This window comes from Amphibalanus amphitrite, unplaced genomic scaffold (genome assembly GCF_019059575.1).
Source record: "Amphibalanus amphitrite isolate SeventyFive unplaced genomic scaffold, NRLGWU_Aamphi_draft 000125F_arrow, whole genome shotgun sequence".
NCBI lineage: Eukaryota > Metazoa > Arthropoda > Thecostraca > Balanomorpha > Balanidae > Amphibalanus > Amphibalanus amphitrite.
In genome coordinates, this window is record NW_024881620.1 from 805,355 (window position 1) to 876,343 (window position 70,989).

At 48.6% G+C, this 70,989-nt stretch overlaps 4 protein-coding genes across 4 annotated transcripts; all 4 read right to left on the bottom strand.

The window, feature by feature from the left end:
• Nucleotides 1–856: 856 nt before the first annotated feature.
• Nucleotides 857–9,910, bottom strand: LOC122381711 (transmembrane protein FAM155A-like). Its single transcript, XM_043366200.1, has 4 exons — nt 9,339–9,910; nt 1,949–2,135; nt 1,428–1,549; nt 857–898 (listed from the first exon to the last, which is right to left on the bottom strand). Exons 1-4 carry the CDS (start codon nt 9,789–9,791, stop codon nt 857–859), a joined length of 804 nt encoding a protein of 267 aa, XP_043222135.1. The 5' UTR covers nt 9,792–9,910.
• Nucleotides 9,911–16,334: 6,424 nt separating this feature from the next.
• LOC122381689 (neurogenic locus notch homolog protein 3-like) lies at nt 16,335–26,178 on the bottom strand. The gene is made up of 12 exons (XM_043366169.1): nt 26,143–26,178; nt 25,903–26,017; nt 24,693–24,752; nt 23,820–23,897; nt 23,224–23,310; nt 21,948–22,043; nt 19,808–19,906; nt 18,320–18,406; nt 17,894–17,980; nt 17,462–17,542; nt 17,031–17,192; nt 16,335–16,700 (listed from the first exon to the last, which is right to left on the bottom strand). Exons 2-12 carry the CDS (start codon nt 26,009–26,011, stop codon nt 16,612–16,614), a joined length of 1,035 nt encoding a protein of 344 aa, XP_043222104.1. The 5' UTR covers nt 26,012–26,017; nt 26,143–26,178; the 3' UTR covers nt 16,335–16,611.
• A 12,315-nt stretch (nt 26,179–38,493) lies between these two features.
• LOC122381712 lies at nt 38,494–41,012 on the bottom strand. Its single transcript, XM_043366201.1, has 4 exons — nt 40,174–41,012; nt 39,873–40,051; nt 38,830–39,446; nt 38,494–38,505 (listed from the first exon to the last, which is right to left on the bottom strand). The coding sequence occupies exons 1-4, from the start codon at nt 41,010–41,012 to the stop codon at nt 38,494–38,496; spliced, it is 1,647 nt and encodes a 548-aa protein (XP_043222136.1).
• A 19,237-nt stretch (nt 41,013–60,249) lies between these two features.
• On the bottom strand, nt 60,250–61,008 carry LOC122381714. The gene has a single exon (XM_043366202.1). It carries the CDS (start codon nt 61,006–61,008, stop codon nt 60,250–60,252), a length of 759 nt encoding a protein of 252 aa, XP_043222137.1.
• Between the last annotated feature and the right edge of the window lie 9,981 nt (nt 61,009–70,989).

Below are 70,989 nucleotides of genomic sequence, written 5' to 3' on the forward strand. Positions count from 1 at the left end.
GTGGGAAAAAGCAAAACCCAGACGGAAGAGTGGGCTCGGTGGTTGTCCTGACTTGACGTCGTTTCCCTCCCCACAGTCACTCGTCACTCCACTTGCACTGATCGGTGGTGTCGCAAGGGGTACCTATCACATTATTCAACTTGACGGCGCCCCTCCCTCTCTGCAGCTGGCGATCCCGAGTCCCGATGACCCGACCCAGGTCACCGACGTCTGCTCCTACCGCTACATGTTGACGTCACGGCCAGCCCATACAGCAATCCTGAATCCACTCGCCGACCCGGGCTGGAGCGGCGTGGTAGGCTGTGCCGCATAACATCTCAGTCGAGCGGCACAGTCTACCAATACCAGGCGGCTGCTGCCTGGCGCTGGGCCATACGCTCTGGTTTTACGTACCGGTAAAAAAAGGTTCCGGTAATTCATTTTGTACCCAACTTTACCCACCCTTGCGAAAAGATTCAAGGCAATAATAAAGCCGATGTCACCTTTACTAAAAAGAGCAATGATAAACATCTTAGAGCATTTAACATCATAGTAAGTATTAGTCACCATAGTAAGTGCCTTTACCTTCACTTGAGCTTCTTCATAACCTCATCACTCCTTCATAGCAGACTTCTGAATTCATGTGTAATTCTATGTCATTCCGGCAACGCTCTACTAATTGGCGAGACAGTAAACATCCCTGACTTGAAGCCTCTATTTGGCATCACTTTGATACATGTCATGATTGAAACTTGGTCAACTGTCCTCGCTCTCGTACAGAGCGTCTAAACACACCACCATAACAGCGTGATAACGGGCGAGCTGGCGCGGGCCGGGTGCTCGCTGGCGGCTGGCCCGTGTAACAAAGGATCGGTGGTCACCGGCGCTGGCTCAGCGGTCTCTCCGACAGAAAGAGAAGCTGCGAGGAGCGTGGGAGAGCGGGAGAGAGGGCGCCGGAGTGGGAGAGGGGAGCGCGAGGCCCATCGATCTGGCGTCGGCGTCGACCGATCGTTACCCGGCCCCTGGCAGTGGGCACGCAGCGAGCGCCGGGAGACGGTCCGACCGGCCGGACCCGTGCGCCGCGCGCCGTACAAAACCGCCGGCCCGCCCACCGCCGGCGCGCACACCCACACACACACACACACACACACGCACAAATGGACAGCTCTCTGCGAAACACGCACGACACTCGTTCACTCACATCTCAGGCCACTAGGAGGCATACGCTAACCGTCACTACTGCGCGCACTTTTCGTTCGAGCTCGGCGGCGGCGGCGCGCGCTCCACCTCACAGCCAGCCACAGGGCCGCCCCCGCCCCCGCTGCCGCCGCCGCCGCCGCCGCCGTGATGCCGGGGGCGGCCGTCGGCCGGCCGGTCGCGGAGGTCAGCGCGCGGCGCCGGCGGCGCTGTATTGTCCAGGGGGCGGCGGCGCGGCGTCCCGCCGGCACCGGACACGAGCCGTGCCGGTCACACTCCGTGCCGCGGACGCAGCCCGGATGGAAGCAGCAGTCGTCGTCACCGTACTGCGGCGCGCCCGTGACGAAAGGTACCACCTCGGGTATGTCCTTATCTGCGAACACACATAAAACTGAATGAATGAGTGCTTCAGTTGGAATGCTACGTGCGCTCTGAATGTTTGATTAGCAGCTAGTTGTCTAAGACCTACTGAGTTGTTAATGCTGACCTTTTCGTTAAATTGATATAATTGCGATAGGGGTGATTTTTTAAACTATTTGATGGCTAGTGGTTGGCTTACGACATCCCGCGCTACATAATCAATATGATTTCATCTTACAACACACTTCATATTTGGACCGGCCTTATGAGGATAAGATCCAAACATAGACACAAAAGCTAATAAGCTGCCCTTTCAAAGGCACGTTGCATCATTAGAAAATAACTTATCCTGAATATATACGTTATTCAGCGAATTCAGCTGTGGTGAGGCCGTGGCTGGCTGAGCGGTTACCTCCGCAGTAGAAGGTAGGCTCTCCGGCGTACTGGTGACTGCTCTCGGCCCTCTCGGCCGGTAGCAGGTACGGACAGGTCTGCTGCACGCGCTGGCAGACGGAGCGGCACGGTCGCAACCGGCCCCCGCCCGGGCTGGCGCCGTGGTAAGGCAGGTAGACGGCGCACAGCCACCGGCGGTACGCCTCCTGTGCGGGAAATGGACGGTCAGAACAGACCACAGCTTGGTACTGAACACACCGACACTACACATAGTCCACACAGTCAGAGGCGGCACGCCTCCTGTCGAGGAGATCGTCGTCTGTCCTGCTGTCTATCTCCCGTCCAGGAGATAGACGGTCAGAACAGCCCACAGTTACTGAACACAATTGCACTACACAAGTACACATACTACATACATAGTTCACAGCCACCGGCGGTACGCCTTCCGTACGGGACAGAGACGGTCAGAACTCTGAACTCAGATCACGCCGATACCAGTTCTATACACTAGCAAATGTACAGGTCTCGCGAGATTAAGCGGTAGGTTTTGCACTGTTACATTTCTGGTTATATCTCAGAAACTAATCGATCTACGATGAAGCCATTTTACACGATCATGGCCGGCTTGTTACCCAACAAGTCGATCGCATCTTCAACACTTAAAAGCTTAAGACGACGAAGATATAGCATGAAGTACACTAAATTTTCTAGGTGCAAAACCTACCGTTAAAACCCGCGAGACCTGTACATAGCTACACAACGGCGGCGATATACGCCTCGGCTGTATGTACGCTAGCAATAGACGGTCAACAGATTACAGGCAAACTTCGAACAAACATGTAAGAATCACAATATATTTTCAAAATCACGAAATATCTACCTATATGTATGCAATGGACATGGGTTGCAGCTGATGACCAAGAACCACTTGAAAGGCTTTGTAATGACATTAAAAGGCCACTGGCACTTTTCCGACAATAACTTGCTGTACCTACACATGAAAGAGAAATAAATATTAATTTTAAATAATGACTTCGTCAATCAATGGGCCATCCCGTCGGTGATTCTGAGAACTAAATAAATGAATAAAAGCATTTGAAATACGCTCAGGTCGCTCAACAATACGACTTTTTCATATGCAGCATGACCTTTTCGGGTCAGATCATGACCTTGATCCGGATCTGAGGTCAAATCATAGTTCAGTTGGTGGGTCTCGACGAGAGAAACATGACGGAGGTAAAAATTACCTACACATTGATTAAGCCCTAAGCTATTGCGGGATATTGTATCAGGAAAATCTATTTTGACGGTTTTCGCCCTCTTTGGGTCTAACCGTTGACCTGAGGTCAAATATGAGGATATAAGGAAGCCGGGGGAAGCCCGGCAGGGTAAGCTCTTTTTCGTTTTCATCACATACTCGTACCTTGCGTGCTGCATAAAATGTTGTTATCCTCTTAGCTAGATAAGTTAATTGGCCGTGTTTTCCCAAAAAATCGGATTTGTGGAACGAACATAAAGTTGCGTAATCCGAGTTTTATAAAAGCATTGATTTTTTTGATGAAACCTTTATGTGCCTTCCAAATCTTGACGGAAAGTAAAATCCCCCAAGGCAGTTTTTCTGCTCTGCACTAAACATTTTTAACCTTCGCCCCAGTGGAGGCGGGGCATATGTTACCACCCTGTCGCGTTTTTTGCTTGTGAATAAGAAAGCGCCGCGCCGCTTGGCGTAGCTTGCTGTACATCAATTTTTGACAAGGTGTGAAATTTTTGACCCCAGGTCATGTCAGGTCAGGTCACTTGGTCAAGTTAACTGACCAAGCCTAAAAAAGTTTGTCCACCCTGCAGTGTTTGTCAGAGAGGTTTTAACCCGCGCCCGGCTGGGGGTCCTGGATTTCCACGCCCTGCTGGGGGGGGGGGGTGTTTGAACACCCCCCTTCTAACTCGGCTCCTGGGCCACGTAGCGATACGTGGAAGACGGCGTTCGAAAGAGTGTCAAAAATAATGACGAATCACTTCGGTCAATTTTTTGGTCAGGTCAAAGGTCAGGTCACCAGAGGTCATTGAAGGCAAAATTTCGCCGATTTCCAGGACGAATGTCGACTATTTCCAAGAAGCCAACGCATAACTCGGGAACCAATAGAGCTACAGCGCTGCGGAAAAGCGCATTCGATAGCCCTATTAACGTCCTTTCTGAGTAAACTTCTCAGATTTGACCTAACGTCAACGGTTTTGCCTGCAGGGGGCAAAAACTGCAAAAATAGCCGATTTTTTCGGAAACAGTTTTTCTGCAATAACTTTTGACCCAAGCCTTGTACGATCTTACTTTTACCGGCATCGTGTTCCTCTTGTCAAGACGCATCGAATGAACTATAACCTGGTCTTGGAAGGTCAACTTGAAAATTTGACCTCAGGTCAAGGTCATGACCTGACAGGAAAGGGTCATGCTGCATATCAGTCGATTCGTATCGTCGAGCTGAACACATCTAAGGCGCTTTCATCGCTCTAGCATGCCTCTATCAAATGTTATTTGCGAAAAACTGTTGGATACCATTCGTGACCTAAGATGACCTCAGGGCATAAACAGGGGTCGCGGACACCATTTTCATGTTCAGTGTGTCTAAACCACTTGTAATTCAGTGTTTGGTAGTGTTTATAATGTCTTTCGTCCAAAAGAGGCGCATTTCAATTTTCTCCCATTGACTTATAATGGGGAGGTCGCAAAATTGACCTGACCTTAGGTCATCTGACCTTGAATGACCTTGGTCTGAAATTTTAATAACATGTGTAGAATTGATGTATGATAAGGTGTACGTTTTTGAGATATTTGCGAAAACCCACAAGGGGGGGTGTTCAAACACCCCCCCCCCCCCCAGCAGGACGCGGGTTAAACTTGGTGGATTGCACGATGTTATGGGCACCTTACCTACTTTGTATATCTCGGATTTTTTACGGGCGATGCTGGCGTTTTTTTTGTGGCGGCGGTGTTTGCGTTTTTTGCGGTGTTTGCGTTTTGCGGCGGACGCGCGTTTTTTGCGGCATTTTGTGCGTTTTTTTCTGCGGTTTTCGGCGGGCGGGCGATTGTTTTTTTGCGAAGTTTGCGTTGGCGTTTTAGGCGTGCGTTTTGCGTTGTTTCCGTTTGGCGGCGGGCGGGCGGTTTTTCACAATTAAAGTCCCAACCTTCGGATCCGCAGTGCTGTTCGACAAGCGCTGCCCTGGCCTATATCTCGGATTTTTTACATCCGTGACCGAAGGTCAGGCCAGTGGCGTGACCTTTCCATTATAAGTCAATGGAGAAAAATGAAAATGCCTCTAGATCCGTGTGTACGCATAGGAACAGGCCAAGTATTTCAGAATCACAATGGTTTGGACCACCCATGACGACCAAGGTGTCTTTTTGCTGATAGCCTCTAAAAAGGTCATCCGAAGTCATTTGAGACTACAAACATATTTTTGCCAATAACTCTCGATTGGAAACAGATAGAACGCTGGGGATGGCTTCATTGTGTTTGTCTTGTCGAGACGCATCGAATGATATGCAACATGACCTATTTGTGTCACCACGTGACCTTGACCTCAGGTCAAAGTTTGACCTTGACCTTTCCGGGTAAAAAAAATATATTTTCCGAAGCGACTGAAGGAGAGCACGATAGTGCCATTGCCAATTTTTCATCTTTGCTGGTTCAAAAGATATTCGTGAAAAAGTTGCATTCAAAAACAACTAAATGTTTGACCTATGGAGGATTAACCCGCGCATGACTGGGGTATTTTCCATAACGCGAGTGACTGGGGGGAGGGGGCTCTCCAGAACCCCCCTCCTATCCCCGAAACTACTGGGCAGATCGTCAAAGTTCAAACGGCGTCAGATAGCCCTGGAACAACTGGTTAACGAAACCTATTTTCATTGAACTCGAGGTCACCGATGACGTCACAGGTCAGGTCAAAGTAAAAATTATCGGCATTTTTGCTTGTTTACAATTTAGGCTCTGACCGCCGGCTGACAAGTCCGATCAGGCTCATTTTTGGCTTACGCACTCCTTGATATATGCCTTAGATACCCTGAGGATACCGAACTTTTTCTTCGAATTTTTCAGGTCAAGGCCAGGTCATCCTAGGTCACGAAAATTGTATATCATGTATCGGTCACGTGACGGATGTTTTATGGTCCATTTTGCTCGTAGATTTCGAAAACAATGTCGTCTGTGTCATTTGAGGTCAATTTAAGCTAAATTTACCGGAGGTTAGGTCACTTTCAGGTCAGAAAAGGTCAAATTTTGAAAATGAAATTTTTCAACAAAAATGTGCCTATCAGATGCAGTTTGAGCTCAGGAACACGATGGTGCTATTTATATTGCTGTATGATGTCAAAAACGTACTGAAAATGGTTTTGAAAAATATATAACTGTAAAATTTTGACAATAATGCAAATAACTTGGCTATTTTTGAAGACATTGGGCTAAAAATTGCTAGAGTAGTTTATCAGTGTGTGTTCTATCACATATATTCCGGTTTTTACGAAAAATCAAAAACTTTTTGAAAAAAAATCAAAAATATATGTTTTTTTTGTAATTGTAAATACATATTTTTCAAAATTTTCAAAATTTTGAAAATTCGAGATAGCAGTTTGATAGCTACGTGTATTGGTAGTTCACTGATGCAAAGAAACTGGTTCTACCTTTACAAATGAACTCTTGAGAGCGTTTGCTGTAGTTCAATATTTTGTATCAAAATCGGCCGATATGACGTCACTTTGACGTCACTTACAGCCAAACCATGGTAGCTAGAAAGTTAAAATTTTAACACAAGGTGTCAAATTGATGCCGCTGAAGGTACTGCAAGTTTCGTTTTGATCCGTCAAACAGTTTAGAAAATATTGCCGAAAAAGGGAGAGGGGCTCTATAGAGCTCCCCCCCCGTCATGCGCGGGTTAACCGTTGACCTGAGGTCAATTTTGATGATGACCTTATCAAAGGAAGAGTTGAAAGGCTATCGATTGCTTTTCATGCGTTTCTCTAGCTATCATAGTTTCTGAGATAACGGCATGTTTCCTGAAAAATATTATGACATTTGGCAAATTTTGACCTTTGATGACCTCTGGTGACCCCCAATATTGCTCTAAGATGAAAAATGATGAGATATTTTCAAAAGTACGCATTGAGAGCTATCGACTGCTTTTTACCGCGTCTTTCTAGCCCTCTTAGTTTTTTAGTTAGAGGTGGGTGGTAACATATGCCTCCCCCCCCCCCCCCCACTATGGCGAAGTTGGCTGAGACCGCCACTGGGGCGCGGGTTAAAGCTAGAAGCCTGATTTTTGGCATAGCTGCTCTTCTATTTTTTTTCAGCGTCCACTGAAAATTTCAAGTTTCTGTGTGTGTTTTTTTCGGAGATATGACCTTGTTCTTCAGATCATGTCATGTCTCATGACCCAAATGACGAATAAGGCCTACCCAATATCTTGCGTTGGCTATGAGTCTTTTGAGCTTTTGACACCTTGAGTTGCCAGTCTGACACCTTCGACAGTTTGACACTTGTTTTGCCAGTCTTACCCCCCCCCGCTCTCTTTCCCACCCATCGTATTAGGTACGTAAAATGTTTAGTACAGAGCAGAAACACTACCTGGGAGGGGGGTGGCAACCCCCCCCCCCCCCATGTGCGGGCGAGGGTTAAACTTTGGACTCCAAATTCTGTCATAGAACCGAAATTGCGCGATCAGAGGGTAGAGGGCAGGGTCAACGCAACAAGCTTCGCTTAGCTCTGTCCTTATGAATCCTTTCATTCAAAAGGTTTGGACTAAATGTATGAAAAAAGGTTTTATCTGATTCCTCGTTCACTGGCAACACGCTAGATTTTCCACGAAGCTCTATCTTGATCAGGGGCCAAATGACTGTGCCCCTACCCCTCCCCCCCCCCCGCCCCCACTACCACCTATATACCACCAGACGCTGAAGGCCAATACGGGAGGAATTGAATACGGAAAATTGGACATGGAATCACAAGCTTATTCAATCTGAAGTCTAACCTGAAACATTGCCGTGTGCATGGGGTTAGCAAAAGTCAATGACATACGATGGCCTTTGACTCAAATACCTACAAGCATTTCAAGTACCCACGCACGGTTTTGTGAGAGAAACGCTGCCTGGGAGGAAAGCACCTATAAATATCGGTCGGAAATTTCATTGCTTACACTTCACTGTTACCACTTAATGTGTGGAGTGAGGACGAATGTACCGATACAGCAGGGAAATATCCGCTGAAACTTGCAATATTGGTAGGTTCTAAGCACAACGGTCATCCATCTGGATGGTTCCCAATGATGTGTCAACTCTAAATGTCATCGGTGAATCCATTTTCAAAATGCAGAAGCGAGCCCTGCACGTGCGCAAAGAGTAGTACCCCCACCGACAACGACGACACATGGCAATAGTGCAATGCGTCATTGCTCACAGCCAGGTGGACAGCCGGACGCTCTGAGGTTTCCGTTAGCTTGAGCCAGGCCGGACCCGGTCTGATCGTAACACCTTTACGTGTACGCCGGGAAGTTTTTACGTCGCCTCCCGGCTCCATCTAGCTCGGCGCTAACTGGGCCACGTAGCGACATAACGTAAGCGGTTTCCCAAAGGTCGTCAAAACAGTAAAATATAAAAATATAGGTTATCTTTCAGACCATGCCAAGGGTACAATCATCCAACCAAAGTAAATTTTTCCTGATTTTGACATTCTTGGACAATTTGGCTCTGAACTAATGAAAAAGCAGCAAGGAAAAATATTTCGTATCTCTTTTTAAGTTTGTTTTTCCTTATTTTCATTCAAGGGACGTGGGATCAAGGTATGAGGGGAGGATACGTTGGACTGATTCGACCAGCGGCTGGTGCACCGCTGGGCCCGAGGCACACCGTTAGGACTGATGTGCCTCGATGGAGTCTGGCTCCTGCTCGTTTGATCCACGTTTGGCTCCTATAAACCTGTCGTGTCACCTTAGGCCCAACCATTGGACTTAAGCGTCCCAATCCTCTCTCGCCTCACTCCGCCGAGATTCACTAAGCCATGACAATTCTCCTATCCCTCTCCGATCAGTTACAGGTAGTGTTAACCACGATAAACGTTTAGAGCCTCGTGCCAAACGTCCCATTTGCAGCCGCATTTAGACTCCGGTGCTGTGAAGTTTAAGCTTCTAGCTTACGCCGTCTTGCCAGTTTCGTTACCACTTACCCTTACATTTGATCAGCACGAGAACTGCTTGCAGGCCGCAGGGGCCATTATTAAAAGTTGGATGGAAATAAGAAAGCATCGCCTCGGCCATTCATTCAACCATTCACTAGGTAACGGTAGCGTATTTATCGCAATACCTAGTTCGTACGTCTTAACTCAGAACGGATCGTTGGTTCTGCGGTCTGCAGCGTCCGCCGCACTCACCTTACACGTTGAACAGTTGTGCATCACGGAGTAACGCGCGTCACAATCGTATCGGTCCAGGATGCTCACGAAGCTCTCATACATCGCGCCCACTTCTCTATCACGCACAGCGAGGCTGGCCAGGTGGTGTTCGAGCCTGCTCTGGTCACACCGCAGCGGCGCGTCGCTGCGCAGGTCCCACGGCACCGTGAACCACAGGCTGACCTCCGGACAGTGTTTGAGCCTGTGGCGGCGCAGCAGCAGCAGCGCCGGGCAGCCGGAGCCCTGGCCGGCCCCGTCGCCGCCGGTCGGGGCCGCGCACTGGCTCCGGTTGGCGGAAAGGCACTCTTGCAGGCGATGTGCGGCGGCCGGGTGGCGGCGGCCTGTCTCGGCGGCCAGCAGCCACAGTCCGAGGAGCAGCGGGCCGAGCTGCAGCTGCGCTCCGGGCCGGTCACGGCGCCGCGCCGGCGGCATCAGCGCGCTGCAGCGGCCGCCGCCGCAGCACCATCGCACCGCGCACTCCTCTCAGCGGGGCGCCATCTTGCTCTGGCCCGCCGCCGCCGCCGCCGCCGACGGACTCGTCCCGTCGCCGCCGACGGCAGAGGGGCGGCGCGCGCGGCCACCGGTGCCGATCGACTGGGACGGCGCTCGACGCTGCCGACCGACGCCGAGATCCGACCGCTCGTTAGCCGCGATCGGCCACCTCGACAGGGGGACACGGTACGCGAACTTCCGGCCCGATGCGGCCGGCGGACGGCCGCAGCCCATTGTGGAGCGTCAATTACCTGTGGCTGCTGGGATGGCCATTGTCCCGTTTCGAACGTAAGGGAGTTCATGAGCTGAGGGCGTCGAAATCCCATCCTTGTCTTGTCGGGAACGTGTCATGTTTTAGGATTATACGAGAGGCAGTCATGGGAAGAAATATACTCTTCTTCTCAGACTCTCGGAAAAGCCAGGACTTACCTATGCGTAATGTGAAGTGTAGGTAAGTACTACTGCTGCTTATATGTATCATTTAGTGCCCTCGACTAGCTTAGGTGGCTTATAACAGTACTCAATCAAAAGCAAATCTATTGAATTCGATTCTAAATACAAAGAAGTTAATTTAAAAGACATGTTTTCATTTTGTTTTGGAAAAAAAATGTTACCTAAGTAATGTACCGTCTATTGAGAACAATGTGAATTTGGTAGGTATTTGTATTTTAAATTTGACGTATTTTATGTGGATTATTTTTTATACGAAATTGATGGCTATTGAATCGATGTAAAAAAATCAGCCCGTACTGCTGGTGAATAAGTGCTTTATGAAACGATGTTTCAGTCTGTAGTCTGCACCGCTAATCAGAGGGATCAGTCTGGACTTCTGCCTCGCTATTTCAGTCTTTGACTTTGATCAGACAGCTCAGTACAGCTATACCTCTGAGCAGACCAGCCATATCCCCAACGCTGACTAGACATCCCATGTAGGTATACCGCTGAGCAGTCAGATCTATCTCCGTCGCTGACTGCGCCGGCCCCAGCAGCGGCTCTGATCGTGTCGATGCGGCACGGCGCCGCGGCGGCCGCGGGCGGTCCGCGGCGACGGTTCGACTGCCGGCGTCACCGCGCGCACCGCTCCGTCCTCACGTCAGCCGACGAGGGCCCTCAGCCGGTCGCTCGCCGACCGTCTTTGATGCTGACTTCACAGATTTGGCTCCGGAATTGTGGTCGAGAGTCACGTCTTTAAATAAAATGTAAAATGGGAGACATGGACGCTTTGTCACGGGAGTCGCAGTTTGGATGAAGATCATTTAACCCTTTCATTTAAATATTCCGCCAAGAATACGAGTAGGTAGTTGAAATTTGTTATCCTCCTGGTAACTTTCATCGGTGTTCCGATGTCTGACGCAACTAGATATAAAAATTGCCGCCGTCCAAGTACGAGGCCAACGAAGCTCAGTTTGTTAGAGCGTTGGACTCCGCGTGGTGAGAGCACGCGTTCCCGGTTATAACAGTCCGGGTTCGAAGCGCGACGGGCCTTGCCGCCGTCCAAGTACGAGGCCGGTCCCGTAGCTCAGTTGGTTAGAGCGTTGGACTCCGCGTGGTGAGAGCACGCGTTCCCGGTTATAACAGTTCCGGGTTCGAAGCGCGACGGGCGCTCGACATTTATGGGCCTCCTGACAGGTATGGTTGCGGTTGGTGGCAGGCCGTAGCCAGGCGAAGTCAGCGAGGGGACCGGCCGTGCGCGGCTTTGTGCGCACGTTAAACTTTGGACTCTAAATTCTGCCATAGAATCGGAATTGCGCGATCGGAGGGTAGAGGGCAGGGTCATCGCAACAAGCTTCGCTTAGCGGTGGCTCTGTCCTTGTGAATCCTTCCCATCAAAAGGTTCGGACAAAATTTATAAAAAAAAGAAAAAAAAGAAATTGTTAAACAGATAATAGAAATAGGTACGTTAAAAACAACATGGGCTGAATATAAATTCGAGAAGTCAGTGCGTTATTTTGAACGCACTTCACGCCAAACTTCTTTGGCGAAAGAGGACGACATGCAGGCTGTCTTCATGGACATCGACAAAATGTAAGCAATTATTCCAGTATATGGTTTGGCAACGATGGCATGCGCCATGCACATGATCGTTCTCGGCATAAAACTGAGATGTGGACAAAATGCAAGCTTTAGTAAGACTGGTCTCATATAGATGTCGCATCGGTACGCTGTCGGTGGTAGCCAGCAAACAATGGGGGATGGGATAGGGAGGTATTCAACAGAAAGTTATGAAACAACTAAAGCCATCGGAAAACTTGGATGTGTTCAACTCAGCAATGCGAATCGAATGGCGCACGGAATCATTTCTGGCCATCTCACGACCTTGACCTTAGGAAAAAACTTAGCTGACCCGTAAGGTCGATTCAAAGCATCTCGGCGAGAAAACCACTTTGGTCGTAAAATCAATGTCGTGCAAACTTGGCAGGTATACAAAGCAATTCGCAGTTATAAGTTGTTACGCAGTAATGCCATTACTACTGTAAAACATTGTTTTGCAAAAAGGACGGTTTTAACGGCTTTTGCTCTCTGGAGGCTGAACCGCTCAAGATTACCTTATGGACCGTTGACCTTAGGTCAAGTTCGAAGACAAGAGGCGAAAAGGCTTCAAAAGAGCTGTCGAGTGCTTTTGTATGATATTCCAGTTGTCGACGTCGTGTAAAAGCCATGAGACGAATCGCCAAGGAACTTGAAAATCGGAAAAATTTGCCTTTTGATGATCTCGGGTGACGTTCTTTGAATTGATCTTAACCCGCGCACCGACGGGGGGCGGATATCCGCCCCCCTGAGGTTTTTCGTAGATAGCGGGAAAACCGCGGCGCGTAGCGCCGCGAAATTAGTACGACTATCCTCTCATCAATTTTACACATGGTGTGCAAGTTTGAACCTCCTAACTTTCAAGGTCAGGTCACCAGGTCACTTTGAATGACCCAGCCTCAAGTCACTTTTTTGCAACTTTATCACCATGTCAGAGCTACAGTAGATGCCGGAGGTCTTTGAAAGTCGCAGGATGTTATAAGATCATTGGTAGCTACAATTTGTTTATCTCGGAATTTTGATATCGATGACCTAAGGTCAGGTCAATTTCTCGACCTCCCCATTATAAGTCAAAGGGTGAAAAATCAACTCCCTGTTTTAATTACTAAAACGAGTCGGAATGGCCCCATAAACCATACATTTTTTAGAATGGAGATGCTATTGCTGAGCATATTTATTAGTATGTATATAAGAAATATTTTTAAATGTAGCCTGATGCTCATCATATATTAGTTAAGTTTTAAGCGAAATAGACAAAGAGAATAATATTTCGACCACGGGTCATCATCAGATTCGAATAGGAAAATCGAGCAGCCAGCCAAAGACAACGAACCAAGATCCAGATAGCAAAAATATGCGGTGTAACGTGCCTAATCAGAGGCCTGTTTCACTAAAAACTTGCGATTACAAGTGTTTGAACTTTACAATTCATAAGTATTTTTGCAAACTATAACCCGGTTTACATAGCATATTTGACGAGGCTCTAGCTCGTTAATTTGGCGATAATTTCGATGCAGTGGTCTTCAAATATTTAGAGGGGATCATTTTGTGAATTGTTCAGCACCATTGGCATCTTTTGCAACATCGCGGACGGAGATATAAGCTTGCAACAAACCTTATGTAAACGCGTCTTATGTAAAATCGGATTTCACTAAACTTCATCACCAGCGGCACCTCCGATAAAAAGAGTTTGCAAAAAAACTTGTAAACAGTAAAAATGTTTTTAATCAAGAACTACAACATGTTACAGATATTGCTTCTTTTTATCAAATTATGTCTAGTATTCATGTCAAAAAATGCATGAATAAATTATAAATAATGATGCTGTTTCTAAATGACCTATAAATGATACTTCACAATATTTTATTATTGAAAGAAAATAACACGCAAAACATTTGACAGCAGAAGACTGTTGAATGCAATTATGGCGCGCGAATGACAAAACATGACGATATTTATTTATTGCTCGTAGCTGGTTCGTAGGGATTGTGCTAAGTAAAAAAGAGCATAAAATGACTCACTATGATGACTCAGCATATCATATTTGTTTTAAATAATTGATTGCTTTGCATCATTGCACAAAAAGTAATAAAATTCCGAACGTAAGAGCCACTGGAATTTCGGGTTTGTAAGTTCAACGCAGTGTTTTTATATACCTTGGTTCAACGTTTTCTTTCAAGTTTTTGGTCTTCGTGAAACAGAAAGTTTGCGATTTCGATGTTTCTTACAAACTTTTTTCTTGTAAAAAAGTTGGTAAATTTTAAACTCAAAATTCATGCTCGGAGGTTTCGTGAAATCCAAATTTCAAATGTTGGTAAATATTTCTTTTAAACTCAAGTTTTTTCTTTGTAGTTACACACTTTATTTGTTAGTGAAACAGGCCTCAGATGACACCCTAAAAGGAGATACACAATATAAATAACAGCAACGGTACATATAGACATGCCAAATACGTAACTGGCTTCTGCAATGGGTAACGACGGATACAATGCATACCTAGACAAACATGTCGCGTACATAGTTACAAATCATACGATGACGAGCATGATAACGGGTAAAGTAGGCGCCACGATGACGTGTTTTTATTCAGCAGCGGTTTTCTATTTCTAATCTCAATGGATTCTGTTATTCTAAGATTTGCTTCGTCTTTACATATGTCCAGAATAGTGATTTCAAATTGCTCATTTTTGGCTTGAATTGTCGCATTCGCCGTCAACATATGATCACCAAGGTCAGTCCCACTCCTTGTTTCTAGCATCACCCAAGTGTTCCATAAATCGTGTCCTTATCATATATCATATCATATCATCATATATCATAAATCGTGTCCTTATATGATAAGGACACGAATCGTGTCCTTATCATATATCATATCATATCATCATATATCATAAATCGTGTCCTTATATGATAAGGACACGATTTATGGAACACTTGGGTGATGCTAGAAACAAAAAGGGTGGGACTGACCTTGGTGATCATATGTTGACGGCGCATGCGACAATTCAAGCCAAAAATGAGCAATTTGAAATCACTATTCTGGACATATGTAAAGACGAAGCAAATCTTAGAATAACAGAATCCATTGAGATTAGAAATAGAAAACCGCTGCTGAATAAAAACACGTCATCGTGGCGCCTACTTTACCCGTTATCATACTCGTCATCGTATGATTTGTTACTATGTACGCGACATGTTTGTCTAGGTATGCATTGTATCCGTCGTTACCCATTGCAGAAGCCAGTTACGTATTTGGCATGTCTATATGTACCGTTGCTGTTATTTATATTGTGTATCTCCTTTTAGGGTGTCATCTGATTAGGCACGTTACACCGCATATTTTTGCTATCTGGATCTTGGTTCGTTGTCTTTGGCTGGCTGCTCGATTTTCCTATTCGAATCTGATGATGACCCGTGGTCGAAATATTATTCTCTTTGTCTATTTCGCTTAAAACTTAACTAATATATGATGATCATCAGGCTACATTAAAAAATATTTCTTATATACATAACCATACATGACTTCATATACGATCAACCTTCACTACCTTGAGGTCTGTTTTGCTGTTGGGCAGCTGTAAAGTCATGTGACGTCATCAAAGGTCACCAAAGTTTTTTTTGCCAATAACTCCGTACAGGAACAAGATACAGCCGTGCGGATGGTCTCATTGTGTTCAGCTCGTCAAGGCGCATCGAATGATATACATGACTTCGAGGTCACGTGACCTGAGGTCAACCTTTGACCTTGACCTTTCGAGGTCAACATATATATCATTCGATGCGGATTGACGAGAGGATCACGACGATGCCCTTAATTTGTTCCTATCTTGACTAGTTCGAAAGTTATTCGAGAAAAACTCTCTCCATATCTAGCGCCGCCATTTTGACTTTTTTTACCCCTGTGACGTCATCTTTGAACTGACCTGAAAATGACCTTTGTAAACATTGTAGACCTTGTCCATGCGTATCCCATGCCGTTTACCGCATGTCGCTATCTTGCTTCGTTCTCGAGATCTCAGGGGGGGGGGGGGCGGTCATCCGCCCCCCCCCCCGTCGGTACGAAGTTGGCGCAGACCCCCGTCGGTGCGCGGGTTAAAGTGAATGAAATACTTTTACATTATTTTTGACGCTCTTTCTAACGCCAGTTACGTCATGTCGTTAGTGGTCCAGGGGCCTGTCAAACGCCCCTAATATGCCGCCTTTATGTGCCACGATCGAGCCACGCACAGCTCTGGTGAAGCTTACAAGTCTGCTGCGTCAAGGAAGTTATGGCTAACGCATTTCGTTTCGGATTCTGCACCCTATTCATAACCCTGGCCAGCTTATTTTCTAGTCTGCTCAGCTCATGAGCGCACTTTGCAGAGCATGTGCAAAATCATATTTTTACATTTTGATATTCCTAGATACGTTTCCCAGTCTTCCCAACAAAAGCAACCGGCAGACAAAAACGGCGTCTCTCGTTCTACAATATATTTCAACTTTTGACGATGATTCGTTGTAAAGGAAATGGTGTTTGTTGATGGGTTCACTCTCTCTCGGCCATTTCTGCGCGGTCGCAGCCGCGGTTTGAAAGTTTGGCCGGTACGTCGGTGTAGCTCTCTTTCAGTGAGACTTTGTTGCAGTTATTGATGTCGTCTGCTCTGATCCGGACGTGGTGATGTGGAGGACGCTGCGGTAGCGGTCGCCTCCCTGGGAGGTGGACGCACCGCTCGCCCGTGAACGTGATGGCAGTTTAGATCTTGACACAGTGGGCACCCTCGGGGCCAGACTCGTCACACTTGGAGCCATCCGGACAGTACTTGCCCTCACAGCTGCGGGAAGCTGTAACGAAAGGAAGGGCGATGGTCAGCCAAAGCGCAATGAGGTGTGGTGGGTTGTACGAAAACATTGAAATGGCATGATAGTGCTGTTAAGTGACGGTTTATTGGTTGCAATAGACTGAATTGTAACTAAGGAGCAGAGAGAAGACCCGAGATCTGAGGAAATAAATCCCTGGAGGAAAAAAGGAAAAACTCGATTTAACTCAGCACTGAATAGCATAGGTTTTAAGGCTTATCAGTTGACAAGTGTTATCAGACGTCCTTGCAATATCTCTCCAGCCATGTAATGTGCTATCCCTCCGTAAATACTTCGCCATCCCTCGGTACTCACGAGTTCCACGCCGGCAGAGGGCGCCACTCGGGGTGTCGATACAGCTCAGGCCACGGCGGCACTCGCGCACCTCACAGGTGTTGGGCAGGCACGTGGGCGAGCCGTTACGAATGTAACAGTTGGTACCGCGCCGGCAGAAGAAGCCCTCGCAGGAAGGCACGTCTGAGGAGCGCAGTGAATTGGTCAGCACGATATCAACATGGAATAACATTTATTATTCATCTCTTCGGTGCAATGGGATACGGATAATTTGGTCCGTAACTTTCACCTGAGGCTGAAAGGCTAAAAGATATAAAAATATCATAACGACTGAATAAACTGCATTGTTTGTTGATTCATAGCTCGGTGAAGTTTTCATGGAGATTCATGTCTAGGATCTATTATATCAGCCTCTGAACCTGTTGTCTGACTCTGACTATAGATTCACGTACCGGGCACGCAGTCGGGACCGTCGGGAAGGTCGTTGCAGATCTCTCCGGCCGAGCACTTGATGTCAGCGCACGTCTTGCGGTCTGTGGATCAAACGCGCTCCGATCAGCAACAAGGCAGACGGGTACGTTCTGACATATCAACCTGTCCCTCACATATCAGCATCACATTACATACCCCTTATGGCGCAGATGCATTGCATTGCATCATGGTGCATGATGACATACAGAACCTAAACGATGTAATGTGTAGCTTGCAAATAAAGTTGCATTTGTAACGAGCACAGTAAGCGGGGAGATGAAGATCAGACAACCCAAGGAATCCCAGAAATGATTACGACAGGATTTCAGTTTCTCTGACATTGTAAGACATATTTGGGTATGAAAGGATCCGAGGGACATCTGGAACTGCGGGTTTCGCCGTGAAACACTTACCGGGCACGCAGACGGGGCCGGTGGGTCTGTCCTCGCACTTCTCATTGGCCCTGCACGGGCGGCGCTTGTTGGCGCACGTCTCGGGAACTGCGGCGAGAGAGCAACAGTCAGCGGAAGGCGTGGAGAACAGCGTCCGGAGTAGGATCTCACAGGCCATCAGAGGCTGTCGTTCGCAGCACGGTGCGTACGATCCGACAGAACGCGGTCGGCGGCTGATGCCGGAAAGTGTGACTACATATCATGCAATGCATATCGTACAAAATCATACAGTGTTAGGGTAACAAATTTACAAATCCGAGGCCATCGCCAGTCAGCTATTTCACACGCGGTGCTGCAGTGACCGGAGTCCAGCGAGTCTGGATGCTCTGGAGCGGTGACCTCCGTCCCGACCTAGACCTTAGAGGGGGTGAGGAGGGTCCAACTTACTGCGCACGCAGGTGGGGCCCGAGCTGCGGTCCTCGCACTTGTATCCGGTACGGCACGGGGTCCTCTTGGTGGCACAGGTCTCCGGGACTGCAGAGGGGGGAGGGGCGGAGGGGCGCGACGCGTTAGAGGGGCAGGCCGCCATGCAGAGACGCCCAGCTAACCTCACTGGTCGAGCTGGTGCATGGCGTGCATGGGGTGCAGACCGACCTGGTATAGGCGGCGGTGTGCACTGTCCGCTTGTCCAGGAGCGTAGTTGGACTAGTTAGTTGTTACATGCAAATAGACGGTACGATAATTGCTTCTTCAGCAGGCAATTCTGATATATCTAAAACAAACAATAAGTCATAATGAAGCCTAAAGAAGTAAGGGTCGCTCTTCAAACTTTTTTGTACGAGTACCTATTCAGCAACGAGTTTTATTTTCCTTCTACGTGTATCCCTTATAAGTACGGTCAAAGAGCTATTGTTCCTGCCGACAAGAGGTTATCATCGTACCGGCTATTGATGTAATAATTACATTGTGTAAATATCACACGGGTAAATTATCATAAACAATTCATATAGAACAATGATGCACATCGAAAGTGAGCTGTCTTGAGTATGTCTTACATAACAAGCTACAATGCAGCATTTTCAGTATTGGACAAAGTTCGATTTGCTTTACAGCGACTAGCAAGTTTCTTATATAAAAAGTGGAGGGAATTATGTTAGGAAAATGGAGTGGGAGGTGATAACGAAAGGCGGGTAGAGAAGGCAAGACAGAACTGGGCAAGGGAAAGGGAAGCCGAGCTGAGAGGGACAGAGGAATGGAAGGGTAAATCGGTGATCGTGCCCGTGCGGCTGCAGTTTTATGGCGGCACGCACGGCGGGCCTCGCGGTGCGGCGGTTAGGACACTGCGCGTGACCATCAGTTACCAGTGAGAGGTAACCAGAGAGTTAGGAGGGAGAGGCAGAGAGGCTGCCAGCCATGGACCGCAGCAAAGTGGCAAAACACGCCGGCTGCAACGGATGGCGGCCGACCTGCTGGCTACATTGTACTGCTGCTTACATTGCAGGTGGCCGTCACGGGGCGAGGAAGAGTGAAATGGGAAGGAAAATAGACGGAAACGGATGCAAAAGCTGGAATCGATGAAATATTGTCACAGGAAACAATGAAGAGTGTTGGAGGATTCCTGCATCGGGCGTCGTATAATTACGAGTCCCTTGCTGTTTGGTCAGGATTCCACTGTAATTCAGGAAAATGCACGATTGTTGTAGCTTTTCTCATGCTTCGTATACCATAAGCAAGTGTGCTCGAGAGCTTTTTTGACATCGTTCCTTACAAGAAAATTATGTACACTGTGCATCCGTACTATTTACATATGTACACCTGTTCTTGACAACAACACACCAGCTAGCTAGAAAAGTTTACCTGTCGGAGTCGTTGGACGATTAGTTCGCGGCGATATTTATGAGAAGTGTTACAGGGGTGTTTCGGGAGCGTTTTTACCCGGGACGCAGACAGGGCCAGAGGAGCGATCCTCGCAGATGGTTCCCGTGCGGCAGGGCACCCTCTTGTTGGCACACGTCTCCTTTTGCTTGGTGCCGACTGGAATCATATTCACAGGGTTTGTGGCTATCACCGTCGACAGCTTGAGATGGAAATCCACCGTCAGGGAGCCGAAGATGATATTCACACTTTCAAACCCGACTCACCAACCACTGTACACTGGAACAACTATTTACACACCGGTATACTATAAACAGGTGTAACTAATTAAGCCTGAGTTTTGGTATAATCTTCTAAATAAACTTTGATTTTATATACAGCTTCTGATGTACTTAAACCGGAATGAGAAGAAAGAAGAAAAAGAACGAGAACAGAATACAAGACAAGTAAGGAAAGTAAGGTGGTGTAAAAGCGTAAAGGTAGATTGCATGCAAGTAAAAGAACAGAAGAGTAGTTAAGAATAAATGATCAAATAAGATAGAGAACAGAAGAAAGAAGAGCGCAATGTGCAAATAATGTACAGAAAATATTGAACGATTGATAATGAAATACCTATATAAGTATGTACATTGGCTCGTATATACTACGTTTGCGAGCCATACGTATACTTTTAACAGTTGGTTATGTACATTTTACGCGGCAGGTGCATGTATTTACATATTTGTGTCAGTGTATCTGGTCTGTAAATGTAAAAAAAATGTATGCATGTATGTAGGGGAAGTCGGGGGAACCCCGGGCGCGGGGGAAGCCCGGCCACCCCGTTTGCGGCTAAACTATTCATAATAAAATGCTTAAGTGTTTATCCTTTCAGCGTGGCAGCTGAGGTAACGCCAGCGTAAAAGTTAACGCTAAAAAAATTTGTAAATTGTTAAAGTTATAGAGCAAAAATGATATTTTAAGGTTTTTTAGCTAAAAACTGAGATATGTTGCACTGTTAATGTTACAACATACAACCCTAATATTTATACGAATGTTATGAAAGGATCGTTTAAGTGTTTGTAGTGAGGGGTGACGAAGCAGGCTGGCTTAAGTATGACATTTTTTTCCAAACATCGCTGTTCTAAAATAAAATTAGCATATTGGGGTAACCCCGGGCGAGTGGGCGAGCTTACCCCCAACCGAGAGCAATGCCACTAAACCACTGTTTTCCATGAGATGATATATAATGAGTAGGTTTGGTTTACACCTAGCCCAAAGATAAATTTCGAAAATATACATGTCATCATAGACAAAGCCTCTTCGGCCTGTCGCTCTATTCCAGTGCCTATACCTATCAAGTTTGGATTAAGGGCGAGTGCTTGCCTGTTTTTTACTGTAAAATATGGGAGATATCCGCTCCATTTTAACGGTTTTTAGTTACCCTCCATCAGTTTATATCAATAAGTGACTAAGTTTATGTTTGTATGCCACAAGAACAGTCATGTCACTTGAGGTCAACTAGGGTCAAACTACGTTTTTGCAGATAACGCCACAGACAATGAAGCTAGAGCTTCAAAAATGGTGTCGTTTTGTTCTTCTTCATCAGCCGAGTCGAATGCTATGGAATATGATGCATTTCGGTAAATGAAAAAATAAATTTTAAGGAATTTTGAAATACACATTTTTTTGTCAATTTTGCATCACGATTTTAATCGACCTGTGCTCTATATGTGATAGACGCTAGCTAAAATACCAGTAGTGACATAAACTCTAAGATGTCCAGAGCTAAACAGTACCTTAATATTTCACAATCCGTCAATATTTGGAAGACACATAATAGTTTCATCAACTCGTTGTAAAGCGCTGGAGAGGTGACCGGCGTTACCCCTATGCCGGGCTTACCCCAGAAAAATTAATACTTTTTTAAAACTCGAATTTCGCAACTTCATACTGTTTCCACAAAAACAAGTTTTTGGGACAACACGGCCAATTAACTGATCTAGCTAACAGGATATTAACATTTTATACATCACGCAAGGTATGTCATAAAAATGAAAAAGCGCTTACTATGCCGGGCTTCCCCCGGCTTCCCCTACGCATGCATAATGCATGTATGTTTGCATGAATGTATGCACGTCTATGTGTATGCAAGTCTGTGCGTATATATGTTGAAATGGAGTCGTGGATGGCCCATGGGGAGACGCTGGCTCTGAGGTCTTACTTGGCACGCAGACGGGACCCGTGCTGCGGTCCTCGCAGCGCTCGTTGGACCTGCACGGCACCTTCTTGTTGGCGCAAGTCTCCTTCTCGCGTTGCACTGCAACCACCCGATGAACATTGAGACACGTGCGCACGTGCATAAACCGACCTCTGGGTGGGGCATGTACAGGCACCGCGCAAAGCGGCAAAGGTAATTGTGCAATTACATACAATTTACATACATACAAAACAGCCCCAGTGGCTTAGAACTGTACAGAGGCTCAAGGCAAATATCCAATATATTGGCAGCATGATACATATGGTGGCCTTATATAAATACAAGATATGAAACAGTGGATGAGTTATGCACAAACAACACACGTAGGTACCAGCCCTAAATAAATATGGATTCCTATGTTTGGATAAAGGACTGGCTGGTCCCAGGAAATATCATCGGGCATCACTGCCGAGCCGAATGTGATTCGACTGTTATCGACAGCTCTCGAGTTCGTCCGCCCACGGAATCCATGTCTCCCAGAGTTGGATATGGGTTGCAAAATCTGCACCAGTCGGTCGGCCGTGATTGAGCCGGCCGCTGATTTTTTATGCAGGCGGCGGCGACATCGCCCAAAGACGTGCATCTCGACAAGATCGCACTGTTACGGAAGGCCGCGCCGTCGCGACCTCCCAGCCAGCGAGAGGCAGAGCTGGTTTTTTAGATCCCGCGGCGAGGTATTTTACGACGTCGCCAAATGGCCCAAGGCCGCTGGCGCGCCTCCAGGAGCTCGTGGGAGGGGGAGGGGGAGCTCTGCCACCGCACCGAGCTGGCTGATCCTCCACCAAGGTCGACCCCCGGCGGCGGCAGAAGACACCAGCCGCCGATAGACCCCCATGTGGCAGCGGGGCCGGCCGAGGCCGACGGCAGGCTCAGCCCCACAGCTTCCAGCGGGATCTCCGCGAAATCCGGGGAGGGGGTAAGCCGGCGGAGCGGTCCCGGGCGCTCCGGAGATGGTCACCTGCTCTGGATCCGGTTACGGAGACGGTGATCGTCGACTGTGCAAAGTGTTAATCTAAACGGTACTTTTGCTCTGAGGCTCCGCTTATGCGTAATGCGTACTGACAGGGATAGAGTGAAAGGAGGGTAAAACTGGTTGGCCATCCGTATAGACAAGGCTGAGTCTGTACAACACGACTGTGTGGATGAGATCAATCCGGATTTGAGTGGCAGACTGTCCACACCTGCCGTGTGTTATAGATCTGTACACAGGGGTCGTGCGCCGGTGTCGGTCGATACTCACGGGGTTCGCAGATGGGGCCGCTGGCGGTGTCACGACAAATCTCCAGGCCAACCCTGCACGGGATCCTCTTGTTGGCGCACGTCTCCTCTGCGAACAGACAGACGGATTGAGGGAGCCGCGTGGAGACGCCGCCCGCTCACGGCGAGGCCGAGAGGGGAAGCCATCCGACACGCCGTCGACAGCCGCCTTCCTGGATTGTTTTTATGCGACATGCATGTTGCCGTAAAAAGTTGACCGTGCCAGCCGGCGTATTGACGAGAGGCCTTTGTGCCCGCTGGCCACCAGCTATGCACGTCAACCCTCGCGGCATTTGCTGGATGGGATGCTTTTAGTTCTTGAATTGCTTGGAATTAGAACGGCAGACGACGCCGATCAGACTTTTTTAAGATAAGCGCATCATTGCATGAGTTAAGCTTGGAATGGTGAGAACTTATAATCAAAATGCTAAATTACTTTGCCTGAAACATTGCGAGATAAAACCAATATTTAGACCAGGGTGGGTGGCCTGTCGCGAGGCTTCGCTCCGCTGCTGGCGACTGCAACGCAGAGTAACAGCCCATCCAGCCCAACCTCCCCGCTCCGAGCTGGTCACTTACTGGGGTAGCAGACGGGGCCCTGGGGCTCATCCTTGCAGTACTCGTTGACCTTGCATTTCTTGGTCGAGCAGTTCTCCACTGGAACGAAAGGAACTAATCAGGTTCCGTCGCCCCTCCGGTTCTATTGCATTCGTCTCGGTCCCTTTAGCACTTCCGTCAGGAAATGCCAGGATAACCCCAGATAACCCAATCTAGCCCCTGTTCACAGTCTTGGTGAGCGGGAGGTGGGATAGCAAATGGATTGCGGCATCCGTCAGATGCTCTTTCATGCGGTTCCGACGTGCACGACCGTCTAACTTCCAATGAATGAAAGCTATCTGGTCACAGTAGGTCAGTGTCGTCACGTCAGCATGTAACACAGTTCGTGCGTTTTGAGCCCACAGACACGCTGTTTTTGTAGTTGAGATCGTGGGAAACATGCAAATGAACCATCTAGGGCATCAAACACGTGCGGTTCGAGATACTCGTGACTGTTTTCATTGAACGCGTGGTGCCATGAAAGAAAACACGACTCTCTAGAATTAAATAATCAATTGCTTAATTTCACTGAGAACTCGCAGCTGTCATCAGAATCTCTAGCTGTCTTCCTTAAGTCGAATAAACGTTTCTCAGCGCGATGACTTGACACCATAAATTCTGGCGTTGATTCTTCATAAATATGCAAAAGAATTTGCACAGAAGCATTTGAAACGGAAACATGAAGCATAGACGCATGATGTGCGTAAATGTTTAAAAACTTCGAGTGAACTATTTATGCGAAACTCAAACGGGAAGTGATTTTTAAATTTATCTTAAATGAGACCGATACAGTCAGAGTCACGGCAGGTACCAAGCCCACCGGATGTGGTAACTTGGTAAAAGACGTTTACTTACGGGGGACGCAGACCTGCTGGATCTCGCAGCGGCTGTTCGACGGGCATTGCTTGGTGCACACTGAAACATGGACATGGGAGTCAAAAGGGGGTCTAACTGGTCGTAGGGTGTTCTTGTCGGATAATTAGATGACTTCTGAGGAAGCTCCAAATCTTCAAAGAACTCTAAAAAAAGTATCTGGCCTGTAAGTTTTTTTTTTAGGTTTATCCTTTTTAGCGTAATGTGACAAAATTATTGCTTTAGATCGTATTTCTTCTGACATAATTTAGCCAATTAAAAAGAGGGAGCTCCAAATTGATGTGACATTCCATTCGTCATATCATACTTCTTTGCAAACGCAAAAATTTGGCTCATCGTTAGTTCTCGTGTATATATTTTAAATTTGGTTACATAGTAAAAATTTATGGCTATGAGCTGACAAATTTTAGCAGTTTTCAAAGCCATCACTTCTTTTTATCACTTTGCTTTTTTATCTAAAATCAATCTGTGCACTTCGTTCAATACATATAAAAGGCAACTCAAAAAGACCGGGCATTCATTCGGTTTAAAATGAAGGTGTAAGTTATTGCTACTATTGACATTTCTCTATTACACTTTACAATCATATTAGAAATTCATATTATTGAATGTTTTCGTAACTTAGATGGTTCAGACGCCTTAACGAGCAGGACTTATGAGACTGACGGTTAAAAGAGTGGTGGTCGTTAGCTTAGTTGTTGGTGGGCGAAGGAAAACGGAAGTGTTCATATCGAAAGTATCATTGAGTCACTGACAATGATATAGTCTGAGTGTGTGTTCCAATGGCGGAATTGCGGTTTTCTGTTCTGATATTGGGGTTACAGCTATACTTATTTCTCTGAAAAGAAACTACTGTCCATCCAAAAAGGTGTTTACGACGAGTGTTTGATTAACTCCGAGAGTTATTTTGATTGTCTTTGCATTTCGTTGAGAAGTTCTGGTGATTTTGTATACCACACGTAAACCTTGGACGAATGCTTACTGCTGAATGAATATGTTTCAGAACTCGGGTAATGCATTCTTCAGAGATCGCTGATTACTTTTAAGACAAAGAGATCGCTGATGTTTTTCTGCACCCTTGTAGTTCCGGCGTTATCATATACAACTCAGAGGGCTCCACGGAGAATGCATATCACTCTGTAAGTCCCGTCGAGTGTTGGTTCCACTCGTAGAGTGTGCGTGTGTCACTCACCCGGCTCTGTGGGCGGCGGCGGCAGGTAGGAGCAGGGCGGCTTGTAGTCGTACCTCTGCTGGCCGCTCACACAGACGGCCGCCGCCGCTAGCAGGACCAACAGACGCATCGTGCACTGGAACAGAGTGCGGAGAACACTGTCAGCGACAGGGCGCAGCCGACCCGAGCGAACGCAGGTGCACACAGAAATGTCTCAGAGAGTGGCGGGCCGCCGCTGGCCTGGCCGCCGCTAGCACTGACCGGAGAGGTTCCGACGTCCGACCGAGAGAGCAAAGAGGTTCCGCCACTGAGCAGTGGCCGCCGCTTATATAGGGGGCGGCGGCGGCCGTGATACGCCGAGAGGCGGAGGCGGGGGCGGGGGCGGGGGCGGGGGCGGCGAGGATCACTGCAGGACCGGTCCGCCGCAGCAGCTGCTGACTGGCCGTGTCAGCTGACTGACCGACCTCGGGTCAGAGATGAGGTCACCTGATAGACTGTCCTAGGTCAGAACTGAGGTCACCTGACTGACCTCAGTGTTGAGGTCACCGGACCGGCCGACCTCGGGTCAGAGATGAGGTCACCTGATAGACTGTCCTACGTCTGAACTGAGGTCATCTGACTGGGTCACAGCTGAGGTCACCTGACTGACCTCATTGCTGAAGTCAGCTGACCGGTCAAACTCGGGTCAGAGTTGGGGTCGTCTGACCAGCTGACCTGTGTCAGAGCTAAGGTCACCTCAACGAACTACCCGGGTCAGAAATAAGCTTACATGACCGACTGACTTTGGGTCAGACATGAGCTCACCTGACTGACTGACTTAGGTCAGAACTGGGGTTGCGTGACCTGGCTCAGATGTGAGGTCACCTGACCGCCCGATCCGGGTCAGTGCTGGCGGTACCAAGCTGTCCTCTTGATCTGGAATCATCGATGCGAGATTTGTGCCTGGAAAAAAAAATCCGAGAGAAAGATCATCGGACGGGGTTCAGTGCAAGTCGTCTCCTTTTGATCCAGCTTGTCTGTCAATTTCCATTAACATTTCGTTTTGAATCATATTTTTATCATCCTCTAGGCCAAAAAGCTTCGTGTGGTGCCTGGCTTGTTTATGCTTCTTGGAAACATGTTAGCCAAGGCCTGCTCAAGTGTGAAAATGTCCTTTTAGCGCCTACCTGCCAAGCTATCCGTTACGGGATGTAGGAGGAAGTGGGCTCCTCTATTTCCAACAAAAGTCGCGGCCGTGACCTCCGACTAGATGTGGCGTCGTGGTCAAACACTAGAGGGAGATCAGTAAAAGTGATTTACACTATCCGTACAATCCAGTGAAGTGCGGATTTCCGTCTCCTGTCACATGGAACATGATCTGGATACATGATCTGTTCACGCCAGACCTATCGGTTTTCTATGTGCGGCGGAGGGAAGACGGGTAGAACTCCTGACATTTTGCCGTTGCTTGAGCTGGAGCTTCGTAAAAAATGAGGTCTGGGCCTGGGGTCTTAATTTTATTGAGATTCAGTTACTTTATTGTAATCTGGAGGGCCAACTATAAGGACCTACGGTTTTCAAATCGATACTTTCGGCTTCGTCTCGTCACGAGCAGCAAAGGGCCACCCTAACGCTTCTTACGATGCCGACGCTTGGTTTTTAAACTTGGAAAGATTCTTCCTATACCAATGTGATCCCTATTAAATTGCCTTTTACTTCAACTGCGTTTCATTTCCAAAGGGGTTCACATATGGGAGATATCGGCAAAACTTTAAACCTATGCATTTTGGCCACTTTGTCCCATACCCTGGGGCAAAGCGGCCACCGGCGACTTCTAAAGTCCCGTCTCCCGATATGAGAAACAGAATAGTTGCCTCACGTTTGTACGACTAGGGTATTTGATGGTGACAAGGTTTAAGTGAGGACGGATGTTTAATTTGTCATCTTTTCGCCTGTAGGTGAACAAAGAAAGGACATTCATGGATGGAAAAACATTTAATTGCATTATTTGGGTAGCTTATGTAACCGAAAAGTGGCCGAGATTAATGCATGACAGCACATTTCAATAGCAATAACGTCTGCTGTCCAGATGAAAACAACTTATGGCCAATTCTTATAGCTGGCCACTTTGCCCCGTCTATTTTTCCCCGAGCATACCGTGCGAGACAAAAAAAAAAAAACAGCTCAGCCATTAGTGGGCAAAAAGCATTAAAACTGGTAGAAGACATGTACTATAACCACATTTGATATTAGACGAAATCGCTTAAATAAAATTCGAAACGGTAGTGGAATAAAACAAAATTTCAAACCGTAAAAACAGCTAGTAACCTGGAAAGAAATGTTTATCCGTGTATCACAGAACAATAGCGATGGGCTGGAAACCCCGGTGTGGCTCATTCGAACGACCGTCAAAAGAAGTATAATTAGCAACCTGGGGTGACGCCAGCTGTAGAGGGCTAAAACGATGGGTGGCTGCTTTGCCCCACTCTCCCCTACTCATCTTTTTCTCCGAGAAATTCTTTAGCTCGGGGGACAAACGCTGTGATCCGACCGAACCTTTTCCTCTAGCTATGTGCTTGTTGCGATTCAAATAAACCCACTTCTGATCCGACCCATGAAGAATCACGCGTAAAACACTTCGCTAACAATAGGTACATAGCAGATGAATATAGCTTGTTTGCTTCAATGCCTTTGAGATACGATTTCAAACAAAAAATAGCGTTTTCTACGGGCGTAAGAGCTATAAACTCACGATTAAGAAGTTTATAGTACCTACATGCATATGGGATTATCATCGGCAATCGTAGGCTATGCATAGCCGCAAAGGTCATTGCTTAATGTATGAAACGCTTCTAGAGGATTTTGGAGACGGGGAAAGCTCATTTTCAGTAGTTTAGTTGGTTAAGCTAAGTTTTATGGCATTAAAAACCTAACAGCCTCCGAGGATAGCCCTTCAGATGTGCTGTGCTGTTGTCACCTTGGGAACCATGGATTTCAGAAGGGCAGCCGCGGTATGTACATATGTAGGCTCAATGATAGAAAGAACTGTTCCTCGAGAGCGACTCACCCTGTATAGCGTCTTTTTAAAACTTTTTGTCACAGGTTTTGGCGAAGACATATTTAGTTAGTCCTCAGTCAATCATGGGCATGTGAAACATTTCTTATTTTCTTATTTATTTCTTGTGCCCATTCTCACGTTTATGCCCTTACCCCGCTGAATGAGCACAACATTGTTTTCGTTCCATTGACAAGGGTCCTTCGCTAACAATCCAACCTGTTACAGCCAAGATGCACAATAGCCGTTTTCACGACGGCTATCTGCAGTACACATTTGGTTCACAGTTGGTGCAACTTTGGTGCCCGTGCATTTTTTGTTCAAATTAGGTTCATTGTGTTTCTTGGTAGTTATCAACTTGGGTTGCACAGTTGCTTATAGGTACGCCTGATTTGCAAATAATCACATCTTATCTTTTATAAAAAAAAACATTGAAATAATTTTATGATTTATGATATGATTGTTGTAAAAAAAAGATTTGCTGCAAAATTGGTCAAGTTAGGTGCATTCGCCCGATAACCCGTCGTAAAAACGGATATTATGTATACATATCAACATTGTCTATCAGAATAATAAGATTATTGTATTTTGCATATCGTACAGGCATATTTGCAAATTCAATATGACAAATGTCGAGTCCTCGTCTCTGTTCCATTCGTCCGTGAGGCCCCGGATGGTTTACAAATGCCGTTTGCGGCCTTCTCATGTCTGCGCTGCAGCGGTCCGTCGACAGTTGCGGTGACGCTAGTCCCACCAGCGTGACTCTGGCGGCACCACTCCAAAGCCGAAGCTATGGGCGACGGTGACGGGTGTAAAAGTCGGCGCTCATGCTGTGAGACGCCGGTCTGATCGCGGTGACGTCTGTGGCTGCCGGACGCCGGCCTTGGAAGGGAGGAGGCGCAGCCGGCAGACGCCGCGGGACCTCCAGGGAGGCATGGGGAACCGGTCGTATAGAGGGACCCAAGGAAGGGCTCTTTGAAGGCACCGGGGGAGGATGGACATTTTTATTGATGCCAGGGGACAGTTGATCGGTTCATGAATGGGAAGGCCTTTGGTGTTTGAGAGGCGCGAGGCAGCAGACCAAGAAATAGTTAAATGTCAGGCCGGCGAACCGAGACGCGGAGGTGGAAGGATTAGACGGATCCGACCAATATCACCAAATTCTCACTTATTATCACGAACTTAACCATTAGGAAGCAGTAATGAGCCTCTCTGCAGGCATGTCTCAATTTCATGTTGTTCTTCAAGTCCAATACTTTTTTCTGATGCAGGTAATGTTGCGCAGGAACTTAGGTGAGCGGTTAGCTTCTCAGTTCTCATACATGTAGCTACCACCTGACCATCAGGCGTCGACGGAGGATAGAGAAGGCTGCTGAGTGATGGGGGCCGCCTCAGTCCATCCGGACCTACATCGATCTAGACAGCAAGAGACTTTGTGTATTCAATCTGAGCTGTTATCGTAACCGTTTTGGAATACGCTTTGGATGTATCTCATCCTAATCGCAGTGTTCAGCAAACAGACGGATCGCTTTGTAGGAGGAAGCAGCGGCATCAGCTTCACGATGCAAGGAACGGCATGAATCGGTTGAGTTTGATAAACGTATTGTAATATGAAAGCCTTGGAAGGCTGTCTCGTGTTACTGAACCAGATACAAAGAAAGTAAACACAATATAACATATTACCCTAAACAAATGATTATTTCTTACAGCGATTAGCGTACTCACTACTCATGTTCTGTTTTATGAATGTGGAATTTGTTATACCAGACGAAAGGACATAAATCAAGCAAAGTGATACGATTGTATTATTGAAATCAACTGCATAGTTGAGGTTATTTATTATATGTTAACACTACAATATATCCCAAACGACCGGTGCAAGGGAGACTCCATTTCGATCCAGTCTCTGTGTGGTAACCACGACAGCGCACGACCGACATGGTATCTGCCAACTCTCACCCATATGTCAGCCATCCTCCAAACCAGAGCGGTCGTCTTGGCAGTAAGTATTGCATGGAACAAGGCTTCGGTGACCGTGCTTGTCGCAATATGAGCCGTATTATTACGGATTGAGTGTCATGAGCTAGGTGGTACTAGTTTAGCGTAACAGCGTTAGAGTCGCAGGCGACACTTTTTCGAGCAGCACATGCCGCAGGATTATGTCGCACAAGTGATTAACTAATTGCAGGTTGAATGAATAACCATCCATTAGTCACATCTGGGCGCACGATATTATTATGAGCACATGACTAACATTACCACAGAAACTACCCACGCCTTTAGCAACGGTCTCCGATAGACCATTTTCCACAGATTGCGATAGTATCCTATTACAAGCGGTAAAAACCCACGGAACTGGACTCATGTCCGCATAGGGCCCATTCCTCGAGCCTCAGGAAATCCCCGATAGTCTGGTGGAACTCTGAGCTGTGCAGGGCAGTAAGTGCAGATGCAGGTGTTGCTGTCGAGGAGATACGGATCCGGTGCTGTGAGAGCACTGCAAATTTACCGAGGTCAAACTGCACTCTGATCCAAATGCAGCAGAAACCAAAGGAAAATTTACATATGTTAGGTTCAGACATCAGGTGGCCGTGGCCCAGCCGCCCTGACGGTCATCCTACAACACAAAAATCTCTTCTACTTTCATTATCCCTCGCGGACCCGGGGGTGGGGGGGGGGGCGTTTTTCGCCCCCCCCCCCCCCCCATGGCGAATATTTGCGATAGCTCCCGAACGCTTAGGGATGGGAAAGCGAAACTTTCAGCCTTTTCTCCCATCAATTTGACATCTTCTGAAGTAACAAATTTGAACCTAGCCCCATTGATGACGTCACAGGGTCGATTTTCTAGACCCCTGCACGGCAAACTTCGGCGTCACAGACGCAAACTTCAAATAGCTGCTAAAAATAGAGTTTTAGAGATAAAAACAAATTACAAGCACGGTTGTGTAGCGTTTGACCTAGAGAAAAATAAAAAAATAGTTTTGTTGACCTCAGATCAGAGGTCAGGTCAACGACCCCGAGCTGTGGTTTTAGTTTTTCACAAATAACTTCGACAAAAATGATCCTAGAGCTACGGCAGTGTTACCATCGTATTCGCCTTGTCAAGCCGCGTCGAATGATATATATTTTGTTTGGAAAAGGTCAAGCTTTATGCTGATCTCAAGTGACCTCGAATGACCTTTGGTTGACTTTGACACCTGAAAGGTCGTTTATGATGGATTCGTACCCGCTGATCACGAATCTGGCATCTCTTTTCCTCTAAGCCTTCATTTAGAGCCTCCGGATGACAAAATTGTCTTATTTATTATTACTAACTTGAATCAGTGAAATAGCCTCTAGCAAGGACACTCTTCTGTGACCTTGACCTTTGAGCAGCCTTGTATCGTAAGATGAACCACAAATAGGATCCTGAAAAGCCTCAAAACATTTCAAAACATCTTGGAAGCTAGCACGCAAGATGTACGAAAAAGTGCAAAGTTTGAGGTCAATTTTGAGCATGACCTTGACCTTGACCTTTGATGTTGAGCACATTTTCGGAATCCTCAGATTCTCCTCCTTCGTGTCACACCCAATTTTGCCGGTTTTATGCATCCTGCCGTCTTCTAGAGCGCTTACTTTGAGATCACTACACATGTGCCGGTTTTTGTCTTTGACCTTGACCTCTGACCTTGAAAATTGACCTGAGGTCAAAATTTTTATGTGCTTTAGAATCGTCTCGTTAAGGACCTTTCGCTTGGTGTCACTCTTGTTTGCGTGGCTCCCTTATTTACGCAGTTAGACAGGGGGGAACGAAAAACGCCACCCCCCGGGCTGCGGTGGTTGGGATTACCCCCCCCCCCCCCCGGGCCCGGCCGGGTTAAGTTCTTAAATTTTTATACCAATTTTTCCCTGTGCAGCTACCTACATATCTGCTTATGTTAAAACTGTTTTACGTATGAGGTGTATATGTTGCAGACCGTATGAAAGCCCAGTCCGTTTGCAAACGGCCTGGCCCAGTCAGGCCGTTTGAAAACGGCCTGAAAAAGCCGGCCGTTTGCAAACCGCCTGAAATATCAGGCCGTATTAAAACGGCCTAGGCAATTTGAAACGGCCGAGACAGTTTGAAAACGGCCTAGTCAGTTTTCAAACGGTCTGGCGAAGTACAACAGCCTCTGAAGATTGAACTTAATGGATCCAGGTTGGTCGATGATCAGGTTGCATCCATGTGAACATGCTTGCGCATTCCATGCCGAATGACTCGTCTACATACGTCGAACATTTTCTTACTGTGTTGATGCTCGGCCCGGCCGTTTTTCGACATTACTAATTATACAAGTTCACGGTCCGCCTGTGTACGGCCATGCAGTTGATGGAGCCTGGTGAAGCCACTACTGGTGAGATCTGGTGAAACGTATCACTACAAGACTCACCGATTATTTTGCGGCATAAAACACCGGAGCGCGCAATGGACATCAGAGTTCACATCAGTGGCGCGGGAACCGGGGGGGGGGGGGGGGAGGGGGGGGGGGGCTAGCGGGGCTGAGCCCCTCCAAATTTTCGGCTGGGGGGGGGCTCGTAATGTATTTGAGCCCCCCCCCCCCAGCTGGAGGAATCGAAATCGGAAATCTACCAACATAATTTCATAGATTCATACATAGGCGCGGGAACCGGAGAGGGGGCAGTGGGGCAAGCTTGCTCCTACCGCTCTGGGGCCGTGGGGGCCGTGCCACCGGTGAGAAACTAGATTTGGGGTACCCTAGGCTGATCTCTATTATGGTTCAGCCCCCCCCCCCCCAGTCTGGAAGAAGCTCCCGCGCCACTGGTTCACATTAGAGTCCTCACCGCGCCCGGTCGACCGCCGGCGGCTGGCCGGTGGCGTAAGCCGGCAATACTTGACCATTGCGGTGGAAGGCGAAACTTTGAAGTCCGGGGAAGCCCGGGTCGACCGGGCGCTATACGGGCCGGGTCTCAGTTCTGCTAATCTCTTCCTGACCAAGCCTGCATTTGTCATCGGGAAAATCAGGGAGATTTTTCCGGAACTAGCGAGAATCATCGGGGATCACGAACGGTATCGCGATAACGAGACATGCTGAAGATAGGCGCTCAACAATAATTTTCCGACGGAGAATATCCGAGTGACAATATTTTCCGGATGCCGAGTGCACCTCAGGATTTTATGGTGCCATGTGATGTCATGAAACGGTCGTGCTTCAACAAACTCAACATTGTCCAGCTGTAACTTTATGCAGACCAGATTGTTTTCAAAATGCCTAGACCGTTTGCAAACGGCCTGGTGTCTGGAAAGTTGTCATACGGCCTAGACGGTTTGCAAACGGCCTGAAATTTCAGGCGGTTTGCATACAGCCTGGAATTTCAGCCCGTATTCAAACGGCCTGACTTTTCAGTCCGTTTGCATACTGACTGGGCTGTCCAGGCCGTTTGCAAACGGCCTGAATCGGGCCAGGCCGTTTGCAAACGGACTGAGTTTTCATACGGCCTGTAACATATACATATACATGTCCTGGTGATTCGACATTATGCTAACAACAACAAAAAAGAGCGCAAAATGACAGCAGCCAGCGCGCCATGAAGCCCTAAAAAAAAAAAAAAACAACGGAAGGAATCTGCATACCCGTGTTATTGATGCATGAAGCAAGTTTTGCAGCAAGGTATGAGCCATGAAGCAAGCTTTCCTAAAAATAAACACGAAGGCCTTCACAACAAGTATGCCCTACAGGGTGTCCCAGAATTGACCGAACATTTATTTCCTGGCTAAAAGTACGATTGCGCTCGATTCTAATTAGATACAAGAATTATACTTTTATAAGACATACCTTAGCTATCGAGCTTCGAGACTGTGTGCTTTTGGTGACCGGTCACGACTCGAGTCAGTTATTACCCACAGTCAGCAAAGAGTAGTCCCTTTTCGTTTTCAGCCTCAGCAACCAAAAGGCAATCATGGTGAATAAAGTGCGATTCTGAAGTTCGTAAACGGACTTTCGGCATGGTCTTGCTGGAGAGCTCCAATAGCTCATTTGCAAGCAGGCAGGGGTGAGCAAACCGCAGTTATACCTATCAGCGAGCGAAGCCAGAGAGAGCAAGAGATAGTCTGATCGACAAGCCTGGGCGCGACCAAAAAGGAGCATGCACCAGTCGTCAAGCGGGTGGCTGCCATGTCATGGACAACAAACGTCACCCATCTACCCAAAAACAAGCTTAACGACAGATCAGGGTTAGCTACGAAACATCAGTCTACTTTTGACCACTATCTTCGACAAAAATTTTGGAATTTGGGGCCCCTCATCTGAAAAATATGCCAAAACTAACGGAAAGACAGCGCAAATCGCTACAAGGCAGCCATAAATCATAACATATGCAACAAAAAAGTGAATGGAAACACACTTCGTGGTCCTACGAAGGTATTCTGTCCTTTGAAGCGACAAAAAAGTCGTGTGTGGACGTCAGATGGTGACAACGCCCCAACAGCGGAGACGGCCAGGCACTCGTCGAAAACCAAAGTGTGGGACATTTTGAGCCACGGTGCACTCATTCAGCTTGATACGATGCCCAAAAGACGACCGTTAAAGGGACCCTCCCACCTTAAAAAAGTTAATGAATTGGCATAAAAGTGATGTACCGTGAATCAGAAAGAGCGAAAATGAACATCTATCAAATTTCACCGAAAAATATTCACCCGTTTTTGAAATATAAGACTTTTATTTTATAACGCGCGGTCAATGGGCTTGATGACGTCATCAGAGTTCGTTAGTGTTAAGAGATAGGGACTACGCTGGTCCCACCCTGCAAGTAAAGGGAAGAAATTTCTTGAACACTATAAAGCTGCGGGGGTTGCGACCAGGATTAATGGTGGTTTCTGAGCCTGGCCGCAAACTTGGCTATCTCAACTCAAAACTAATGTTAAGGTGGGAGGGTCCCTTTAAAGGGACCCTCCCACCTTCTAAAAAGTTAATGAATTGGCATGAAAGTGATGTCGCTCGGTTCAGAAAGAGCGAAAACGAATATCTACCAAATTTCACCGAAAAATATTCACCGGTTTTCAAGATATTAGACTTTTACTTTTGTTTACTTTTTTGGGATATCCGCTGTTTCTAGAGACTTCATTTTGGAAGTGCGGCGTTTGCGGCATATGTTGCGCGCAAATAGCATATACCACCGCGTGCAACCAAACGTTTTAGTATAAGATTTAAAAATCGTTAGATCTTCGCTGACGTCACAAATTCTAAGGGGGCATCCCAATGCACTAGCCCCTTAGAATCCGAAAACTGCAAGTTTGAAATTCCACATCTTCGAATTAAAGCATTTTTCGATGTTGTGAGTGCCCAATCCGGTTTTTGCAGGCCATTGCCACCAATTTGGCTATCTCAACTCAAAACTAATGTTAAGGTGGGATGGTCACTTTAACACAGATTGCTACTGCGGTAATATTCAAGCATGACAAAAACTGGTTGTCGTGAACTGAATGGCCATAAACGGGTTTGTTTTAGAAACCAAATATGTTGGAAGCCAAAGGTCACGCCATGTTCAGGCATGGAGGCTCTCCACTTCAGCTGTCAAAAAACAGCGCAACATTGGTGTAGGCAGAATTTTTGGTTTTTGGGAGAGAATGCTTTATGGCCTGGGAACAGTTTGGATGCAAAGCTAATCGAAAATATTTATTGCATCCACCGGCAAGAGGTCAATGAAAACCATTTTACAACCAGTTTCGGGAGACCCGTAAAACGACTGAAGCCAGCATCGTCTGGCATTTAGCTAAAATTGTCGGCTAATGTTGTAGCTAGCGTGTCTATTGCATGTGCCATTTCGAAGCTACTGTTGAGATTCGCCTCCCACCGCCGTGCTCCAACACCAACAGGTCACCGGTGCTGATGTATTGGTCTCACACGCTCTGCACCGCGCCGCTCCGTCGTCGGTCAGGGCCCACGCCTGACTGCCCGCCCGGCCGCCCGCTCCGCTGACCCGGGCTGGGTCGCTCGCCGGCCCGCCGCCAGGCGGCAGCACCGGACGGGGGCGGCGGCGGCGCGGCGGCCGGTCACCACGCGGATACATATTTATACGAAATCCCGACACTCCTCCCCCCTTATCAGGAGAGCGGCGCGGATTATGAAATAGAACGATAACAAACAAAATAACATTTACCAGCTAACACAAATGCACTTGCTTCTCGGGCAGTGCGCGATCGGCACCACCACGTCGCGCAACGTCACCAACGATGTCCTGATCACCGTCTCGCGCGCGGTCCTCGATTCGCTCCTCGTCCTCGTCCTCGATCCTCTGGGCATCTTCAGGCTTCAGCCAGCTGCAGCCACGCCGGCCAGCCCGCCTTCGCCGCGACTCGTGCGTACCCCGCCGGCGACAGGTGCACGCCATCGTCGTCGTAATGGAGCAGCGCGGCACGGGACAGCACATACGCCGACACCTTACGCCCCTGGCGCCGCCGCTCCAACACGCATCGTCCTACGGACACGTGCTTGATGCGCATGTCGCTCTCGAGCGGCTCCCCCAGCCACCGGGTGACTGGTCGGTCGAGGTGTTTGAAAGCCGCCGTCGCTTCCCACTGGGCCTCCCCCTCGCCGACCAGCGCGGCGCGGGGAGGGCTTCCCTCGGCCCCCCTCCGGGCCCACAGTAGGGGAGCATCGCGCCTGGGCCTCGGCGTCGGCCCGAGCAGGATCACCGGCGCGATGTCCCTGGCCAAGCTCGTGACGGTGGTCTTGAGCTGTCGCCATACGGCTCCATCGAGACGGTCGGGAGTGGCCCCCAACGGGTATACGTCATTGCCCCCGAGCCATACTGCCACTTCTGATGGCTGGAGGCCTCTTCGGCGTGCCGCTTTGCTCCACTCTTCCACTTTGCGCGCCAGGGCACCGGAGCGGACACAGCCGGCCCAGGTCTTGCCGACCTGTGCAGAGGGCACCCACACGGTGACCTCCCACTCGCCCACTCGCGGAAGAAAGCCGGCTCGTCGGGCGAACGAGTCCCCCACGAGCAGCCCCGCCCGGAGGGGCGGACCCACGCCGCTCCCCCCGGTCCCGAAGGAGCGCATGGCGTCTCGCACCAGTGCAGGGCTTCGCAGGAGAGCGCAGCACCCGCCTCCAAGAGCCTGCTGAGGGGGTGGTAGGCGGACGTTGCCCTCCACGGTCACGGTCACGGACGCGCCCTCGCCGCCTCCGTCCACGGTCCGGGAAGGCGGACTCACGCCGCTACTCCCGACCACGGACACGGTCATAGGCGCGCTCCCGCCGCCTCCGTCCACGGTCCGGGAGGGCGGGCTCACGCCGCTTCTCCCGACCACGGACACGGTCGTAGGCGCGCTCCCGCCGCCTCCGTCCACGGTCCGGGAGGGCGGGCTCACGCCGCTTCTCTCGGTCGCCGCGTCCGACTCCGTCCTCGTGGGCATCCACTCGTAGAGAACGGCTGCATTTTCAGCCATCTCTGCCGCTCCCGCGGTCCCGTTCACGTCATCTTCCTCCGCAATATCGAACTCGAACAAGAGGTCCTGCCGTTCGTCGAATGTCAGGAGGTCCGCTAGCAGGTCCTCTTCATCCATCGCGTCCCTGAGAGAGCAAATAAACCGCGTCATGCTACGCGGACACCTGATACGGCACAACGGGTCGGGACACTCGACCAGACCGTGTGATGTAGGGGGCCGGGGGACCGTATACTGGGGGGCTCTCGTCATCCTCCCCCACCCGTCCCACAGGAGGCGCGGGCGTACTGTGTCCAGAGGATGACTGATGCAGGAGAAGGAGCATCCGAGGCCTCCTCTCATCGTCTGTGGTTATCGCGGGCACGGACCCATCACCGCCTCCCTCCCCCGGGGGCCTTTCCCCCGTAGACCTCGGGGTTCCCCGGGTTCCCTGGACACGTCCCTTACTGCATTTGGAGGGCTTCAGGTGGTTATGATGGAGAACACGTACCTTGCCGTCCTTGTTGGCCACCTTATAGGCGACCTCCTTCCCGGGGGCCCCGACCTTACCAATGATGGTAGAGGGACCGGTGAATGGTAAGCCCAGCTTGGGTTTACCGCCAGCTGCGGCCCTGAAGTCTCGGGTCCAGACCTTGTCCCCGATCCGATACTCTTCGGCACACTGCTTCGCGTCATACCTCTCAGCGGCTTCCTTGGCGGCTCGAGCCGAGTTGCTTCGTACTTGATTGTACGCGGCACGCATGGAGCGGAGTCGGTCCTCGAGGTAGCTGTGCACCGGCACGGATTCGACGGCAGGTCCGTACTCGACGTCCAGCGGCATCCGCGGTTCGTACCCATGCACCAGATAGAAGGGTGTGTACCCGGTTGCACTGTGGATTGATGAATTGTAGGCCATTGAGTACGCCTTGATGTCGACGTCCCAATGCAGCCCCTCAGCATCGACGTATTTGCTGATCATGTCCTTCAGCGTCCGGTTAAACCTTTCTACCATGCCGTCGCTTTCGGGGTGGTACGGCGTAGTTCGGGTCTTGTGGATACCTAGTCTCTGGCACATGGCCTGGAACACTCGGGACTCAAACTGCCGCCCTTGGTCAGAATGAAGGCGATCTGGGACACCGAAGTCGTGGACCCAGTCCAGGAGACATTCCAGTATGGTTTCGGTCTTCTGATCAGCCATTGGGTAGATGCGGACGTATTTGGAAAAATAGTCCATGATGATCAGAGCGCAGTTATTTCCTTTTAAGGACGTTGGCATTTCGGTGACATCGACGGCGATCCTCTCGAAGGGCAAGGACGTCGTCTCCGTCACCATCGGGGCTCTTTTTGCGGGGGACGGCCGGTGCCTTCTCTGACAGGGGACGCAGTCATCGCAGAACGCGCGTATGTCCTGGTACATCCCCGGCCAGATAAAACGCCGTCTGACACGAAACGATGTCCTCCGCCGTCCCATGTGCCCACTGGTCGGATGGTCATGCGCCATTTTAAGAATCTCCTCCCGGAGATCTTTTGGGACAGCTGCTCGAAAGCCCTCACCCGTCGCCAGTCCGATGACTCCATCGCGCAGCTCGACGTCCCTCCAGCGGGGCAGCAGCACCTTCCCCCAGGCTCCCATCTTGCTCCGATCTGGTGTCTCCCCACTCTCCAGCCGGCTGCGGATCTGCTGCAAAGCGTAGTCCTGTTCCTGAGCTTGACGAATACCCTGAGCGTCGCCTCTGCCAGCCCCCAGAGGCGCGTTGACCGCCGCTTGTATCCCCCTTGGCTGGTGTGGTCCGGATCAGGGCACACGCCTGTATCCGTGCCACCAGGGAAAGGACAGCCCTTCAGGGCACCAGACGTCACCTGTGCCTGGACTGTGTGGTCTGGATCAGGACACACGCCTGTATCCGTACCACCAGGGACAGGACTGCCCTTCAGGGCACGAGACATCACCTGGGTCTCTACTCCTCCGGCGCGATCTGGGTCAGGACACACGCCTGAAAACGTACCGCCGGAGCGAGGTTTATCCTCCAGGAAGCGGGACGCTGCTACGGACGCCTTAGCGCCAGATACGGAGGCGACAGCCACTTCAGGAGTCGGCACTTCCACTGTTCCGGACTCAGCTGGCCGCCTGGATAGAGCGTCAGCGTTGCGGTGTTCCACTCCAGCCTTGATCTCGACATCAAATTCAAACGAGCTTAGCTCGATGGCCCAACGGCCTCGCCGTCCCGTCCCGTCACGTTCCACCGCAATGGACTGAGGGATGTTGGCCAGAGGTTTGTGGTCGGTAACGACCAGGAACTTGGCGCCTGTGGTGTATTGACGGAAGCGTCTGATAGCGTGGACGACAGCCCACAACTCCTTGTCATAAGTGGGCCACTTCACCTGCTGCTTTGTGAGGACCTTGCTGTCGTAGGCTATGACACGCTCCTCGCCATCGATCCGTTCCGTCAGGACGGACCCCACCGTCGTGTTGCACGCGTCCGTATACAGCACAAACATGCCGCGGAAACGAGGCAGAGACAACACGGGGGGCGAAGCCAGGATGCTCTTGAGCTGAGCGAAAGCCTGGCGCATCTCCGCCGTCCACACCAGTTTCCCGGGTGACAGTGCAGCGTTCCTCAGTGGCCTGGCGATCTCGGCATAGCCATCGATGAAGTGGGCATAGTAGCCACACAGCCCCAGGAAGCTATTCATCTTCGAGTCATCGGCAGGTTCTGGCCACGTGAGGACCTTGTCCACGTTCCTTTGATCTGGCTTCACTCCTGCCTCCGATACTGAGTGCCCGAGAAAGGTGACTTCGTTTCTTGCCAAGTGGCATTTTTTGGGGTTTGAGTTTGAGACCGGCCTCTCTGATACGTTCGAAAACGTCTTTCAGAGTCGCCAGGTGCTCGTGCTCGGTCTTGTTGAAGAGGATGATGTCGTCTAGGTAGACGAGGCATGTCCGGGTGTCTAGACCCGCCAGCACAAGCTCCATCAGGCGCTGGAAGGTGCCGCCGGCGTTTTTCAGCCCCATGGCCATCACTCGAAACTGGTGCAGTCCCCTCCCCGTCGTGAACGCGGTCTTTTCACGGTCTTCGGGAGCGATCTCTACCTGCCAGTATCCTGTGGCCATATCGAGGGTGGTGTACCATCGCGCCCCAGCCAATGAGTCCAATGCGTCGTCGATCCTAGGAAGCGGGTGTGCCAGACCCTTCGTCACGCTGTTGACAGCTCTCATATCCACGCAAAAACGGAAGGATCCGTCTTTCTTGCGTGCGAGAACTACGGGGGAGCACCATGGGCTGTCGCTGGGCTCTATAACTCCGTCTCGCAACATCTGCTCCTTTTGGAGTTCCACCTGTTCACGAATCGAGGCGGGGATCCTCCGAGGCGGCTGCCGGACCGGAGGAGCGTCTCCCGTGTCGATGTGATGCTTCGTGAGGTGGGTGCATCCGATATCTCCGGAATTGCGGCTGAATATATCCTGATATTCCATCACCAAGTGCTTTAGTTCAGCTCTCCCCTCCGCGGACATCCCAGAGCTCTCCACATCGACGACAGGGGGAGCGGGCACACGCCGATCGCCCCCGTCGTCGGGTGCATTGAGAACGTCTGCTGCGCACTGCGCCTGGGTGCAGCCTGTGGTGACGTTCCCGGCTCCAGGCCCAACACACGCCACGGCGTGACGTACGCTGGTCTGTCTGTCGTCACACAAGTCGAACTCGTTGTCGGCTCCGGGAAGAATGGCGAAGAGCGTGCCGACATCACTACCCTTCAGTAATTTGATCTCCCCCAAGCCGGCGTTGGTCAGCCGAATGGGAACAGTGCCATCATGGTCAACTGTTACCACCTCCCTCGGGATCAGGAGGCCCTCCCTCTCCGCTGTGTGACTGGGCTCGAAAACTCCTGACAGAGATGACGGATTGCGCACCTTTCCGTCGAGAGGTGCCACCCGGGCCGCGACGATGAGGGCTGACCGGGCCGGGACAACAGCTGCAGCCGTGAGCAACGCCCTCGCGCGGGTCGGTCTGATCTCGCCGTATGTTGGCAGAGGAATGGACATTCCCGCGAGCCTGAGGACCCCCTGCTGGTCGTCGATGATGGTGCCATACCGGCAGCAAAAATCACGGCCCAGGACGACGTCATACACCAGACCGCTGACCACCGCGACACTCGCGCATGTAAATGACTGGTCACGAATTCTAATTGGAATCTCACTCAGGACGCCTGCGATATGAAGGGGCTCGCCGCCAGCGCCTCTCGCCGGACGGGAAGGCCGCGTCATTTGGTAGCCGAGATCCCGCTGTATATCTATTTGAAGGCCGTCACGGATCATGGTGAAGTCGGCCCCAGAGTCCACCAGGGCCCACACTTCCTTATCTCCTACTTGCGCTTTTACCACCGAAGCGGTAAGTCGGGACCCTGATGGATACGGGGCCGGCGCCTGTCCCTCAGCACCGGCCGACATCAGTTTCCCTGCATGCCAGAGGGCGGCACCGAGGAGGTATCTCGGGGTGCGGCGGGGTACATCTGCTGAACAGGAGCACCAGGGAGCAGGCGGCAGTCCACCAACCAGTGGCCACTCCTTCCACAGCCCAGGCAAAACGGCCGCTCTCCATGAGGGTTGGGCCGCTTGACCGAGTGGGGACACTCGCGTGCATAGTGGGTCCCCTGCTCGCCGCACGTCCAGCATCGACCCCGCCGGCTCCCAGACCCCCCGCCAGTACTCCGGCGCGTCCCAGGCATTCTCTGAGTTGATCTCGGGTGCTCTGAGCCAGTCCGTTCACCCATGGCCGCGCCGTCCCGCTGCCGGTCGGCAGTCTGAAGCTCTTTGAGCGCCTGTTGGACAGCATCGAGGCGACGCTCGAGCGCATGCAGCGGGGCCGACCCCTCCCCACCATTCGATGGACGGGTGACCGGCAGCGCTTCGAAGGTCATCTGAGGATCGGCATCCCAGAGGCGCGACGGGTCCCGATCGAGCCCGCCCGCCCCAGCGCACGTTTGGATAACCTCGCCGGGGGGCACGGTCCCCGGCGCGAGGTAGGACGGGCACACGCCGCTCCTCCCCGCCGCCGGAACACCCCGACCGAGCCCGTCCGCCCCAGCACACGTTTGGGCAACATCCCCGGGGGGCACGGTTCCCGGCGCGAGGTAGGGCGGGCTCACGCCGCTCCTCCCTGCCGCCGGAATACCCCCCGGAGGCCGACTGACGGCAACGTGGTCATCCCCTAGCTGGGCGGCCGCTGCCACTGACCGCACCCCGGCTGTGGCCTGCCTCATCGCACTGACAGTCGCCTGACGTTTGTGTACGGCACACGCTTTGTCAGCCACAGCCTGCAACGTGTGCAGATCCTCGCCGCATAATTGGCCCTGCAGACGTTCATCGTGCAGTCCACACAAGAACCGACTTGCCAAATTCGTTTGGACGGATGCGTCGGTCTCGCCGGCACGTGGATATGCGGCGCGGCCCAGCAAACGGATCCTGTCGGCGAAGTCGACCACGGACTCGCCAGGCCCCTGCATGACTCCTGCCAGCTCTGCCTGGGCCTGGAGAATTCCGACATCTGACCCGTAGCGCGCTGCCAGGGCCGCCTTGATTCCTGAATAGCTGGTTTTAGTCTTGTCGGGAAACGAGGCGTAACAGTCTAGCGCCCTCTCCTCGAGGAGCGCCACGAGGCACTGGATGCGGTCTGCATCGGAAAACGAAGCGGTTTGGGCTTCGAACCGGCTCACCCATTGATTCCAATTCTGCCCCTGTGCTCCAGAAAATGGCTTAGCCTTAGACAAAATTAGTATTTTGGGATCCATGCCCGGTCAGGATCGGGACACCGCTGAAGTTACGGGCAAACGCCGAATACTTCAACGTGTCAGGACACACAGTTGAAAAAGGAACAATGCCCGCAGGGAAGTACGGCTAAACAGGCGGTAACACGCCGGATGTTTTAGCAGTACGATGTAAAAGAATATGTACAAATTTAAGCGCAATATTTCCTCTCGGGAATTTTCTCACCTGTGAGCAGGCGCGTAGATTGGTGTGGCATCCACGGCGAGGCGGACCTGGTCCCTTGTCGTCCTACCGACCGCGCCAATGTTGAGATTCGCCTCCCACCGCCGTGCTCCAACACCAACAGGTCACCGGTGCTGATGTATTGGTCTCACACGCTCTGCACCGCGCCGCTCCGTCGTCGGTCAGGGCCCACGCCTGACTGCCCGCCCGGCCGCCCGCTCCGCTGACCCGGGCTGGGTCGCTCGCCGGCCCGCCGCCAGGCGGCAGCACCGGACGGGGGCGGCGGCGGCGCGGCGGCCGGTCACCACGCGGATACATATTTATACCTACGAAATCCCGTCACTACCCTTACTGACTATATCGGACGACAAAAAGAAAAAAGTGCAATTATGTTTCCCTTATCTTATGCACTGATTAACAGTGTTCGGTCAATTCTAGGACACGCTGTATAAAAGCATGGGATGCCAGGTCCCGACACATTGTTATCATTAATTGGAATGCTTCTTGTCATTCCAGTCGAGTATTATCTGGGTTAATGTGGTATTAGTCACGATTGATGTTTGTGGGTAGGCAGCAGCTTCTCTCTCAGTCTGCTAGGTGACGGTACTTACCACCAGGACTTCTTCTGGCGGTACCGTTATCTTGACGAGACACTGGGATGCAGGAGGGGAGGACTGAACAGTTGATGGGGCGGGGGTGTCCGACCGCAGCTCAGGCAGCTGTCAGCCTTACGGAGCAAGGATGGGACAGCAGAGACAAGCAGGGGATGACAGGGACAGGGACGAGGATAGCTGCAGCTGAACATGGGTTGGTTACACTGGTGGCCGGCGACGTCAGTTGGCCATCCAGTGGAAACTTGAGTTAGGGTTCTACCAGAGGATGGATCCAATTGCAAAAGTGCTTCAAGGAAAGCTATTGCTTTTGAAAACTATTGCTGACTAACGACAAGGTAAACTAACTATTTCTCTGAATGATACAGTCCTCTAAATCAGAATAAGAGTGCGGTGCTACGATTCGATGACCAATGCTCCGATATAGGAGGCTTTTAGGGGATGCAACTAGGTTTTATTTTTCACAATTGGCCACGTTTTTTTATAATTTCAAGCGCCCTTTGGCCCTAGGTTTTTACATTTTGACATTTGTAGCATTTTTCAAAACGATGCAGTCTTAAACTCGCTATTTAGCTTTGAATTGCACTTGTATGGTTGCAGTGTTTATGATGTAACTATGTGCAATACTCAGTTCAACCTGCAGTTGCTAGCAACAGAGCCACATCCAGCTCATGGAGCCCAGACTGCCATTGCTCACAGGTGCCACAATGCTGCTAAGCCAGCTTTGACGAGACGAGGCGACCTTGAAGACGCTGCCATCCCGGATGCATTTACAGGGGATTAGTGGCATCACCTTTCACAAAGCTCCCCTAGCGTAGTCAGTCCCATATCCCTGCAGACACACGCCAATGAGCCAGGGGAGGTCTCAATGCCAGCTGAATCCATGACAAGCGTGTTATACGTGAAGCGATTAATTATCCGTAAGTGGATATGCTTGGTTGGTGCGATAGTAATCTTGGTCTCGTAGGTAGGTAGCTTCAACTCGCTGGCAATAATTCACTGTGTGTGTCGTACTGATGCGCAAAGTGTGCTTTGTAGGACAGCCAGAGTACAGGACAGAGGCGGATCCAGCTCAGAGTTTTTTTTTGGGGGGGGGGGGCAAACCATAACAATTTATCGATTCTTTCCATGCATCGTCCATAGGCGTAATGTTAAAATTGTGCCGTTTGGGGGGGGGGCAAATGCCCATTTTGCCCCCCCCCCTGGATCCGCCACTGGTACAGGAACGGCCAATGGACGGTCACCGAACAGACAACGGGTAAGCGTTTGGTTCTGAGCAATAAATGTCAGGGCATATCAGGGTAATAAATGTATGAAGGCGGCCGAAACCGCGTACTAAGCGCCAAAGGAATGTGTCTGTACTCTGCAAATGTCAAGTATCATCAGGCTCAACGTCAACCTAGTCTAGCAAGCACATCCAGCAACTGAGCAGGCTAAGCACGCCCATTGGAGTGTCTCCTAGCTGCCAATGAGCGACGCTTTTGCAATTTTAGTCCGAAGTGAGTTGTGTCAGCTACCTAGATCAGAGAGAGCATTTTATTCGGAGACGATAAGCTACGTCATTATTCACAACAAACTTCTCTTAAAAAACACACACACATACACACGAACTTTGCATTTCGGTTACCGCAAGATTCTTTGCTCAACCATGCCACACTTACAAATAACGTGCCTAAGATGGAAGATGTACGATGTTATGCTTTTTACTTTTGGCGTCGAGTGTATTGCGCATGCCTTGCAGTCAGTTCCATTACAACCGATCAGTGAGCTGATGCCCATTTTCTCCGAACTTTGTATGAGATGGGGACAGCTCCAAAGGTGATAGATCTTTATATCTTTCTAGTTGAGGTTTATTTGCCATTGGGTCTACAGTGCAGGGATATTTCTATCTCGCACTCCTCTGAGATGCAAAGATAAGGTCTCGAGGATTCATAGCTAAAAATCAAGAGTTCAAGTGATGATGGGCCAATAATTGAACTATTTTTAATGGTTGTTTGTGCATGAAACTTATGAAATATCAAAACAAAGTACCTACTCTGAATCTATTTTTCCATAGATGAGAACATAATGTAATGTTTCATTAACTAAGAATAAACCTCAACGTAGAAAGATATAGGATTCCTCATGGCTCACTCGTGGAAGATCGGATATCTTTTCCTCGCGTGTTCCAAAATAACCTCGCTCCTTCGTCGCTCGGTTTTTCAGTAACCTGCTTGGAAAAGATATCCTTATCTTTCTAGTTGAGGTTTATTTGCCATTGGGTCTACAGTGCAGGGATATTTCTATCTCGCACTCCTCTGAGATGCAAAGATAAGAATTGGTTATATCTGCATCCCTCTGAGATGCAAAGATAAGGTCTCGAGGGTTCATAGCGAAAAATCAAGAGTTCAAGTGATGATGGGTCAATAACCGAACGACATTTTTAATGGTTGTTTATGGATGAAACTTATGAAATAAGAACAAACTACTCTGAATCTATTTTTACATAGATGAATGCATTTAAATATAATATCTCATTGATTAAGAATAAACCTCAACATAGAAAGATATAGGATTCCTCATGGCTCACTCGTGAAAGATCGGATATCTTTTCCTCGCGTGTTACAGAAAAACCTCGCTCCTTCGTCGCTCGGTTTTTCAGTAACCCGCTTGGAAAAGATATCCTTATCTTCCACTCGGAGCCATGAAGAATCCTCTATATCTTCCACTCGGAGCCATGAAGAATCCTCCATAGCAATGCAATTATCCATGGCATCAGCGATATTTATGGCAGGAGATAATAAGCTGACCTTGCAGTCCATTGAAAATAACTGGTAAAAAAGCGTCACATTGCTAATTGGATTGCCCTTTCTACCATCGTCACACGTCAAGCAAGGACCGACTAGTTATCATTAGTCAATTGCCACGTTAGGATTACATTCTATTGTTTTTCTGCATGTCCTCGGAGACCATCAGATGATTTACCAAAGGAGAAGCTCGACTGAATAACTCGCTAATGATCATCATAAAAGTTTTGCTAGTGCATGACAAAGATGTCAAGCGATGCACTTGACAATAAATTTGCTCATTTGTATTTCTATGATGATCGCACTCCTCATAACCATAATGCCAGCATGAGAGCGTCACTGCGCAAAACGTAATTTTCATTGGCAGGATTTCTAAGTTGGGCAAACAGCCACAAACCACACACCACCATACCGTTCAGCCGCACCGTTGTCCAAACGCAGCTCCAGTACCATGTCAGGAACACATTTGGAAATTCACCTCAGCCGGTCCAAGAAACAGCCTTTGAGGAGCTCCGCGCGTGCTAGATTCACGCACCCGGTCCGCTTTGCAGACATTGATCCCTGCAGCGCGGTCAAGCCGTGTTTGGTGTGCGGGAGAAGTCGCGCGCCTGCCTTCCATGAGCTGGTGGTTAGCCTTGACGTCGACAACATCTACATGGAGTGTAGCTGCGCACTCGACGCAGGACATGACGCCAAGGCCACGCACTGACGGCTATCGCTCACTCTCTGTGTGACCGCTGCAGCAGGGTCTGCACAGTGGAGGATTGAGTGGTCAGTGGGTGTCACAGCGGACCCGCACCCACGCCGCGCATACCAAGAATCACTGTTCGGGGGATAAACTCGGATTTTGCGGTTGCAAAAGTGCAGCGTGTTTCGCATCAGCCGAAAAAAATATTCTTTTTAACGATACGTTGCACAGGGTTATAAATAGTTTAAGTAAGTATTGCTCTTTGCAATATCGATATCAAGCACTTCTAGCTGATTTAGAAGTGTTTAATAAGTTCAGAACTCTTCTGGTTTTGTATGTGGTTACTTCGGTAAACAAACAACCTCAAAACTATTTGCTTATATGATCCTGAACGACGGACAGCCTTTCTAAAACATATTGGTCGACGTTTTCTTATGTTGCGCGGCTCAAAGCCATGGCAAACTGATCCATCACGGTTCGAGACGTGCAACGAATGGAGCACCATAAAAAGAGGTGTGACGGACTGCATTCAAATTGTGTTTTACCCTTGAAAAGAAGCAGCACGTCATATGACGTTTGCCAGCTTTCAGCTGCTGTCTTGCATGAGATGGAAAAGCTGTTTTGGTACTTTTACCGACGTTCTTCCTTTCAAAATATTACAGTTGTTTTGTAATATGCCACCAAAATGTTACCAATAACTGCAATACATTTTTAGTACCAAAAGCAAATAATGCTGAAAAAGTATTATGCATAATAAGGATGCACGGAACATTCTTATGGCAGGGCATTGGCGTATTGCATGCATGCCTATTTGATCGCTGTGACTTTAAACATGCGTGAATATCCTGGCGCTTGAGGTCTGACAAAGTCCTCCCATCCTAGCTGTGCAAAACTGAGAAATAGACTGCTCTTAGTATTAGACGTACTCTACAGACTGCCCAGACCAATGTAGATCTCGAAAGAAAGCAAACGAGGTCAAGGCAAGCATCTGTCCTCGAATGTCGTCGTCGCATCACGGCCATCGACTGGCAGGGCGCCGGACGTCTGAGATATGTCCGAGTCGCAAAATGTCGACTGGTGCAGACTGTATGGAGTGTCTCATCTCGAGTCGTAACATGTCGACTGGTGCAGACTGTATGGAGTGCCTGATAAGTGATAAGAGCTGACTGATCGCTGATAAAAATTTGAAGCTATATATTTTTTCTCACAGAACCACGGTACCACCCACTATGTTTTCCCTCATACTATGAAAGATAAATATTCATTTAAGTTCATATATTTAATAAAGAAATATAAGAAGAGTGTGTATACGGGGTGATGACCCCACTGAAAAGCATTCCTACGGAAACATTACAACCGTACCTTTTGCTCGCCTAAAATCAATGTTTAAAAAAAACGAATAACAAAAAAAACGGTAAACATAAATTGCAGTGGGCTTGTGATAGAAAGAAAATTTTCAATGTTTTTGCTTTGTCAGCCTTTTTCAATCACAAATTATTGTATTTGAATTATCAAAAAAACCTTCAGTACGACCTTTCAGACTGGGTCAATGACCTCTAAATCAGGGTGTCCAAGTTTATTTTTAACAAACAAAGTTTGCAGCAGATGAGGCACCGATGATTAAGTTTCAAACAGTCGCGATGGTCATTCATCAGCTGGATAAAATCCCAATTTTTCTTTTCTTAACACTCATACCGTCTGAGCTCCCATAGACTCGAAATAAACCCATATCACTTGCGAAATGCTCATGTTTAATCGGCTTAGTGAAAATAAAATTCACTTGCGCATATCTTATGCCACCGCGGCGTTCTTTGGACCCTGCGTCTGGCAGCCTGGCGCTGATGAATGGATATGCTGTCGGTACAAGAGATTGATCCACTAACCAGCTGCAGATATGATCTGCAGCGCGTCCGAGGCCAGGACATCACCCAAGGTCAGGAGCGCTGATGGCTGGTAATGAAATACAGCGGTTGGTGTGCTTAAGCGTGCTTAGCATAATCAGTATGCATTGAACAAGTAGGTATTTTACGCAACACAACTGGGATTGTGGACATATATTCACATCGAAGAAAGCTTACACGTGAATTCGATCATCATTTAACCAACTAACCACGAACATGCTTACCATTAACATTGCTGTAAATTCACTTAAATCGCATTTTCCATTATTGGCTTCATCAGTGTTCAAGGTGAAGAGTTGTCGATTTCAGGTTTCGTTGTGGCTTGCGGCCTTCGACTTCCATTCACTAAAAGCCACCCCATTGATGAGCATGCATGTCAGTTTACACGATGAATTGAATACTCTTCTGCGCTGGTCGGCCTTTGGTGACTCTCAGCCTCGATCGCATTTGGGAGTCCCATCTTCCCACTGGTCTAAAATCTAGGGTCCAGGAACTGTCTGGGGTCTAGGGTTCAGGGTCCCATCATTTTACCGACCTAGTAGTCGCAATGATTATTCCTCAGCACCTGCAGACCCTGCAGACTGTTGGCGTTTGTCAGTCTGCCGTGCTCTACAGCCCTGGTCATTGATCCCAGCAGTCACTGACTCTCCGGCAACTGCCTTGATGACCTAAGAGCCATTCCCGAATGGGCGTCGCCCCGTCGTTATCCGTAACCTGACGTCTGTCTGCACCGGAGGCTACTTCTTCCTGCTCCTGGAGCCGGACTTTTGGCGTGCCATCAGGATCATGTGCGCCTGCCGTTTGATGGCGGCTCGCGACGGCACGGCGTCGTCTCCGGTCGTGTCGCCGTCGGTGCCGACGTACCCGATGTCGTCGCGCGCCGTGTCGTCCTCCAGCTGGGTGCGCCGCTTGGAGACCCGGTGCTCGGAGCGCGTCATCAGGAAGGCGGCGGCAGCGGCGGCGCGCTGCGCCCGCTCCGGCTCCGTGCCGCGCAGCGAGGCCATCAGCGCGCTGACGCCGGCGCCGGCCGTGGCCAGCAGGCTGTGCAGGTGGCTCTCCGTGTCGGCCGGGTCGTGCGCCGGCGGCGGCTCCACCAGGCCGGCGCTGACGAACACCGTCGACAGGTACTCGAGCAGCTGCCGGAGCCGCGCCAGCGTCTGCGTGACGCGGCTGCAGGCGGCCACCCGGCTCCAGCGGGCCGGCTGGGCGGCGGCGCGAGCGTCTCCGGCGGCGCTGCGCAGCTGGGCCTCCTGCTCAGACTCTGCCCGCAGCAGCTGAGAGTTCCTCACGATAGTCAGCTCGTCAAGGCGCTGCAGCAGTGCCGACTTACGCACCTCCAGCTCATTCACGAACGCCTTGGCGTACTGGTACGTGCACTCTTGTTTTTCGTATTTCTCGGCCACTTCCGGCACTGTATGACTCGCGGTTACGTTCTTCATTAGCTCGAGCTCCTCTTCACTGTACTCAAAAAGACCACCAGCATCATGCAGTTCTGTACTACAAATAATCGAAAGCTTGGAGTGGTACGTCATTTGCGATAGTGGCATAGTCTCTTGTGCAGCGAAATGGGCCTGTATTGTTTTCCAAAGAATTGTAAATTCGTGCTTCTCTTCCTCGGTTTTCTTTTTATATTCAGCAATCTCAACTTTCCTATCCTTTCGGAAATGGTGCAAGTCAAACTCTGATTTGTACACTTCGGCGTCAGCTAGTTCTTTTCCTTTAACCGCATCTCCCTGCGATCGTTGACACATGGCCAGTTCCTCTTCGTGATTGCGTAGCAGTTTGCTGGCAGCATCGAAAGCTGATTGACTAGATAACGCCTCCATTGCTAGCTGATCTCGAATGCGCCGGTAAGTATGACCAATCATTTCGGCCTCCAAAAGCTTTTTGTCGTTCACGCATATCTCATTTTCAATAGCAAGACATCTCGTATCCCCCATCGGTCCCTCCAGATCGAGGTACCCAGAGTCGTCGACAGCTTCATTGAATGTGCGCAACAGACTTTTGAGATGCTTCATCTTCATCGTGTGTGCATGCTTTAGCCTGTTCAGTTTGCTCCGCATGCCGCTAAGCTTGTAATCAACATTTTCATTGACATCTCTTGGCTCCCATTCCCGAAATATGCTGCTTCCAGGGTGATGGTCACGAAGAGCCTGTCTCATCAAACCTTCATTGGTTTTTGCGCTGATGAGGCTTTTTCTAGCGTCTGATATCTCGCTGCGTAACCTTCGAATCGTCTCTTGATTAGCTTCGATTTCGTCTTGACATACCTCTGCATATGTTTTCGCTTGATCGTTTTGCAATTCGAAACGTTTCTTCAAATGGTTCAATGAATCGGCTGGAGAAGTTTTCGATTTCTTGGTAAATTTGTTCGGCGCTACGCTTTGTCTCCTTGTTTCAAGCAATGTCATTTTTGCTCGATGAAAAGAGCTTCCTGGTAAGTAAATTATGTGGTCTTGGGAATGTAATCAGAGCTAGTCTCTAGCTTTGCGGCTTTAACCTGAAATTTCCTCCTCTACCAGTTCGATAAAAGGACCTGTCAGCAACCCCACCAACCACCCAATCCACATCCCCTGGCTTCCCGGATGGACCTGAATCCCAAAAGAAAACGGAGGCCATAAAATGGCGGCGCCTGCATAAGCACAAGTACGTTTCGCGTGCAGACATCATCTGAGCACTTCTAGCCCTACATTCCATATGCAAATCAAGAACATAATGCAAATGTTAATGCATTTGCAACTCGCCGAGTATATTGACTCGCCTCGTATATTGACCAACACTGACTTTGAACTGACCAAAGTGATGCTGGAAGGGTCCACCACAAAATAAATGCTGAAAATGATGTCTGATCGTGCCAAACAGTGCAAAAAGGATGCGACACATGCATCGTCTTTCGGTAACACTTCATTAGTAGGTTCAGGTAGTCAAACTTGAGAAATGTAGGTACATGTTGCACTTACGCATAGCTAAAGAAAAAGTTACATTAGGCACTAGACAGCTTTCAGCAGTATAGCTGTCTGCACAGAACGGTCAAAGGTCTGCTCGGAGTCGGAGCAGTTTCAGCAACGTTTATTCGTCTATACTGGTCAAGGTCCACCCTAGCTCCAACCTATGCAGCTGTCAGCAGCAGCCGTGCCCTTTGATGGACTGACATGGCTGCAATATGAGATGAGCTCATGCTTCCAAGAAGCTGTTGCTGCTCCACCGTAGAGGACCATACATACGGATGTATGAGCCTCAGAAAGTGAATTTGGCTGATAAAAAGCAGCGGATGACGAACAACTTAAAGTAACTTAAAACGTTTACGGTAAATTTGTAACGGTTATAATTAGCACGTTATTTCAAATTGTCTTATTCCACGTCATTGCTTTTGTGCCAGTGCCAAAAAAAAAATGTGGCAGCGATGCGGTTCACTAAATAATCTAGAGTGTTACTAAGTTCAATTCCATGGACTGGACACTCTTGGCGTCTGATTGAATAGCATTGGTGACACCTATCTTGTCATATGAGTACTTGATGCCTGCTCGGGCTATAACATTTACGATCTGTTCACATTGCGAAAAATCGTAATATTCGTATCACACCCTTTCTTTGGAAAAATCGTCCCAAGTGTTCAAGCAGACGAGTTTTTACGTCACAATACTTTGCATGCTGGGGTTATGAAGCCGTCACCTGTCTGGCCATTCTGAGGATGTCTCTGATCTGAAAATATGGACCGATCCAGCCGATTATGCTCGTTCTCAGCCTCATGAGCATGCACAAGTGTATAGCTCACACACCTGTCAATAACACTGACTGTCATGATGCCAACATTTACTGGTCATTTATCGGGATAGTTATGGCCACAGCACAGCAGTGGCCAGGCACCATCCTACCAACCAAGGCCAGCTATGGCAGGGTAAAGGCCAAGGTTAAGCCCCAACAATAATTATGTCGTAACTGTGAACGTTAGTCGCGGAACCCGCATGTCAAAGAAGGCTATGCGACAATGGATGTTAAATTGATCTCATTGAAAGTCAGTAGGTAATTCATCTTACAAAAGTATGGTATTCATTAACCATTGAGGGCCGCTAGGCTGGTGTTCCATTGCCAACAAACGCACACCATCTTGATTTAATGCGATTAACTCACATAGGAAATCCCCTCCCCTTCTCCGAAATGCGGCATTAACTATGGAAATATTCTTGTCCTATATTCCAAAATAGCTGGGAAAACCAAAAAAACTACGGCTTGGACAGCCTTAACTAAATGTAATACGTAAGGTCGCGCTATTACTCTCGGTTCTAAAAGCAGATTGAAGCATGGTTTTAGATAAGCGCCAACATTCGGCACGCACCTCTGCAGCGCGATTCGTCCGCCCGAGGCTGGCGGCTCCAGTAAAGCCCTGGTCCCTGAGCGAGCTGATGCTATCTGGCCGTGACCCGCACTGCAGGCCGGAGCGGACCGGGTGCGGGGATTTGTGAGGTGCAGATCTGACGTCAAACCAGGAACGCAGCTCCGTTCAGCCCATGCGACATTGGCATTTCATCTCTCATGTCTTGCGTGAGATAGTCTAACCCACTCAAGTGGCTATGGATAATGCAGTACGAAAGCTGTCAGATAACTACTGCTTGACGGGCGTTTGTCAGTGAGGTATCGTCTTAATGAGTATGAGCTTGAAACCATGTTCGAGATTTCTTGCAATTGTATTGGTTTTACTACACGCAAAGTGTGCAGTTTTCAGATGAGGCTATCCTAGGCCAAGATTCAGATTCAGATTCATTTATTAGCAATAAGTCCACAGCACGGTGGCTTTTCACCATTGCACGTCAATTGACAAGGGATATAGCAGGGACAAGCACATCACATGCATTCATATACATACTATCATATGACATCCAGACAATGACGCGTAAAACGAGCATTTCAAGGCGGTTGAGACATGATCACACTTTTTAGGTGTCTTTTAAAATTTGTGATACCGGGATCGAGCCCCAGTTCATTGATGATAGTCACACCGCGGTAACACAGGCGACGTTTACCGGTTTCTGTACGGATGCGTGGTAAAGTTATTCGACCAGCATTTCTGGTGGCATGGTCATGGTGCATGTTTGATGGACGCCCGATGGTGCTGAGCAGAGCCTCTGGTTGTCCAGTGGTAATCGTCGACTGAACAGTACAGGCAGTGTGGTACATGACAAGCTGCTTGGCATCCATCCACCCTAAGCGTTGAAATACATCCGAGACATGTTCTCGCCTTGTCCTTCCGCTGACCACACGAGCACAGAAGTTTAGAAGCTTCTGAATCCGGTGGAGCTGCGTGCCGTTACACGTACCATACACGGACATACAGTAGCGCACGACAGAAATGACGAGAGCCTGCACTAGACAAGGCAGTACGCTCTTAGGTATTGCGTGTTTCGCGTGATTCAGTGCCATCAACATGCCCGTGCATCTTTTTGCCACCGAGCCAATGTGTTCAGTGAATTTTAAATGCGAATCAAATGTGACACCCAATTTTTTTACAACACTTGTCGCCTGGATCTGAGCTCCGTTGAATTCCAACACGAAAGATTCCATTCCTCTTAGCATTGCAGGAGTTCCCATCACTATCATTTGTGTTTTCGCCTCGTTAAGTTTCATCCTATGTTGACAAAACCAGTGGTATAGTGTTCCAAGAGATTGTTCCATGCGAGCCTTTAACACGTCCATGTCCTGCTTCTTGCCACTCGTCAAAATCTGCACGTCATCGGCGTATTGTACAATGGTAACATCATCCGGTACATGCAGGCCCAGGTCGTTTGAGAAAAGCGTGTAGAGCAAACAGCTTAGTGAACCTCCCTGATAGACCCCAAGTCTGTTTGGTTTGGACGCCGATGTGAGAACTGCGCCGTCAGTGCGACGTATCACAACCTGCTGCGTGTGCCCCTCTAGGTAGTTCTGAAACCATTCTGTATCAATCCCGTATGTGTTCATTTTGTCCAAAAGAATCTGGTGAGGCACAATGTCGAAGCATTTCGACTGATCTAGGAGGGTGAGAACCGATACTTCTCCGTGATCCATGGCCCTTAATACCCTGTCTGTAATGACACTGAGAGCTGTCTCTGTCGAATGGTGTCTACGGTAACCGTGTTGTTGCTCTGACAATAAGTGATGGATCTCTAGGTACTCAACCAGTTGCCTTTGTACGAGTTTTTCGACCAATTTCGATATAGCGGGCAGGATAGAGATCGGGCGGGTGTCAGGAGTCTTGGGGGCTTTCACTTTAGGAATCGGGATAACATGGGCGTGTTTCCATGACGTAGGAAACTGGGCGGTGTGCAGGCATGAATTGATAACATCTAGTAGGACTTCGCTGAAACCCGTGAAATATTTCTGCAGCATGACAATGCTAATTCCATCATCTGTGGTTGTGGCAGACGGTTTCATGGAGAGCAGAGTTACAATCAAGGTGTCGAGATCGACTGGTCGAACCCTAAACGAGGCGGTCGTCACACGTGGCAGCCGCGTATGTATTGGTTCAGGTGCAGCAGGAACGCTGGCAGCTGTGGTTGGTCCTACTGTGACATAATATCTGTTTAGGGCATCAGGCGTCATGTTGGGTGGTTCGGTCGGAGTTTTCTTCCTTCCAATGACAGGCGTCAAGATGCGCCACAGGCTAGCGCGACTACCTTTGTCTATCTCGCGCTGGTAATACTCGCGAGAATCTTTGCGGACAGCGGCACGGCACTGTCTGTTGACAAGGCACCCATATCTCCAATCGTTGGCTTGCAGCGGCACCCTTGCGGACAGCGGCACGGCACTGTCTGTTGACAAGGCACCCATATCTCCAATCGTTGGCTTGCAGCGGCACCCTCCCGTTCTCCACGGGAGGTCCTTTACGAAGAATTACGATGGATATCAGGAGCGGCACGGGATCTTCGTCTAGCCCAATCCTAAGCTGGCACCACGGGACGTGGGGCATTAAAAGAACTTACCTCCCAGACCTATTTGTTACCGTAAGACAGGGGCCGGCTGAACTTTGACGCCCACCTTTGATCGCTTCCCTTTGTTGGATTTTGCAAGTATCCTCAGGAATAGAGGGTGTACAGGGTGTCTTTATTGTATGTCTCTAAGCTATGGAAGGGACAGTTTTCTTGTCGTTGTTGACCGTTCATGTGTGACCCATACCTAATTCACCTTGGAGGAACACAGTCTGTCAAATAAAATGACAACAGGCAGTCGGCATAATGCTCATTTAGTTCCAACCAAATTTCATGAAAAATCAGTTGCCAACATAAGCCGTATCGAGAAGCTCACTAATAAAACAATAGATCGATTGTCATTCCAAACAGCTGTAATGAATCATTTTACAGCGCTCAGCCATCATCACCGTCGGTCGCCTCCTGAGCACAGTGCTGTTAAGCAGTATTACACATGTGACATGTCATATCGACCTTGCCGACGGACTCTGTATATGGGCCTGGCCGGGCTGACCGCCGACAGACCAATGCCGCCAGTCAGATAATCTCGTTGGTCCAGCGAGCCTGACGCTGCTAGCCCGGGCAGCTGTCGCTCCTCCGTAATCTAACCGGGCGTATTGCACAACCTGTCCACGGTTATACTGTGCCGGGGACAGGCTGAAGGTCAAAATTGTCAGCGATTCGTATAGAGTTAAGGATTATATGGAAATGAGTGGGCTTACTCCTTTCAGCATGTGCTCAAACCACGTTAGTACAAATTTTTTAAAGCATTTGGATGCTGGACATACTGCCGGCTATGCTGAACTGCAAAATGATGCGTGCTTTAAGGTGTTTAGCGATAGGCTCTCGCCGCGCGTAACGAATTTTTTGTGCGATATCAAATGCATTGAAGCAAATGGCACCCAAAATACTTTTAAATGAACTATTCCAAGCTACAAAGCTAACGAAGAAATTAAATTCACCCATTTATTTTAGGCATAACAAACAAATGGCTATTTCAACTCAATAAAGAACAGTCTATCACCGTTCCATGCATTTCGACGAAAGGTGACTGTTTTATAACTGTAAACTATTATATTATGCTTATATAAAACAGCACAGAAACACCTATCACTTGGCATTGCATCTTTACTTACACTGTAAACTCATTTCAACAAACGTTTGTTACTTTTACAAGGAAAATTATTTAGCGCAAATCCCCGCACCCTTTGCCATGTCATCGAACGACCCTATTGTTTGTCATGGTAGTTTTTCTTACAACCCACTCACATGTAGTTCGTTAGACTAGCTACCAAAGTTTGCTTTGTCATTGTTGTGTGAACGACTGTTTTCCTAGTTATAATCATGCGGCTACTAGGTAAAGACCTGCGCATGTTTGCACTCAACAGGGCTGAGCCGTGTACTTGTTAAGTCAAATCAATGCAAATCTTAGTTAGCATAGTAATGTCTACGTGCAGCAAACCTGTACTTGTAAGCAATCTACTAGTCTCAGGTTTGTAACGTTTTACAAAGACCTCCCTTGTATTCGTCAGTTTTCTCCACAAATCGCAGGTCGCCGCTCTGCAGTCTCATTATTGCAGCAAAACAGCATTACTGAAAGTAGGTCATGTATTTAAAATGGTACATACACATTACACACACAATGGTGATGACACTCATGACCCAAGGGGCAAGGGCAATAACGCATGCGAAAAGGCAATGAGCGTCATCACTTATCGAGTACACTGTATATAATCACACGTTTACATGCATTAGGTTTGAGTTGATAGTCAACTTGGGTTTCCTGCCTCGCAATAACTGGTTTGGGGACTCGCAACATCGAGGAATGCCTTGATTCGGAAATATGTTATTTCTAAGTCTCCGGAGCACGAATTTTAAGGGGCAAACCCATTCAAATCTAAGGGGCATTCAAATTCATTAGCCCCTTGGAATTCAGGTGCTTTTTCATTTTTAGAATTCTTGAGTTTCTGCAGTTTGCTGTCTTCAGTGTAACGACCCTTGCTTGCAAGCTGGAGCTTTCGCTCCTGATGAAAGCCTGAAAGAAAGCATCGCTATATTATAGCATATGCAGAGCAATATGGCCTGGAGCAGAACACATTGTGCTTGCTTCCATACATCACGCACTTATTTAGCAAATTTCTCTGATTCAATCTGCATTACTATCAGTTGAAAGACATACATTTCATTAAAAAAATGACAAAAACGACCGAACACTGTTATCACCTACCATTTTCACGGAAGTGCGCAGGAGGCCACATCACTGCACGGCGGTTGGTGCGCAACTGAAACTTTCAAAATGAAACGGCCGGAAACGTTTTTGGCGCCACCTATATAACAAGTAACAGCTTTGTATATGTTACTACTAACACGTCTAACTTGCGTAACTAAGTCCGTGTTGCAAAGGTGTAGATGATACCTTTGACAAGGACATAGATTACATAAGTATGTATCACTATTGTTGCAATGGTGTAGCTGGTTCTTTCGACAAGGATATAAATTACAAATCATAAGCAAATCTATGTTCCATATTACGAATAAGACCCTGGTAGTTTTCACAATAGCCTCCATAATCCTCGTCAATTTTATGAATGGTCGACTAGGTGCTGGGGCTGATACTAATATTTGCCCTGTTGATTCAACCAACTATGACAAGATATTCGTCGTTCGACATAACCTTTATTAGTATTTTTGACAAACGCTCGTCGTTGTACGACAACCCCTTGTCAAAATGAGTTTACAGTGTAGCCTGTGTTGCCCTTATCATCTCATATTATGTTCCCAAATCCCATCATTATTTTTCTTCAAAAGGTTTCACAATGTTCACATTGTCTAGGTTCTACATTTGCACATACAAGATCTCTCTGAAAAGAATATCTCACACCAATGCATTTCGTTCCCTGTGTGATGCTTTCCTTGACCTTTGAGTGACTTCTTTGCCAGCCCAGTTTACGGTCCCCAGTCCCTCCCTTTGCCGCGCTCCTGTCCTGTCTAGCCTCAGGGACGCGTAAGAACAAACTCCTAATCGTAGTGCACTGAGCGAGTGGTTTTGCTGGATGAGCTCTGCATCTTGGACGAGACGCTGCGCTTGGTGGACAGCGAGTAGGACGAGCTGCTGGATGCGGCGGCGCGCGAGGCTACGGTGCCCTCCTGACCCTTATCATCTGTGAGCGCCAGGCTCCGCAGCCGGCTGGAGAGGGGCTCCTCGGGCTCCTCGGAGTCCAACCGCGGCGCCCTCCGGCGACGGGCCGCGCTGCTCTCCTCCGCGCCCTCTGCCGCTGACTCGGCCTCCAGAGAACTGAGCAGCTCCATACGCTTGGCGCGGCCGCGGCGGATCGAGGCGATCAGCTCCTCGGGATCCATCTCCAAGTCCTTCTCGTTTGCAGCCGGTTTGCTGGTGCGCTCTGGGAGCAGTGGCATGTCGTCGAGCACGCGCCTCCGCTCCGGCCGCGGAGACAGCCCGGCCGTCCTGTCGGCACCGTCGCTGGCCCATCGGTCTGTGGAGGGACGCTCTGTGGCCCGCCGCTCAGAGGACGGACGCTCAGAGATACGGCGCTCGGGAGCCAGGAGATCGCTCTGATGCAATTTGAGCGGGCGCGGCTCGCCGTAGAAGGGACGCTCGGCGAACCGCTCCGCGAATGTTTTCTTTCCCGGGGGAGGACTGGGCGCGCTGCGGCCCTCCTTCTTGTCCAGGTAGTCGAGCATGTCGCGGTAGCTGCTCTCTCCCACCTTGTAGTTGTAGTCGTAGGTGTGGTGCCTCGGCCGACGGTAGGAAGACATTTTCAGCGTGGTCTCTGCAACAATACAAATACCAGTCAGCGCATCACCCGGATTATATGCTATTATATTATCAGCACTGGATATCCGTACCCAAATCCATATATGGATTTGGGTACGGATATCCAGTGCTTAATGTCATGTCTTCGTTAAATCCGCTGAACCAGAAGTATGGGTGCATGGTTTTCAATGATATCAGACATCCAGACAAACTCATCCAAGCATTACCATATTCCCGTCGCACCGACATGCAAATGGGGACACACAGAAGTTGGAAAGACCGGACAGTTGTGAGAATACTGCTTTTTGTGAAGAGTTATAAAACGGAGGGTATCATGTCTCGTAGGCAGCTACGATGGCGTCTCGAAGATACGGTTTCTAACACAATCAATGTACTATGACGTTAAATGGGTATGATTTACGAGCAGATCGATGATCTAGGCTGTTCAGTTGAACAGAAGTTGAAACTCGTGGCCACTGCTCAACCGCCTCATCTGCCCTCCATTAGACAGGGATCTCTACATCTCTGCCGAGAGCCGGAACGATATGGCCTCGCCGCACCAGGCACTGGACGAATACGTGGGTTTAGCAGCCTGTTGCGTGAGTTCGGCTTCAATCCGGGACGCACCACACGCACTGTGCGCGGTCGCCGGTCGTCCCTGGTGGCGCCCTGTCACTCGCTCAGTGCGCACCTGCAGTCACCATGCCAAAGTGCAGCGGGCGACATCGTGCCCGGAATGAGGGCAGGCGCCGGGGATACCTATCTATAATCCGTCGCGGTCCCGAGCACATTCTGTCAGCCGTTCGGCCGGTGGATGGGTATGTTACGAGCTTTTTAATTCGGGCGTCAGGCGTTTATCTTCTCAGTTCGGAGTTGCACCATTTATAAGCCGCTGTAACCAGCGGCCAGCACAAAACAGTGACACTACTTTCTCCACCTTTTGAAAGACGGCGCTCGTGTTTGCTAACCACACGACACACGCCAGTTGTCTACTGAAACAGCCAGTAGGCAGTAAACCAACACAAAACTGCATGTAAAAGATTTCGCCCCCCACAACCGATTTCCCTGCTCCTAAGACTCCCTAAGGATGGCTGTAAGTAAAATAGAACCGTATGATACACGATGAGTAATGTAAACGCTACTTATGCTTATTCGAGATGTGATTTTGAATTGTTGCTTATACGTAGGTATAAGTATTACGCACAGGCTATTTCTGTTTAAGCTATACCTTGTCCGTGTCGCTATTGCCGTGCAGGTAATCATTCAATGTTTCAGCGAGGTAGTGCTTGCTCAGTGGCTTGTTGCACGGCCTCTGCTGATATTACGTAAGCTGTGCGTGTGCCTACATGACAGCGAATTTGTTTTGGCAGCACGATGTTTTGCTGGTGCAGGTGTCTGTTGTTTTTGCTTTGTGCCAGTGACGCACTTGTAGAGTCCTCAGTCCTTTTGTTGTAGCTGTACGCCAGCGACTGCTGATGTGCCTCGCGTCAGATGGTCATTGCTCAGGTCAAAGCCAAAAGCCATCTGTGACGGTGTAAGGTAATGTTTGGTCAGTGCATGCCAAACCGCTTCAGGTTTCTTTTGTCTTTATCCAGGTGGCTCTCCGCCCAGCTCGAAGTCAGCGTTAGCACGGTCTCTCCACCACATTGTTTGCCGTGAATGTCCGGCGGTTATATACCTGTGTTCAGCATCACTGTCCTGTCTTCCCATTGTCCACATAGGTGTTTGCGTCTAGCGATTGACAGATTTGTATTCGGCCCAGTGTCTATCATACCGAGCTGTTTACTCCTCTATCTATGGCTTTATCTGTGACGTTATGTCAGTGTCAGAGACCCGACGGTTTTGAGTGTTGGTCTCTGCTGCTGTGTTGACGTCGGTATACCCCTGAAAACTATAGGTTACACATTGTTTGCAAATACTGCAGCTGCGATTTTTGTCCTTATAGTTTAAGATGCCCTGTCGTCCTTTTGCCAGAACCCTGCTGGCTTCAGCCCCCCCCCCCCGTCGGACAGACCCCTGCCAGACCCTGCCGGACCCCTGACGCACCCCTGTCGGACCCCTGCCGCTGTCGCTCCCGACAGGAGTGGCTTCGGGGCCCCTGTCATCTGTCGTTCCCGATGCCGCCGTCTCGGAGCGGTGCCGCCGCCGCCGCCCGGTCCCTGTATGGAGCGCCGAGATGCCAAGGACGACAATCCGCCGCTGCACAGACCGGCGACCGGCCCACGGACGGAGGGAGATGATCCCTGCAGACTCCCGCGGCCCCCGCCCATGACCGCCCCCCTCCGCGGCCGCGCCTCCACAGACCGGCACGCAGCCACCGGTCGCCATGACAACGGCAGCGCGCACTGGGTGGTGACGTCAGCTCATCGCTCAAGTCAATCGGGCCCGCGGCAGCGCGTCCATCAGATAGGGAGGAGGGGAGCCGATCCGGTCCGCAGCCTGGTACGAACCGTTCGACTCGGCCGCAGATTAACAGATTCCGTCGAAAAATGCCATCTGAAGGTTTCTTCAGAAATTGGCCAGTGTTCCGTTTGGTTGAGGCAGTTATTCTTTGCGGAGACTTTGACAGCTCTTCAGAATCTATGGTTTAGCGGGGCAGCTTTAAGCATGGATACACGATCTGTCTTAGCTAGCCGCTCTAAGGCTTTTCAGTTTTCAATTTCTGTCAATTGAATAATTTGTCATTATCCTAATAAAACGGTAAGGTTTATGGTGTAGCCTTGTCTTTTCTACGAATTTGTACGCACGTATCAAAAAGGCGCCTTTCACAAATTCCAATTTCCAACTAAGCTGAGCATTTTTAACACAATATGAAATTCTATAGAATCGATTTCCTGAAAAAATGAAATATATATTAACCCTAAACTTCAAACAATGTTAAAAATATGCACTTTGATACTTACGAATAAGGATGTGGTTCAGGATGTGACACTAAAATAGGACTTATATCGCTGGTAAAATGTGATCCTGACACGTATTTTCTCAGTTAGATTTGCAATCTTCGTCCTAAATCAAAACATACAAAGAGACTTATTTGGGCTGGGATAATGAAGCGAGGCAGCTTAAAGGTAGTGTGCCACCTTTGAAAGATTTCCCATTTTATTTTTCCTAGGATAAGAAGCTTCTGTTTTTACCTAATATCGCAAAGAAAATCAAAAATGGGCCTGGAATAGTGCCTTTTTCGCCTAAAAGTTAATCGGTTTTTCGATATGTATAACAACTGTAGTGGGCTGACCTGCAAACAGGCGTCCGCAACAATCGCGAATGCGGCGCACATGTGACAATAAGCAAAGGTCATTATAGAGTTACGACGTACGGGAATGAGTTATCAGCTGTCTAATCGTAGACAACACAATGTCGAGCCTTAAACTGTAAGCCTGTATTGGTATTGTTTCTTTTATTTGGCTGTCGAACATTATTTATGGTTTGAAATATGATTTTATGTAAAATAATTGATATGAAAAAGCCGTCTCTTAAGTTATGACCCCATTTCACCACACGCAAGTGGCAGAAATGACAATGATCAGCTGACGCATTTTTCTTGGCCGAAGTCAGAGCGCGCGGCCCGACGCACCACCACCGCACCACAAAGTATGAGCAGAAGCCGCGCCCAAAGCCAGGGCCCCGGTAACGTGAGGTAGCCGAGTCGGGGCAGCGTGCGCTGACCCAAGCCGGGGCCGCAGCTTTGGGCGCGGTCTACCGCATCCCCGCGGGCAGCCCCGGGCTATCACATGACACCGGGAGGACGCGCGGCCCCGGCTTGGGTCAGCGCACGCTGCCCCGACTCGGCTACCTCACGTTACCGGGGCCCTGGCTTTGGGCGCGGTCTACCGCACCACCTAACAGGCGTGTTCGAAACCGCAGGAGATGATGATGAACGGGTTTATCGAAACTTGATTGGATGAGCATATCGGTTATAGCGATTTCAGTGTGTGCATTTATTGTTCATAGTGGTGTGAAATGTGGTTGGGGTACGACCGACAACCTGTCGGGGCGAATTTCGCACTGGGGTACTCAAAATTTGAAGAATTTAAGACGTTTCCATGAGTTTTGAAGGTATGGATAAGTTCTAAAAATCCGGTTCTCCTTATCTGGGCCATTAACTCCATACGGTCCAGGAAAGCTGGCACACTACCTTTAAAGCACAGCATTTCGAATTGATTTAGGTATTGAATTATTTCTGACGCTGGTTTTGGAATTTCAAAAGCAAACGTATAGGTATACCTATCGTTTATCTATTTTGTATGCAGATTCTGTCCGCACCCTTTAGCAGCAGCCCGAATACTTAAGTTCCTACATCAACCATGAGCTGTCGTTGATGATCACCTCTTATATGTCCCGAATATTTGGCAAGCGAAGGTAGGTAAAGTTGGCAAGAGAAGTTTGAACAGTGCACGATTGCATGCCAATCCAAAGAGGCCTTTCATATCTTATCCACAGTGAACACAATTTGTCTAGACATGTCACCCAAGAATTCAGATGGGTAGGTTATGCTTCGAGCTAGAATAGTTTTCTATTTGATTTGTATATTTAATCAAATCACCTCTAAAATGTCTTCATAACTGAAGAATTCCAGCTTTTTTATTGACATATTCTTGCATATATAATATGAGCAGACCGAACCCTGCTTGTACGCATCTTCCAGTAACCCACAACACAAATCACAACACATCGGACACAGCTGACGTCAAGACATTAACTTCTCCACATCTACCACACCCGTCGCGTCGCCACAGGCTGCGCCTCACCCTCTCAACTCCACACACAAAGAACGGCCAATCTCGCACGAGCCAACGCAGCTAAAGATTGTCCAAAAAGAGCACAAAAAAGGCACAACATCGCCATCGCAGCCGCACCAGCGGACAGACCAAGCAGCGGCAGCAGCAGCAGCAGCGGCGGCAGCAGCAGCAGCAGCAGCAGCAGCAGCAGCAGCAGCGGCAGCAGCAGCAGCAGCAGCAGCAGCAGCAGCAGCAGCGGCAGCAGCAGCAGCGGCGGCAGCAGCAGCAGCAGCGGCGGCAGCAGCAGCAGCGGCGGCGGCAGCAGCAGCAGCAGCGGCAGCAGCAGCAGAGGCAGCAGCCGCGGCAGCAGCGGAGGGCGAAGAAAGAGAGGGACAAGGTGGGACAAGGATGAGGGGCTAATGTTCGGCTCGTTTGAACGGTGTGTGTGTTTTGCGTATATGTATCTGTGTCCCTTATATGTATATGTGTGTCTGTACCGAGCATGAATGTAAGGAGTCGTTAATTTATATCGAGATAAGGTGACCACTGTCAAGTGTTGGTAGTATTCTGAGCGTTTCCCACTTTTCTCCAAATTCAGTCAACTTATTACGTCTTCCCGCAAGAAGACGTTCTTTCTCGAACTCTAATTTCAATTCATTAAAAAAATGTTGCACTGAGGGTTTTGTTTCTTGCTTTTTTGCCGAGTATATGGCCACTTTCGCTAAAACATACACAATAACTTCAGTGCTTTCGCAGTCATTGAGATTTGGAAAGAACCATTGCTTCTTGTTGAATTTATAATCAGTTCCAAAACGTGTTCTAAGAACATTGCAAATTTCACTTATATACTCCTTAACTAAAGCGCAGTCCCAGAATAGATGATATAATGTTTCCGGTTCGCGACAGCAGAATGAACATGTGTCGTTCTCATATTTACCTATTTTGTACAGAAAACTATTTGATGCTATAATCCTATGAACTAACCGAAAATGAGAAATTTGTAAGTAGGTATTCCTAGTAGCGAAACTTTTTTAAATATAAAGGTACTGTATTATAGAAAGCCTTCGCAAACGCGTTTCGAATATATCATCTTCAGTGCTAGCTTCCCATAATACAAAAAGAAAATGGTACAAAAGTTCACAACACATCGCAAATACACACACTCTGCAATTTTTCCCACATTATCACGGGTAGAATGTTTTTATATACTTCTGGAATGCAAGACCGCAAATCGCCCCTCCTAAGGTGTAAAAGCCCCCCTTATGGTTCGTACATGACACACTTTGAATTAATGCCGACTCAAGAATTTTTCTGTGCGATCTCTTCAGACCTGATTTCACCGCACTGGCCTTATCCCACTTAGGTAGGTGACCCTCTGTTTCGGCATGTAACGTAATTGAGTTAGATAAATTATGATTTATCAAATCACGCTTGTGTTCAGTTACTCTGGTTTTAAGCCCTCTGTAAGTTTCACCGATATATACTTTTGGGCAGCCCCCACAAGGAATTTGGTAGACTACGCTGTTCGCCCTTCGCTGTCCTTCAGTTCCTCCCTTAATCATGTCACCTATTTTTGTTCCAGATTTTTCTATCAGCCTAACACCTGCCTGTTTCAACCCTTTTGCTAAGCATTGCACTTGTTCAGAGTGTGGCACAACAATGACTCGTTTGCTTTTCTGCTGTCTTTCTTCATTTTGGTTCCTTGTATTTGCTTGTTCTTTCTTCTTTCTTATGCGCATAAGAAAGAAGAAAGAACAAGAAAGAAGAAAGAACAAGCAAATACAAGGAACCAAAATGAAGAAAGACAGCAGAAAAGCAAACGAGTCATTGTTGTGCCACACTCTGAACAAGTGCAATGCTTAGCAAAAGGGTTGAAACAGGCAGGTGTTAGGCTGATAGAAAAATCTGGAACAAAAATAGGTGACATGATTAAGGGAGGAACTGAAGGACAGCGAAGGGCGAACAGCGTAGTCTACCAAATTCCTTGTGGGGGCTGCCCAAAAGTATATATCGGTGAAACTTACAGAGGGCTTAAAACCAGAGTAACTGAACACAAGCGTGATTTGATAAATCATAATTTATCTAACTCAATTACGTTACATGCCGAAACAGAGGGTCACCTACCTAAGTGGGATAAGGCCAGTGCGGTGAAATCAGGTCTGAAGAGATCGCACAGAAAAATTCTTGAGTCGGCATTAATTCAAAGTGTGTCATGTACGAACCATAAGGGGGGCTTTTACACCTTAGGAGGGGCGATTTGCGGTCTTGCATTCCAGAAGTATATAAAAACATTCTACCCGTGATAATGTGGGAAAAATTGCAGAGTGTGTGTATTTGCGATGTGTTGTGAACTTTTGTACCATTTTCTTTTTGTATTATGGGAAGCTAGCACTGAAGATGATATATTCGAAACGCGTTTGCGAAGGCTTTCTATAATACAGTACCTTTATATTTAAAAAAGTTTCACTTATCTAGTCATACATGTCACAATGAACGTTCAACATTCCTAGTAGCACTGCGGACATCCGCTACAGTGCCTTTTTGAAAGTGATCTATATCTCTCAACCATTTTCCTTCAGCATTGCTTTGTGTTTTGTGATGCGTTTTTCCTAGGTGCTGAACATATTCCAAATACGCTATACGGGATAATTTATTTTTCGCGAGGATTATTTTTAATGGGTAAGGTATAATTGGGTATGTTAGAAGAATTCCAGCTTGACGTAGATTGGCATGTAGCTACTAATTTTGGCGTAGAGGAATTCAAACAGCCGCACGCGGCACGGTGTTGTGGTCGTCAGCAGATAGCCACTGTATTAAACACTAATGATCCTAAGCTGATTAGCCCAGCTCCAAAATATTTGCCAAGGTAGGTACAGGTTTCAGCTTATTAGACAGTTTTATACAGGCTGGTGTACACAGAAAGACGTACAAACAAAATGTTTCTGCACCCCATGTGCTTCATCAAATGACTAGCAAAGCTCTGACTGGTCTGGCCGGTGCGAACCAGACCGCTACGATGTGCTGTATGTATCGGTAACCGCCTTTGGGTGAGTTTCGTGAGTTTCGGGGCCCCTCACCACAGCGTCGGTCACGTGCGGTGACCCTGAGGGGGCAGTCTCAGCTTCCTGCGGCCTTGGGTCAGTCCGCGAGACATGTGGACACATGTCCCGCCTGTCCGCGGCCGGCCCGTCCGTCTGCAATGGAGGTGGTCGCTGAGATTTGCGGGCCGCGCCGACCAGCATCTATTCATGAGAAGGACGTCTGGAATACACCAGCAACCTTGCCAGACTGATTTAGAGCCAGCGTCTGAGGAGTGGATGCGTCCTTAACCCGCGCCCCACTGGGGTCTGCGTATAACACGCCCTACTGGGGGGGGGGGCTATTCATAGCCCCCCCTCCTAACTCCAAAACTACTGGGCCGATCGTCAAAATTCAAACGGCGTCTGATAGCCCCGGAAAAACTGTCGAGCGAAACCTAATTTCATTGACATCGAGGTCACCGATGACGTCACAGGTCAGGTCAAAGTAAAAATTATTACCATTTTGGCTTGTTCACGTTTTGGGCTCTGGCCGCCGTCTTACAAGTCAGATCAGGCTCATTTTTGGATCACACACTCGTGAACAGATGCTCTAGATACCCTAAGGGTACCAAACTTGTACTTTGATTTTCAGGTCAAGGTCAGGTCATCACAGGTCACGAAAATATTATATCATGAGTCGGTCACGTGACACATGTTTTATGGTCCATTTAGGTCTGAGATTTCGAATTTGATGTCGTCTGTGTTATTGGAGGTCATTTTGAGTCGAATTTAGCTTAGGTCAGGTCACTTTCAGGTCAAAAAAGGTCAAATTTTGAAGTTGAAATTTTTCAACAAAAAGGTGTCTATTGGATGCAGTTTGAGCTCAGGAACACGATGGTGCTATTTATATTGGCGTACGATGTCAAATACGTGCTGAAAAATTGATTTGAAAAATTAATAATTGTGAATTTTTTTGCAATAATGCGTAAAACTTGGCCATTTTTGAAGATATTTAGCTAAAACTTGCTAGAGTTAGTTATAATAATGCGTTCTATCACATATATTCCGGTTTCTTCGAAAAGTCAAAAACTTTTTGGAAAAAATGTAAAAATATAAATTTTGAATTTTATTATATAAAATTTTCGAAATTTTCAAAATTTCGAAAATCCGAGATAGCAGTTTGATAGCGCAGTCTATTCTGAGTCCTCTCATGCAAAGAAATTGGATCTAGCTTAAAAACTGAGCCCTTGGGAGCGATTGCCGTGGTTCAATGTTTTGCGTCGAAATCGGCCGAACATGACGTCACTCTGACGTCATTTCCGGCCGACCTATGGTAGCTACGAAGTTCAAATTTTGACACAAGGTGTCAAATTGATGCAGCCTAAGGTACTGAAAGTTTGGCGTTGATACGTCAAGCGGTTTGGAAGTTATTGCAGAAAAACGGGAGGGGGGGCTATAAATAGCCCCCCCCCAGTGGGGCGCGGGTTAAGATGCATCATGAAAAACCGGTAGAACATGATGAAAAACAGCAAAATAAATAAATGAAAATACAATTATAGCATTACGTAATCAAATGCTGCTTAATTCAGCCGAAAACGGCATAAGTTTCAGTGCATAAGTACAATTTTGGAAATCCTTTACAAATAGTCAACAATGTCTAACAATATTTGAGGCCGATACTTAAAATAAATATATGTAGATAAATAGTGGATGCATTTTTAGGTATTCGGTTTCAATGACGCCGGTTTTGTACGAGCTCACTGATTTAGAGACAGCGTCTGAGCAGTTCATGCATCTCCCCAGCAGGGGCGTATAGGTATTTTTGTCGGTCTTATTGTTCAGCCTTAAATAGCTATGTACTTGAAAGTCACTTTTCCAATAAAATAAAAATTATTGTGTCCTTTTATCGAAACATGTTTTTCTTCTTCTTCAGGGGACGATCGCTCCAAAAGCTTTAAAGAGGTAACGATAATCAATTTTAAAAGTAAACTCATTTACATACCTGTTACTTAAAAAATGCTCACATTAAACAATAAACATCAGTACTTTGCCTTTTAGCAATAAAGGTCAGTGATCGATGTGAAGTTGTGGAAACGGCTACGTTTGATGAAGATAGCTCGACTTTAAACGGCTAACCCTTAAACCTTCGCTAGACTTTGATGAAACAGTGGCCAACAGTCATTTAAGCGCACTTTACAAGCATACCTACTTACCATGCACGACGCACGTGGATTAAATATAATGC

What these genes read in the sequence shown, in the direction of transcription:
- LOC122381689 (XM_043366169.1), bottom strand. Translation starts at nt 26,011, where the DNA reads ATGCGTCTGTTGGTCCTGCTAGCGGCGGCGGCCGTCTGTGTGAGCGGC. An exon ending in CCAGCAGGTCTGCGTCCCCC is followed by an intron (nt 23,898 to 24,692) that starts GTAAGTAAACGT and finishes CTTTCGTTCCAG; the next exon opens with TGGAGAACTGCTCGACCAAG. An exon ending in TGGCCCTGTCTGCGTCCCGG is followed by an intron (nt 18,407 to 19,807) that starts GTAAAAACGCTC and finishes CCCCCTCTGCAG; the next exon opens with TCCCGGAGACCTGTGCCACC.
- LOC122381714 (XM_043366202.1), bottom strand. Translation starts at nt 61,008, where the DNA reads ATGTCTTCCTACCGTCGGCCGAGGCACCACACCTACGACTACAACTAC.
- LOC122381712 (XM_043366201.1), bottom strand. Translation starts at nt 41,012, where the DNA reads ATGAATAGCTTCCTGGGGCTGTGTGGCTACTATGCCCACTTCATCGAT. An exon ending in ACAGTCCAGGCACAGGTGAC is followed by an intron (nt 40,052 to 40,173) that starts GTCTGGTGCCCT and finishes GGGGGCTGGCAG; the next exon opens with AGGCGACGCTCAGGGTATTC. An exon ending in AGTCATCGGACTGGCGACGG is followed by an intron (nt 39,447 to 39,872) that starts GTGAGGGCTTTC and finishes TCGGTGTCCCAG; the next exon opens with ATCGCCTTCATTCTGACCAA.
- LOC122381711 (XM_043366200.1), bottom strand. Translation starts at nt 9,791, where the DNA reads ATGCCGCCGGCGCGGCGCCGTGACCGGCCCGGAGCGCAGCTGCAGCTC. An exon ending in GCCTACCTTCTACTGCGGAG is followed by an intron (nt 1,550 to 1,948) that starts GTAACCGCTCAG and finishes GTGTGTTCGCAG; the next exon opens with ATAAGGACATACCCGAGGTG. An exon ending in ACCGGCACGGCTCGTGTCCG is followed by an intron (nt 899 to 1,427) that starts GTGCCGGCGGGA and finishes CGCTCCTCGCAG; the next exon opens with CTTCTCTTTCTGTCGGAGAG.